This window comes from Apium graveolens, chromosome 5 (assembly GCF_009905375.1).
Source record: "Apium graveolens cultivar Ventura chromosome 5, ASM990537v1, whole genome shotgun sequence".
Classification (NCBI taxonomy): domain Eukaryota; kingdom Viridiplantae; phylum Streptophyta; class Magnoliopsida; order Apiales; family Apiaceae; genus Apium; species Apium graveolens.
In genome coordinates, this window is record NC_133651.1 from 13,692,334 (window position 1) to 13,763,820 (window position 71,487).

General features: G+C 34.1%; 5 protein-coding genes, 1 long non-coding RNA gene and 5 other non-coding genes across 19 annotated transcripts; 4 read left to right on the plus strand and 7 right to left on the minus strand.

Annotated features, from left to right (window-relative positions):
• Positions 1-7,101: 7,101 nt before the first annotated feature.
• Positions 7,102-10,453, plus strand: LOC141723445 (ATP-dependent Clp protease proteolytic subunit 3, chloroplastic). The gene is made up of 5 exons (XM_074525249.1): positions 7,102-7,493; positions 7,668-7,782; positions 8,134-8,309; positions 9,707-9,802; positions 9,918-10,453. The coding sequence occupies exons 1-5, from the start codon at positions 7,167-7,169 to the stop codon at positions 10,206-10,208; spliced, it is 1,005 nt and encodes a 334-aa protein (XP_074381350.1). The 5' UTR covers positions 7,102-7,166; the 3' UTR covers positions 10,209-10,453.
• Positions 10,454-10,727: 274 nt separating this feature from the next.
• LOC141723447 (uncharacterized) lies at positions 10,728-12,259 on the plus strand. Its single transcript, XM_074525257.1, has 2 exons — positions 10,728-11,046; positions 11,836-12,259. Exons 1-2 carry the CDS (start codon positions 10,778-10,780, stop codon positions 12,038-12,040), a joined length of 474 nt encoding a protein of 157 aa, XP_074381358.1. The 5' UTR covers positions 10,728-10,777; the 3' UTR covers positions 12,041-12,259.
• Positions 12,260-12,406: 147 nt separating this feature from the next.
• LOC141723446 (uncharacterized) lies at positions 12,407-16,910 on the plus strand. 7 transcript variants are annotated; one of them, XM_074525256.1, is made up of 9 exons: positions 12,407-13,314; positions 13,901-13,973; positions 14,070-14,288; positions 14,830-14,901; positions 15,060-15,136; positions 15,231-15,381; positions 15,942-16,022; positions 16,103-16,192; positions 16,546-16,910. In XM_074525256.1, exons 3-9 carry the CDS (start codon positions 14,148-14,150, stop codon positions 16,645-16,647), a joined length of 714 nt encoding a protein of 237 aa, XP_074381357.1. In that variant the 5' UTR covers positions 12,407-13,314; positions 13,901-13,973; positions 14,070-14,147; the 3' UTR covers positions 16,648-16,910. The 7 variants fall into 7 exon arrangements, with proteins under 7 accessions (XP_074381357.1, XP_074381355.1, XP_074381351.1 ...); XM_074525254.1 differs by having other exon boundaries at positions 14,116-14,288; XM_074525255.1 differs by lacking the exon at positions 12,407-13,314 and adding an exon at positions 13,608-13,733.
• A 524-nt stretch (positions 16,911-17,434) lies between these two features.
• LOC141723449 (uncharacterized) lies at positions 17,435-20,196 on the plus strand. Of its 3 annotated transcripts, none has more exons than XM_074525259.1 (7): positions 17,435-17,588; positions 18,209-18,307; positions 18,438-18,500; positions 18,611-18,658; positions 18,747-18,800; positions 19,746-19,803; positions 19,909-20,196. In XM_074525259.1, the coding sequence occupies exons 2-7, from the start codon at positions 18,230-18,232 to the stop codon at positions 19,953-19,955; spliced, it is 348 nt and encodes a 115-aa protein (XP_074381360.1). In that variant the 5' UTR covers positions 17,435-17,588; positions 18,209-18,229; the 3' UTR covers positions 19,956-20,196. The 3 variants fall into 3 exon arrangements, with proteins under 3 accessions (XP_074381360.1, XP_074381361.1, XP_074381362.1); XM_074525260.1 differs by having other exon boundaries at positions 17,470-17,588; positions 18,162-18,307; XM_074525261.1 differs by having other exon boundaries at positions 17,474-17,588; positions 18,219-18,307.
• On the minus strand, positions 19,916-20,930 carry LOC141723448 (uncharacterized). The gene has a single exon (XM_074525258.1). It carries the CDS (start codon positions 20,832-20,834, stop codon positions 20,316-20,318), a length of 519 nt encoding a protein of 172 aa, XP_074381359.1. The 5' UTR covers positions 20,835-20,930; the 3' UTR covers positions 19,916-20,315.
• Positions 20,931-41,087: 20,157 nt separating this feature from the next.
• On the minus strand, positions 41,088-43,803 carry LOC141723450 (uncharacterized). Its single transcript, XR_012576282.1, has 2 exons — positions 42,157-43,803; positions 41,088-41,448 (listed from the first exon to the last, which is right to left on the minus strand). It is a non-coding gene; the product is annotated as an uncharacterized LOC141723450 (long non-coding RNA).
• Positions 41,664-41,787, minus strand: LOC141663030 (small nucleolar RNA snoR80). Its single transcript, XR_012551121.1, has one exon. It is a non-coding gene; the product is annotated as a small nucleolar RNA snoR80 (small nucleolar RNA).
• LOC141663015 (small nucleolar RNA Z157/R69/R10) lies at positions 41,955-42,050 on the minus strand. Its single transcript, XR_012551109.1, has one exon. It is a non-coding gene; the product is annotated as a small nucleolar RNA Z157/R69/R10 (small nucleolar RNA).
• Positions 42,956-43,080, minus strand: LOC141663031 (small nucleolar RNA snoR80). Its single transcript, XR_012551122.1, has one exon. It is a non-coding gene; the product is annotated as a small nucleolar RNA snoR80 (small nucleolar RNA).
• Positions 43,223-43,331, minus strand: LOC141663025 (small nucleolar RNA Z152/R70/R12). Its single transcript, XR_012551116.1, has one exon. It is a non-coding gene; the product is annotated as a small nucleolar RNA Z152/R70/R12 (small nucleolar RNA).
• LOC141663022 (small nucleolar RNA R11/Z151) lies at positions 43,440-43,528 on the minus strand. Its single transcript, XR_012551113.1, has one exon. It is a non-coding gene; the product is annotated as a small nucleolar RNA R11/Z151 (small nucleolar RNA).
• Positions 43,804-71,487: the final 27,684 nt, after the last annotated feature.

The following is a 71,487-nucleotide window of genomic DNA, read 5'->3' on the forward strand; positions in this document are numbered from 1 at the left end:
ATTTTTGGATCTGATAACTGTTTACTGACTTTCTCTTTTTACAATGGTGTAGGTTTAATTAACACTAGCATAATAACCCGTGCGAGGCACGGGTCATTTTCTAGAATTTTTTTATACATCATGCAATTATAATGTTCTTAATTATTTTATTATTTGTAAATGTTGTACAATGTCTAATGTATTCAAATACAAGTTGATTGTTTATCAATGTGTATTATTTTAATAAAAGACAATACCAAATTACACAACGTTTCAAATATAACTCATTAAGCAAAATATATATATATATATATATTCTTGTTTGTGTTGTATAATTTGTCTTTAATGAATGAATATAAATAGGGTAGTCAGTGTATGTTTAAAATGAAACGATTATACTTAATCTGTAGAATGCCATTAGTATGTTTACAAATAAAAAGTTAAAAAATAACATTTATGTTGAATACCAAAATTTTTGAATTTTATTTAAATAAACTATATCTACTGGTCTATATTATTACCGAGTTCACTACTAATTTACAATTAACTTACTCAATATAAAAAGATAAAAAATGCATAATTGGCCCTCAAGGGTTGGCTCAGTTGGTTTTTGAGGGGATAACTATCCTCTTGGTCACAGGTTCGAATCCCACAGGAGGAGAATTTATGATTATGCCTCATGGGTCAGAGCATGTCGCTTAAATGTGGTTTACCTTGGTTCATGTAGTTTGCAGGCTACTGCGTGAGCCTGTAGGGTTTACCGAGTGCGCACCCGAAGGGTAGCGGTTGCGGGTTACCTACGTAAAAAAATGCATAATTGAAGTCAAGATGACTTGCAATCATAATAAACAATAATGTAAAATTTACATTATTATTAATATAAAAGTTGATTTTAATGAAAAGGGTTAGTTTTTAAAATTCAACGTATGTATGCATGGAAAAATGTTAGTTTTTTATTTACACTACGATTACCAAAGTAACATTAAGTTATGTGCGTGTATCCGCATGTAAATTGTAGTATGTTACATTTTTTAGTAAATTACGATGGTTTCAATTATTTATATGCTAAATATCTAATTTATGTACATGTATAATCACTATTAACATCTAGTGAGCCAAATGATTACTTAAATAATATGCATTTATAAATATTCAAAAATTAAAATTATATAATAAATAATTTGCAATAATTTATATATGGTATTCATATTATCACTGACAAGCAATCTATATCTAGTTTTTACGCAACAAAGTATCAATCATGGTTGTAACATAAAAATAAACTAGCATAATAACCCATGCGAGGCACGGGTCATTTTATAGAGTTTTTTATGCATCATGCAATTATAATGTTTGTAGAGCAACTCCAACAATATCCTTATATAGGCTATTGAGTCAAATTTTGAAGGAATAGAGAGAAAATTTCTCTCCAACAAGTTCCATGTCCCCTCTATAACATTAGGAGCTTCGGATGCTTACTCACTTTTAGGAGTGAATATCCCCTCAACTATTATGTAATAAATAAATTGCTATAATTTATATAAGGTATTTACATTATCACTGACAAACAATTCATATCTATTTTTTACGCAACCGGGTATCAATCATGGTTGTAACATAAAAATGAATTATATATTTTTAAAACTTATTATTGATATTCATGATTTTTTTTCAAGAATTTGAAAGAAAAATTGTATTTAAATCGTTATTTAAACCGTTTTTAAGTTTCTTTCATTACGACTCTAATATTTCTTCATATAATAATTTGATAACATTTTATACTATTCTTCTAAAATTAAAAAATTTCAGTTCAATAAAGTTTTATAAATATCAGTTGAAATGGTTAATTCCTTCAAATTATTGAAAAATATATGTTTTTCCTTAAATAATATAAAATGCATTGAATCAAATGCTACAATATAGTATAGATATAACTTTTATTTCAATAATTCAAAATATTTGTACAATATTATCTTGATCAATGAATATTGCTGATCTAAAAGAATTCTTATCATCGTAGTTTTAACAAATCTAGTCAGATCTCATTTCAAATTTCAAATATTCTTAAAATTTGGACAAATCCCAAAAATAATAATGCGTTACCAGTGAAGTTAGTAATTTTAATATAAATAATCAATTGACTTGATCCTATAAAAACCTCAAACACATTAATTTATATTAACATAAGATATTAAAAAAATTCACATATTGGTAAAATATTCTCGCTGAGCTTGTAATTTAAATTTACTAAACGTAGAATGTGACGATGTTTTTCGGCCAGGTCATGTAGTCAAATTTCGAGTATTTTTTGAACAATGGGTCAAGTTCTAAAATGCATTGACTCATTATAATTCGAACTTATCTAAATATGTAATACCAAAATAGATTATTTATATATAACCGATTCTATTTTCAATAATTTTTTAAAAATTATATATGTACATTTTAATTACTTTTTATAATAAAAAATATGTTAAAAATATATGAGATATATTTTCAAACTAAAAAATGATTAATAAATAAGATAATAATCCATTTATGTACTATGCCTAATTTTATATCAGGAATTTAATTCTTTAAAATTAACTTTACAAATATTCAACTCTTTTTTTTGCGGAATTCAAGTAAGTATTTTTAAAGTTAAATAAAATATTCATTTAGCACAGTTACATATTATGTGTATGATAAAAAGCACATGTGACATTATGCTGTAGTGGTATGAGGTTGTATAGGTGAATGAAATATCTCGAGTTCGATTCCCACAAAGCACATCTTTTATATGAAAATTATAAATAGGGGTAGTTTAGTCTTTTCAATGAGACTTTTTAATCTCACTAATTTATCCCCTTGTTCTCCTATTATATATAGAAGAGATTATATCACATACTTACAAAGCACATCTTTTATATGAAAATTATAAATAGGGGTAGTTTAGTCTTTTCAATGAGACTTTTTAATCTCACTAATTTATCCCCTTGTTCTCCTATTATATATAGAAGGGATTATATCACATACTTACATTGGTATAGCAATTCTCTTAAATATTTATAGTGTGATTTAGAAAAAAAAAAATTATAGTGTGTGCAACTAAGTATATGTACCTCAATGTCTTAATGGTCTGGCCATTCAAGTATTTCTCCTTTGCCAAAACATTTCTTACTCACAATGTATTTCTCTTCTGCTTTTATCAATTCATCCGTCCATGCTATGTATGAGGGTTTTTTCCGTTCCACATGCTTGGTCCTTTCGTTTTGCATTCGATCAAGATATAAATACGGTATTACAGTTACAGAATTAAATATTTCAACATGAATTAATTTTTTCCACTGCATTTTTTGGACTATAAATAAATTGAATCTAAAACTATTACATAATAAAAAAGTTAGAGTTACTCACAGTCAACAATGGTAATGATCCTGTAAAATGGCGATTTGTAGGATTTGCAGCCCAGAATTCATGTGTTGATACTAGTCTATCAATAAGTAAAGCACACCAGTTGTAATCTAAACAATTTTCCAAGTCCCCACTGAAACCAACCACCTCTGTTTTAACGTATCCATTATTGTTGGACTCCACCAAAAAATTTGACAATAACACAAGAAAATTAATCTTGAACATATATGATGCGGTGCTATTACTTTTATTTTTTCAGCAACATTACTACCCGTAATATTGTAAAATGGTTTTCCTTCAAACTGTCTTTCCCAATCACATAACAAGGTTTTAGAATATCCTAGTTCCACATTATGAGTCCCCCTTGGTAGCCCCAGTACATTCTCAACCACAACGTCTGTTATTTTAATAGAACCTTTTTCCACAATTAAGGAGCAAGAAGCTTGGTCAAATGCTTCCACTAAAGCAAATCCCAGTTTGTGAGCATATCTTTTCATCCTCATATTTAATACCTTACCGAACCCAGTTTTTTTAACCCATTGTATTTGCTCGTCAGACAAATTTGTTAACATTCTGCTAAATATTCGAGGAGAAAATTTCTTTTCGATGTATCGTTCATTTTTCTTCTTCTTTCGATATCTAGGTTCTCTAACGTCTCATTTTACTCCCAAATATTTGTCTTTCATTAAAACTTTCAAACATCTATTCCATCCAAGTTTTTGTGCTCTGCACTTGCAAATTTTTTTCCTAGATGATGCACAAGTGCTTCTCATCCTTACCTAACTTAATGATATTTGAAAATCAACATGTAATCACTAGATAATGTATTTAAATCTACTACAAAAATTTACAGAAAAACTTGTGACCAACCATAGAATAAAGGAAAAAAGTTATACCTGGTTTAAAGTAGGATGCCTCCTTTGTGAAGCTGATTTATAAGCTTTTCCATCTATTTATTTTCGCTTCGCTGATGAAAATTTGGCACTAATAATTTGAATTTGAATTTATGAATGGCATCATTTTCAGGGTTTACATTTTTCAAGCATCTTGGTGGGGTAATGTCAAAATCATCATCGCTTACACACACCGTGCTTCCTCTTTTATTGTTAAATTTTTTTTTCCCCGGTCCTGTTAGGCTTGTCATTTTACCCACTTTTGAGGTTTTATTTCTCGAGCACCATTTGAGAAGCACCATTACTTGCAAAAATATTCATAATTTGTATAAGCACTTACTGCAATACAATCATACATTTTTTATTTCTTATATCCTTGTTTTGTTTTACTTACTTTTAGGTGGTAATGTTGCACTAATCACAATTGCATTCTCTATATAGGCCCCTGTTGCATGAAAACATAAGTTAAACAAAAAAATATTATAGTGTGTCCTGATAGGAACATACAATACATAAACCATTACCTTCCTCTATCCTCTATCAGTAGATGACCAACTTGAACCTCTATTCCTTGAAATTAAAGGTGATTCTCTTTCCACTTAGATGCACACGTTTCAACGTTCTGAAATTATAGTCTTTTATATTTTAGTTTTTTTTTTCAATTTAAAAAACATGATTTTCAAAAATTATTTTACATACATAAGAAAAGTATTCAAAATAATTGAACATAAGAAATTCTTGAAAACTTAATATAAGTATTTGTAGTCCACGTTAAATTTAAAAGAACACAAATAATAAAAAAAATTAAAAGATACAGAACACAAAAAATAGAATATTAAAAACTACATAATACATAAAATAAAGAATAATTAACATAAAAAAACTAATCATAACAAATTACAGAAAATAGTTACAGAACACACAGAACATAACATAGTTAAGGAACACAATATAGTTACAGAACACAATAAATTACAAAACACATAAAATATCCCTAAATTATATAGAACATAAAGAAAAAAAAAGATAAAAGAAATATACTTAAAGAACATAAAAAAAATAGAAACAAGTTACATAACATATAAAATTAAAATTAAAATTATAGAACACATAACTTAATAACTGAGCACATAAAATATACATTAATTATATAAAACATAAAAAATGAAAAAGAATAAAGGAACATAGTTGAAGAACATATGAATAAAAATAGAAACATAATTACATAATATATAAAATTAAAATGTACCAAATACATACCATAAAACGTGTAATTAGAAAAATATAAAACATAAAAATTTTTAAAAAATACAAAGAAAAACAACTCAGAATACCTACAAAAATATTCAACAATAGAACACATAACTAAAATTAAAGATCACAAAATTTATAGAAAAATTAACATTATTTCAAAATAAAAATTGTGAAAATTGCATCAACTTATAAAAACACATCTATTGTTGAAAATATTTATAGAGCATAGCATACAAATATTAAAATTAGATGATATAAAAATCACAAATCACCTGTATATGTGAAGTTTTAGGGTAACCGTTTTATTTGATACGTGTGTTGTATTTAAGTGTATTGTGTTGTTATCATGTCTATCTAATCTGGATAGGTTGTCAATTGAATCAGGATTGAGTTACTTAGTTACTCAACTACAAGAGTTACCCACTGAATCTGCCCATATATATATATATATATATATATATATATATATATATTAGTAGTATTCTTTGACAACGGTTTTCCAGATAACCCTTATACAACAAACGGTTTTTTATCCGTGGGATCAACTATCCAACTACTATGATTAAAAAAACCTATAGGAACCGCAACATTATCAACAGTTCGGAGAGACGGACCGCGGACATTATCCGCGGTTGAGACCTGAAATAAATTTCTATTTACTAAGTGAAAATGAACCCCTGCATTAACATCAAGTCCCAACCGCTGACAATATCTGCGTTATGTGACAAGAGGGCAGAAAGGTAATTTTTTCAGACCTCAGAAAATGTCCGCGGTCCCTGTAGCTATTTTTTTAATTACAACCGTTGGATGGTACTTTCCACGGCCAAAAAACTGTTTGTTATATAACTCGTTTGTGGCAAACGGTTGCCACAGACCGAACCCCTTAAATATATTAACAAAAAAATTGATTAAAAGTTGTGCGAGAATTTTGACATTAAACTCATGAAAAATTATTTGTGCTGTCCAAAGTTCTTGCCGTAAAAAGTTTATACTTTGTTACGTTTTGAATCAAATTATCAATTTTTTATAGTTCTTCTAAATAATTCGAGTCTTTGCCGATTGTACCAATATACTGCAACATTGTGAACTTTTAATATATTATTCTAATGATCCTAGAAAAAAAATATTAACAATAATAATTCATAAATTACACAAGGAATAAGTTACAATTAAACCTCTTTAAAGTAATAGGGTTGAAACCAAGAAAAAATATTACTTTAACGAGTTTATATTACTCTAGCGAGTTTATTACTTTATCGGAAGTAAAAATACATTGTGTCCATTATGTTGGTACCGGAAAAAAATATTATTTTAACGAGATTATTACTTTAACAATTATTATTTAATCGAGATTCAACTATAATAATATAATAATATCAATATCAATATCAATATCAATATCAATATCATAAATGATAACTTTGTAAATATGATATTATGAGATTCGAAACAGATGTATAAGAAAGTGCTACATATTGCACTTTACCCGGGGCTCCGAAATGTAAAGCCATCCGACCCGAAATTGACAAACCAAAGCAAACGAGATAAGCAAACGACATCGTTCCACGTTACCAAAACCCTGTCAAACAGCAAGTACAGGTAACTTGCAAGTCACAAACACAGCGAGATAAAGAAATCAGAAACAAGATGGAGAGCGGTTGCCTAACCTTCACAACCCCTTCAGCGCCTCCTTCTATAATTCCTTCTAGAAGCTTCTGTTTCAACAAATTCCAGCTCAACAATCTCGCTACTAATTATAGTTATAGTAATAATCATGAAAGAAAAGCAAGAAAAACAACAAAACCCCTTTTGAACTACTCTTGTTCGAACAGAAACAGTACTGCTTTAAGTTCAACACTTTCGAGCAATTGGGATGTGTGTAATGACTCTTCTCCTTCTTGGATGCCGAGATTTGAAGAGCTCGATACTACCAATATGCTTCTTCGTCAGCGTATCATTTTCTTGGGCTCTCAGGTTTGTGTAATTGTGTATTCTCAATTACATAAATTGTGTTATGTTTGTTTAGATGGGCTTTTCGGTATCGAATTTGATTGGTAATTTTGTTAAATGGGTGTCTTATATTTTGTGTTACCGATTATTTTGTTTATTTGGGTGTTAGTCTTATGGAATTTGGTTGGTATGGGGCAGGTGGATGATGTGTCGGCGGATTACATTATAAGTCAGCTTTTGTTTCTCGATGCTGAAGATCACAAAAAAGATATCAAATTGTTCATCAATTCACCTGGTGGTTCTGTTACAGCTGGTATTTATAAAAACTCTCTACTTTCTATTGTCTGTTTGTCTGATTTCGCTTTCTGGTTTTGTTATGTTAAACATTGTTGTTATTTGCAAAGTAATTATGTGAAAACATGGATAGTTGAGCGGAAACGTTCCTATGCAGAAAGACCTTGTAATAATATCGAGATGTTGTATTTTCCGAGCTTTCCCTATCAGTTTTTTGTAATCACTATAATGAAACTTTATTAAGTTATTTGTTGAACATTAATACAAGTTACTCCCTCCTTTCTTAGGTAAGAAAATTTGCTAGTGATTAGTATAGTTTTACAGTGTCAATGTATATCATCCTTTATCATTATTTTGCTTGTGCACGCAGGAATGGGAATATACGATGCTATGAAATTATGCAAGGCAGATGTTTCTACCATCTGTCTAGGGCTTGCAGCATCTATGGGTGCATTTCTTCTTGCTTCTGGTACTAAAGGGAAACGGTTTTGCATGCCTAATGCTAGGGTGATGATCCATCAACCTCTTGGAACTTCTGGTGGAAAGGTAAGTTTCAGAATTTATTGAATTGATTGTCAGTTCTTGAAAGTCATTTTTTGTGATTTTGTTCTTTGTATGTTTCATGTGGACATGGTTAGTACTTGCATCATGGATGCCCCGCAATGCAATACAGTCTTAATTAAAGTTTCAGTTTTCATATTTATCTCAGCACATTCTCCTTTAGCCCTTTTAAGTTGATAGTAATATGTTGAAATAATATGCAAGTACAGTGTTGGTGAATTGCACTCTTTTTCTTATTTGGCTTTATCAAAACTATCATTTGATTATCATTGTTGTCCGGGAAACTTAGCAGGCTACACCGAGGTGTAGGGCCACAAAGTAGAAAATATGAATGGGGAAGCTTAAACAGTAGGTTTAGTGTTTACATACCAGGGGACACTCGATCTTAATAGTGTAGGTCAGCCTAATAAAGCAAATTGATTAAGTTAATTTCAACTCTGACTTGAACTAGAATGTCATATAAATATAGATAAATAGATAGATAGATGTGTTATGGGTGCAATGATATAAAATAAACATGCATAGTCTATTTGAGAACAATTATCCCCTCACTATTTCCTTTTCTACTATGATAAATCTCGAATTCTTTCAGATGAACATAGTCAGTAGTCACTCTAGGACTTTGCGGTAGCATTGGGGCAATAGGCACCTAATTTATGAACTATAGTACTATACTACATAACTCTATAGGAGGTGATATATTGATATAGGCGCCTGATTTATGTTGCGCAACAATACAGGCACCTTCATTCTACAAAAGGACTGATTGATAAGGGGATGTATTGCAATTTAATAAAAGCTGATAATTTTGTCCATAAAAATAAGCTTGCGCATATATTAGTGTGTTTTATAAAACAACGTGTAATAAATTTTCTGTAAGTATGATTGTGATGTTACAACGTACAACTATTAAATACATAAAGTACATACATATTATGTTATTTTTTAACCTTGTTTTGAAATATTGGATCCACTTGCAAAATGAGAAAATTAAAAACAAATTGTGAATACAACTTTTAGAAAAGAAACCTCACTTCAATGTGTTGGTTAAGCATGTCTGAATTGGGACTGTTTAAGGTAACAATAATTGGCCTATACATGTTTTTGAAGTTGGCAATCCTGTCAGGTTTCCGAAGTCTAGGGATGGGTTGCTGTTAGATTAGGCTCCTTCATGACAGTTGAGTTACAAAGCATCCTGTTCCTAGGATCATAATCCAAGGTTGAATATTTGGAGGCAGTCCTAAATTCAACTGACACTAATGTTTTGGTTTACGCTCAAAATTACAATGAAGGAATGGATATGTCATATTTTGTTCATTGAAAACATTATTGCGATTAAGCATTTCTCATTGCTTCTACTCTGATGGAATATGTGATTTCAGGCATCAGAAATGAGCATACGAATAAGGGAAATGGCGTACCATAAAGTTAAGCTGAACAAAATACTATCAAGAGTCACAGGAAAGCCTGAATCACAGGTTGGTCAACCGAGAACAGTTCTTATGACAATAATTTGCTATTTCTATAAAAACACAGTGCTCAGTTACAGATCTTGTTTAGTTTTTCTAGTATTAAATTATTTGCATTTTGCAGGTTGAAGTGGACACAGACCGTGACAATTTTATGAACCCTTGGGAGGCAGTGGAGTATGGGTTGGTGGATGCAGTTATTGATGATGGGAAGCCAGGATTAGTTGCACCTATTGGGGATTCATTGTCTCCACCCAAAACCCGCGTGTGGGATATGTGGAAGGTTGAGGGAACCAAAAAATCCAAGAATAATCTGCCATCAGAAGAAAGAATTCTGCAAAATGGACATGCAGGCAGTAGAGGGAATGATGAGAAAGGCAAAGAAGATGAAGCAGAAGCACCTGCCCCTGTATGAGGTGTATGAGGCGTGAGTGACGTTTAAATTTGTAACACTTACCAGGCAGTGTTGTTAATGTGGAATGTCCGAACAGATATCCCTAGTTAAACAAAAATAGGGTTCATATTTGATGCTGCTAGCTAGTGGATATATATAATTTTCAGTATTTCCTATTTTTACGAGGCAGTGCTCTCAGATCAGTTAGTTGATTCCTGTTCTAAGATACAGTCATTTTGTGGAAAATGGATATGATTTTTACACCACCTTCCTTGTTTGCCTCATTTTTCATCATCGATTGACATTTCCTATGGTTGATGAATACAAGGGCCATATATAGCTCTTGTAATGCCATTTGAATCCTGCTATCAGTTTCGTATTTTGTGACTTTGGTATTTTGTAATGATAATAATTGTTTATAAATGTTACTTTAGTTTGGTTATATTGAGAAAAGTGACAATACTCCAAGGATTAAGGGTTAAGAAACGAGTGGAAGATAAAAAAAAACCAAGATGGATAATATACTAAATTTATATGAAAAGAAATAAATATGACAACAGCTTCAGTTCTCTAGAAGTGTGTACCTAGGAATGGCTCTGCTCAGCAACACCACTAGTACATATAACGGCCTAATCTCTATAGCTCCCATCTCAAAACCCGTATTCAAACACGCCCTAATTTCATTTCCTAAAACTAGTAGCAACAAAGGGAATTTGACCTACAGTAACAGCAAACAGAGAGGACTGGTTGTTCGAGCGGCAGAAGCAGAAATCATGACCACTGAGAAACTGGGGATCAAGATTACAAGCAACCCGCCTGAATCTAAGCTTTCTGAACTCGGTGTCAGATCTTGGTCCAAGTAACTCTCTCTCTCTCTCTCTCTCTCTCTCTCTCCCCCCTCTCTCTGTGTGTGTTGTTCTTTATCATTATTACATGCCCTTGCATATATATACATACTTAAAGATTTAACAAGTACTTGAAATAATGAATATCAGTGAATTGATGCCCCACCAAATGAATTTGGTTTTGATCTAAATAAATTTCTTTTGTGCACGTTAGCTCTCTTCTCTTAATTGTTACTTGCTGTTCTTATTATGTCTATACACGTCTAACTTAAAAATTTGAAGAGATATATTCTAATGTCTAATAGTTATAACTTTTTTCGTGCAGCTTAATTAGGCGCAAAATACTTTTCCCCACATTTGGGTAGTACTGTTATTTTTAACCTAGCTTCATGTCATATTCTATATTAGTTATTGGATAGATGTAGATTTTAAAAAATCAGGGAATGTACCACTCAATTAGAATGTAGGATTTAGCAAACATTTCATTAGAACCTCCACAATCTATTTAATTGGTACTTTGTTAATATAATTTTATTTCACATTAATTCCTATGTTGTACCTCTTTAGCTTTTGTCATCCGAGTTCATATTCCTCATTGGTCTTCTATCTGCTATAAGTAATTGAAAAATCGTACAATCAGTATTTCCTCATAGATGGAAATGATTAGCATTGGTTTATTGGCAGTTTTATGACTTAGAGATTTAATATATGTGAAGGTCTTTTAGTTTGTATGCGTTGAGTTCCTTCTATTTTTGAATTGGATGGTGTGTTGTTTGATGTATGTATACTTTGTGAGTGACTAGGTGGGGATGTCCTCCTAGTAAATTCCCATGGACCTACTCGCAGAAAGAAACATGCTATCTGCTGAAGGGGAAGGTAAAAGTTTATCCAGATGGGTCTGACGAGGCTGTCGAATTTGGAGCTGGGGACATGGTTGTATTTCCAAAAGGAATGAGCTGCACCTGGGATGTGTCAGAAACTGTTGACAAGCACTATCTGTTTGAATAGAAGTGAGATGTATGAACTAGCAGTGTATGTGAGATGGTAATATCATTAAAACTTTAGACATAATCACATAAACAAGTCCATCCTTTGAAGGTTGAAGCCTTTATTACTCATATCTAGTTTAGCTTAATTATGTTTAAGCAAATGATCCACTAGTATTTGTGATGAATGATGGTATCTAACTTATATATATTGAGATATGAAGTTCATCATCAACTCTCATATTAGTTCTACATCTGCATGCTGCAATTGAAATTTGATATCTTTAATTGGTATCGAAGCTTCAAGGTCTGCTCATTGTTACCACAAAGGATATACCCATTTTTATTGAAATCTGTTTGATTGAGGTCAATCGGCTCAATTTTCTTCTTATCCAGACTTTGAAATCTGTTTACTCATTCTTTTTGATAATCAGCATTTTTATGGCTACAAGTTGATCAATCAATCAGCCACAGACTAACAATGTTGATCAGATGATTCCTTAATTCCTTAACAATGTTAGTTTTGGAGGGGTGTAGCTGTAAGCTGTTAATCGAAAACCTAAGACTCTCGTTTCCATTCTTCAAGAATACAATCCTCTGCTATATCTGGACTGGTGATACGGATTATCTTCCTGAAAAGATCATTGCAAGTTGCATCAACTGCTGAACATAATCTTGTCAAGGCAAATGGAGAATACTCTGCAGCAGCTGACAATTTTATGTTGTTTTTGCAATAAAAACATGCAAAATTGCAAATGATATGGTTATAACCAGGAAGCTAAACAGAGATGGTATAGTTATGTTATGCTACTGAGTGTTAGGGCCGGCTTAACTAAAACTCAATCTGGTAGTGCACTTTTGAAATCAGCTACATTTGAAAACCCAGAAAGTAACAAAAGATAGTGGAGAGTAGGCATCCAAAGGGATCACGGGGTTGAATTTGGAGAGTGACCAAACTAAAGAAACACCAACAGTGTAATACAGATGCTATTTTCAAGCAACTCATAATTTGAAAGAGACACATCAATTACCACTTGATCATTCATTCATTCTTTCACTATATTGGCTTTTAAGCTCATGCATTATTCATCCGGCACTCGGATGAATCACCTCTAAAAGTTCATCCAAATTTTCTGATTTTTTAAATGACGATAAATTAATCGCTCCGATTACTTTAAATTTAATTTTAAGAAACTTGTGTTTTCAACACAAACCAGGTATACTTAGCCCGACAAGCAGGAAGGATACAGACATCATACACTCAATCTCTTGCTTCATTCATAGAAAACCCACAATGTAAGAATCAGTTGATTATGTTTCTGGTATACTACTTACCAATATTTTTCTTTTGCTTAAGAAATCTCATTATACTACAATTATGGTCTTTTTGTGTTAATAATTCTTTTAAAGAAAGATGCTATTTTAAAAAATATTTACCTCCAAATTGTGCTTTTCCAACAAAATGTTTCTTTCTTCTTTGTCCTCAATGAGATTCTTTTCTGCTTACATTATAATTTTGAGAATGTGATCTTTATTTTTTTATTGTTGATTAAAGCACCTTCCTTTTCTTAGAAATAAAGGTGCCCTTCACCTTTACAACTCCTTTAGACTTCTAGGCTTATAAGTTTCTCATTTTTTGTATCTCCAATTCTTTTTTCTTTAATGCTGCACTTTTTGATGCACCCTTTAATTGCAAACAGTACTTTTATCAAATGGCATGTCTTCTTCATTATGAATCTCCTTTGCCACACAACTTCTTTTCTTTCATATCATGCTTTAAGTCATCATACTTGTTGCTGATCAACCAACCATATTTTTCATTTGGGAAAAAGACATAATTTTTGATATCTTTTATGATGAATTCATCTTGTTCATGCTGCAGGTGTACTATTATTGAGATTTCATTTCAGACATCCCTCTAAAGATTTACAACTAATGCATGGACCAGTAGCAGTGTATGTGTCACTAAACTAGTCCCTCATTTTTCCGAAAATAATTTGGTAATTGTAATATAGAGGATGAGGGATCATTTTGTGTTGGTGGTGGATCAGTTGTCTAATGAGTCCACCATTGAGGCTGATATTGTAGATAAAACAGTTGCAGCATGCAGAATCTTCAAAACTGATGATATGGTGAGGACCTTTTCAACTAGTAGAAGAGATCTTGATATCGAATCATCACCAAGAAAATTAGCAGAGTGTAGGATTTGTCACGATGAAGATGAAGACTCAAATATGGAAATGCCTTGTTCATGCTGTGGTAGCTTGAAGGTAATTTTCTGTAATTAGATTAATCATTTGGAAGACATCAAACAGTTAGACTATTTAGTAAACCATAATTAGATACATGTTATAGTTTCTAAAAGGCATTGATATCGCAATATCATGTCCGTTCTGTGTTTGAACCATGCCAAGACATTATATTTGCAATCACAATTTTTGTACATGTCTATTGTGGTTATCCCTCAAATTTGCTAGGTTGTATTACAAAATAATTTGGTGTCTGATACAGTGATACTGGTCTGTATAGTTATCAACAAATGAGTTAATGGAACACATCAGAGGAATTTGTGCCTCTAAATTATTTTTGGATTTTCATCTTTATGTAGTTCATATAAAAATTAGTTTTCAACTTTTGATATGGTTAATGCCTTAATGGACTCCTTCTACAGGGTAAAAAGTTTGTAATGCTTGGGCAACTCCTCTTATGCGGACTGTTCATTTTTTTGTGGAATTCAAAATAATGCATTGCAGATATGTTTCAGCGTTTCAACTACGGATACAAGTTCTTACTATTTAATCTTTATTACAGTATGCTCATCGTAATTGTGTCCAGAAGTGGTGCAATGAGAAGGGTGACACCACTTGTGAGATTTGTCTCCAGGTCTGTCTCAATTATCTGTGATCCCAATTTTCTGCTCTATTTATAAATTTTGTCACATTAGTTTACTTGTCATTGTGTAATGCACGTACCAGATTACATGATACTGAGAGGGAACATTATTGACTTTGCTTTTTCTTTTTGTTGGGTGCGAGCTTCAGCAATTTATGCCAGACTATACAGCACCGGCTGCACTTCCCCCTTTGTTTCATTACGGTGCTATCCCGATGGACTTCAGGTAATTTCAATTTATGCTGAAATATATTGTTACAAGTTAACATACTTATAACTTAGATTGACAATTCATCTGGGCCTCTTTGGGATCATTTTAGGGGAAGCTGGGAAATTTCTAGGAGGGATCTGCATGATTCCCACCTTATAGCAATGGTTGCTAGGGATCACAGTTCTGTAAACACTGACTTCGATGAATATTCTCAACCCACATCAAGGAGCCTGATATGTTACCGTCTAGTTACCATAATTGTACTTGCTCTTTCAACCCACTCTTCAATATTCATCATTTAATGTTTCTGTGTTTTTGTGCAAATTACAGCTTAATGGAAGTATTAAAACAGACTAAAATGTTGCATTTGAGGTGCTGACTTGTGAAAGATTTCGCTTTACTACCTAATTTTCCCTTCAAATCTGTTATGCCACAGATGTTTTTGTTAAGGAATCTTGTTGTGATAAATGATCTTTCGTGTAAAATCTACATTGGTGATGCCAACTGCAAATTAGACGAGGCGAATTATAGATTCCCACCCATTTGATCATTTGTATAACTATCATCCCACTGTACCTCTCTGATAAACTGACATCACAATTAGTTTGTTGAAATCATAGCTTGAGATGCATTAACAGCCATTGCTTGTGTTTTGTTGATAATGTGATTAACTACAATTTTCCTGGCTTTGTAACTATCATATGCGGTTATTTGTTGTCTCTACAAGTCTATGACAGAGTGTTTATGTTCACATAAAAGATTAGACCCCATTTTATTTTTAATTGATAAATGTTAAAGCCAATATTTTCCATGCTTGCAGTTTATGCTGCTTCTGGTGTTACGTCATACTTTACCACTCATCGTCACAGGATCAGGAGAATATTCACTTACAATCTTCACAGTGAGAAAGCTTTCATTGTTCAGATTTTCAGAGAAAATGTTCATGTTACATTGTTGATGTACAGTGGCTTTGCTTTGCAGTTACTAATGTTAGGAACTATTGGAATACTTTTGCCAATCTTTGTCATGGTTAGAGCATTTGCTGCTGTCCATCGCCGTAGGCATCTTCAGGTAAACAGATATTTAATGTGGCAACCAACAATTTCTCTTACTTCATCATAGGGTAGTTAAGCAGTAACTATAGCACATTACTAGAATGGTCAGGCGGCGTTTTTATTGGCTTTATGTTCAGTACCAAGTTTACAGTTGTTGATAATCATGCTACCATAATATTGAAATGGCTACCGAGGTGGAGCTGGTCTAAGACAGAAAACTGGAAACTACGAGAATTCTACAAAATCACATCAGCTGATACATTAGCAGCACTCATCATATTTATCCGCATCTAATAAAATCTTTTTGGTGATACATTAGCAGCACTCATCATATTTACCCGCATCTAATGAAATCTTTTTGGTGAATAGGATATCGGTGAGTTCTTGCCTGCAAGTGCCACAACAGACGAAGAAAGTGAGCTGGCCAACTTGCAGCAGCACTCATCACCACATCTCATTCAAGTTCGGTGATTGTTGCAAATATTAGAAGAGGAGTAAACACAAAGTTATCAATCAAGCAACTTCTGAGACTCCTGATTCTTCTGCTCTTGTTGACAAAGATCCTTCGAACCTGAAAATCGAAATGCATCTCTACTTAGGATTGAAACTGCAAGTTGCAACCACAGAACTAGTTGTACATACCAGTATTGATTGCAGAAACTAGAAAGCAATAGCCAGTAAATTGTAAATAAATAATATTTATTATCATAATACAGGGATGCTTCAGAATTGTATCCTCAATTCATCATGATATTATTATGGAAGAGCATGGTAAATTGGTAAGTTGTAACTATATATGCATGAGTTAAGCAATCTCACTTGCAGGCGCATCTGCAGCTGCAATGACAATGTCTAAAATGGTTAACTAAAATATTTTAAAATTAATAATTAGCTAAAAATTTTACGGAAGTAGCTCCATATTAACTATAAAAATTATTTAATGAAAAATATAACGTTACATTTAGAGTCAATTAAATATGATTATTTACGATTTTAGTTAAGGAAAATAGTAATTTTTCTTTTTGTTTAATTAAGTAATTTTAGGGGAATAGCGCGATAAGATAGATCAAGTGTTTAATGACTTATCTCTTGTCATCTCAGATTCTGGGTTCGATTCTCGCATATACTCAATTGTAATTGTAAGGCATGTAAGCCAAAATTAGTCAAAAAAAATAATTTTAGGGGGAAAACATACACAACTTTTTACATTTTCAATTTATTTTATAAATTAAAAATATAAAAGAAAAGAAAAGAAACATCACCCGATCCATCCACCGCCACGTGGCAAATACTTGTATTTCTTCGGGTCCATTGCATTTGTTACATACCTCCATTGATATATACATACAAAACACGATTTTGTATGTATAATTGGTGAATTATCCTCGATCTATTCATCGTCCAAACTCAAGGTTCGTTACTTTCTAAACTAATTTACACTAAGATATGATTTGTTCAATTTTATTGCTAATTGAGTTTTTAGCCTTGTTATGGACAATTTCAATACCTAATTTCAAAATGAAGACTAATTAAATTGGTTGTTTTAGTTTTATTTTTAGGACTTTTTAGCAGCATAGCTATTGAAGACGTTGTACTTTAGATGTTAGTTAAGCTTCCTAAATGGTTGAGCTCGTGTACCCCGGGAGGTCACGAGTTCGACTCCTGTTATGTGCGGGTGTGGTTAATTATATAAAACCAAAAGCTTCCGAAAGCGCGGAAAGTTCGCATTTATAGATTATAGTTATGGTTGTTCACTGGTAGATTATTGTTTTAGTTACATTGCTGTTATAAGTTTTCGGATGCTATTCACCACTTAATTTAACTTGTATCGAGAACAATTGATTGATTTCTCGCGAAACATAATTAGGCTTCATTACCGTAAAATATTGTTAGGAGATATTTGATAACTGGTAAGTATGTTGTGATCATTTTTTTTATTTATTACGGCTGTTGCTAATGTATCATTAGAGACTCCTCTTGTGCAGCTTCTTTATTAAAATTGTTTATGGGACTGAGTGGCATGAGTTGGTAGTGTTTACTAGGTGCAAGTGCAATGTCAAACGCGGATGATGTTAAACAAGTCGATGGACATGTGCAGATGGGCGGTGAGAACTCGTCAACTCGAAAAGAGGTTATAACCCCGCCAGTGTCTTTCCAATAGCATTGCAATGCATAATAAATTTGACCGTTTTTGAGTTTGCTAGCTGAATATTATAGCAATCATAGCAAGCAGTGATACATTCAAACTTTATTTTATGTAGGAGGAGGTGATAAAAAAGAAATATGGGGGAATACTACCAAAGAAGCAGCCCCTCATTTCTAAGGTACTATTAAGGATTTATTTTAGAAAGTTATGAGCAGGTGCCTGTCTCCTAAAATATTAATAAACTGCTATACTCATGTTTGCATTTTAAGATTCTGCTTTTATTATCAGGATCATGAACGTGCCTATTTTGATTCTGCTGACTGGGCTTTGGGAAAGGTACCACTCTCCTCACTCTGTTTCTTGAAGCTTGGAAACTTTTTGTGGCTGTTTATTTAGCGAGTCTTATGCTTCTATATGATAACAGCAAGGCGCAGAGAAACCTAAAGGACCCCTGGCGGCACTTCGGCCCAAATTGCAGGTACAATTGTTGATATTGTTCATTTCATTTAGCTATTGCATTTATATCAAATATGCGAAGTTGCCAAAAATCTGGTAAACACAATGCTTGTTTTATACAGCGGCAGGACCAAGGGGTGGCATGGTGGTTACCAGCCCGTGTGATAAAAATATTATACACCGTAGTTAAAGTTATGCGCAACTAGGAATGTAGCTTAGTGGTAGACCGATTTGCATACGGAAAGTGTGGGAGTCAAACCTACTTAGCTAGATTTAAAGTTGAGATAGTATTAACCACCACACATGCATTTATAATTTTTTTTAATTGTTATGTAAACTTTTTTGTCTTGTAACAGACTATTGGGTACGTACGGACCAAATTTTTCTATTCTCTAATATATGTATATATTATAATCTACCAGTCGAAGACTGTGTATGTATTACGACAGCCGGGGATCTACAATAGGGTAATAATGACATTTACCCCCACTGATGTCTACCACATGGGTAAGGTGCCTGTTCTCATATAAAGCTAAATATCGGTTGATTCATACTGATGGGCTTAAAACCTTCAACTATGGTCCATTTATTTTAGTAGAATATGTATCTATAACCATCAACTACTAGCATAAAACACTAATGGTCTACTGAAGGGATTGATTTAGAATTAGAATATTCTGTATTCAACACTCCTGGGAATTCTTTTTCTTCAGCTAGTTAAATACCCTAATCCAGTTACTGAGTGTGTATAAAACGTTTCTGTTTTACTGAGTGTGTGCAAGTTTTAGAGGTTATGATAAACATTTGTGCAATATGATGCATTTCTTTAGATGAAAATCTGTCTAGTTGCATGTCCATTAGTATCAGATACAATCCCTGCCCTCCGACTCAGTCTTTGTTCATAACTTAGCTATTTCATAATCATGATTAATATCTTTTTTTTTTCATTTTTTTCATGATATTCCAGCCAACACAGCAACCAACGCGATATCGTAAATCTCTTTGTGCTCCATCTGAAGGAGAAGGTATGCTCCACTATAATACATTGCATGTTATAAGCTTTTTCTAGATTTAATTATTTATAAAAGAATATTAACTTAGCTTTGGCTGTATATGTTTTGTATTTAAAGAAGCAAGTAATGAACCATCTGAAGGGGACACAACTACAAATGGGTGAAAGGAGGATTCTGCTCTGTGATGTTATCAGGGATATACATTATTTGTCCATTGTTATTCAGATAGTTAAAAATGTGAAAGATATTCGCTGTTTTTAAGAATAAATTTTACAGCAACATTTGACAATGTCTTGAACAAAATGTGATTTAAAGCCAGAGTTTCCCTTCGTGTCCATTAGTTGGGGAAGAACTTTTGCTCCAATTACCGGTTGTTTTGAATTCAAAAACTGGCTTCCGAACTAATTGGCAACTTTGTTTACTTTAAAGAAATTTTGTTCAGGGGCTTCAATTTAAACTTCATAAAAAAGTGATGAAGATATATAGTTCTGTATATATTCTGAACATAACATGCATTTTAGTGATTATCGTAAAAATATTGGTTCTTCTTCTATAGTTTCTAACAAAGGCTTTTTGGACCTGCACATTGAAAGCCTATGCTTAAACTCATGGTCTAAAAATTCATCAGTGTCCTCGATATTCAACTTGGGGGCGACTTCTTCTTTATTTATAGCTGCCGGATGAGTTATCATTTCAGGCAAGTTCCTTGTGTGATTTCCGGCAGAAACTGTCTTGGCCATGAGAAACAGAACACCCATATCTGCAGCTGTAACAACTGATTTGAGTCTCTTCATTGGGAACATGACATAAGCACTTGCCACTTCAAGGCTTTCGTCAGCATTGAGAGCCAAGAATCTCCGGCCAATTTGGAGAGATTTGGTATTGACGACGAAGAAGTTTGGGCATTCGAGCATGAGCTCTGCCGCTTTGACAGGTTCACAAATGTGTCGAATTTCTCCTGTGGGGAATATTACCTTTGTTGTAGAAAGGGAGTTTTTGATGGCTGTCGATGTTGTAAGAGTGCAGGAAATGTGGTTCCCCATGAATTATCAATCTGAGTTTTAGAGAGAGATAGATGAAACAGTTAAAAGTAGTTAAACAGGGAGAATTGAAAGATTGATGAAGTTGATTCCAAGTAAAGGAGGATATGAGAGAGTATATATATACTCGCATGCACTATGTGGATATATAGTATGTGTCATAGTTCGACGAATCAAATGCAATTGAGTCCGCGTCTGGTAAGGTTTGTTCGTTTGGTAATAAACAATATAATGAACAAGTCAGTGCTAAATTCATTGTGAAGACAGGGCCCAACCAGTACTTGATTGAGTCTCATCATATTTATTTTTTACGTACCAAAACTTCTCGTGGAATTTCGCCCGGTCTGGTCATATTTTTCTCTACCGTAGTAAAGCTTCTCAAATAATCATTTGTCAAGCTTTTGATAAGGACAATTGTTAAGAAAATGTTTCAACTTTGCTCTATGTAAGATCTAATGTTCCTTTTACCAAACCAAGTACATGAAGTTTGGCTGGTTAAAAAGTTATAGTGGTGACCGGTGAGTAGTTTAGACTCAAATCCATTTAAAATGTCAAATTGTCAACAATGTTTTTGGGTTTGGCATACTACAAAGATTAATATTCGAGTTAGATCTAATGAGTTTATACATATTCTTTATAAACTGGTTTGATTACATTTTAATGTAAAATCAAATCAATAGTTGATATTTGGGTTAGGTTTTATGAAGTCCCTATTTTATTGAACATATATATTGTAATTTTAAATATATGAGATTTACATTTTAGAATATATTTTATTTGCAGAACCTAGATGGATTCCGCGAACTCCAAATAAAAGGTGGATTTCATTGAACTTTACTCTTTGTCAATAACTAATTATTTAATCTATACGAACTTCTTGATATGATAGTATGGTTTGTTAACATATGATTTCTACATTGTAACAAAGGATAATTTTGAAAATTATTATTAACAAACATAATTATTATTCATCGTATAAACAATAAAGAAAATTTATAAATTGCAAGGATTAAGAGTTATATATAAACAATATATGATAGAGAAATATGTGTAAGTGACTCTTACAAATGTTTTTTGAAAAAAGAAAACGATTCAATAATCCTTCTTGTACATGCAACCAAACGATTTTTTGAAATAATGTCTATATAATATAATCCTCTAACTGTTATTTTTAACAATCGACCATAAATATATCAGCATAAAAACCTTTATCACCGAATCAACATCATGAAAATTCCTCAGAAATCTGTAATCTCGGACATGATGAACTGCAAACAAATTAAATAAAACCAAACTCTCATAAGGAGAGATAAACAAAATCCAAATAAATTGAAAATTTATTAAAGATTAACAAGAAATTAACTAAAAAGGTTATATAACTGATTTTGCTTAAAGATTAACAAGTGACTTTTATAAATGTTAGTCGTGAGTTTGTATGTGCGTTTGGATTTACGCATTTATTTATAATCAAGAAAAAGTTATATAAGTGGTTTTGCTTGTAAGTTAGTACTAGGGCCGAGTATTCGGTCGGTTCGGTCCAAAACCGCACCGAATTGAATAGACCGACAAAGCGAATTACCATTTTTTTTTGTACCGAACCGAACTGAAATTGTAATATGGACCGGACCGAACCGAACCGAAATAATTCGGTTCGGTTCGGTTTTGGACCGAACGGACCGAATTTTTTAAAAAAATAAAATTTTATTGAAATTTTAAACCAAAAATTATAAAATCTAAAATATAATTAAAGTAAGGTGATTTATAGAGTACTAAGAGTGTATAAATACAATTACAAATTAAAAATTATGATTATAATTATTAAGATATATATAAAATGTATATAATATAAAATTATAGTATTTATAATTGGGAATTAATCAGGAGCCAACGTGGGTTGGGGGGACAGCCAGCCAACCCACAGCAATGAAACATTGCGGGAGGAAGCAATGTTTCAATGCGGGTCTTGACTTCCGCAATGAAATATTGCGGGATGTCGCCATGCACAGGGAACATTGCGCAATCCGCAATGTTTCATTGTTGGGTAGACTCCCAGTTTTTAATGTCTCAACTGCCCCTCTCTTTAGCTTTTAATGCTCTTTTAGCTTATTCTAATATTTAACTTATTTATATAAGTATAAAAATAATATTAATGTTCAACAATAATTAATTTTTTAAAATATGTTAACATTAAATATAAGTAGTAGTAATATTTTAAAATATTATCAATTTTAATAATAAATTTATCAATTTTGTTTTTTCTGTACTTTTTCTTTAAATTATCCTATGAATTATTTTAGTTTAAAAGAGGGTTTATCGTAAAATTTTTAATGATGATGAAGTAATAGATATTGATAGTATTGAAGATAAAGTTAATGATCCGGGGAAGCGAAAAACGCATAGTGATGATGATGTTGGTTTTGGTTGGAAGAATCACGATGTTCACGGTGATTCCGATGATAGTAATGATTCTTTTAATGGCGATGATGATGATAAAATTAATGATGAAAATTTTATTGGAAATATGAATGATTTAGTTCCTTGTGTTGGTATGATATTTGATTCGTTGGATGAAGCGGAAAGTTTTTATCGAGGTTATGGTCGAAGTATAGGGTTCGAGATATGTTAGATATATTTGATAATGTCATGGCTAATATGATTTATGTTTAGTTTTCAGATCTTACTTAACAGGACAAATCAGTACTTAACTGGGAATCAGTACTTATACTGGAAGTCAGGACTTAAGGATATCAGTACTTATATTATCAGGAGATAATCATCAGAAGTTGGATATCAGAACTTAAGTGCTGAAGGACGATTAGATAAGGAAAGTAGCTGATTAAAGGAAAGAAGATCGAGATAAACATAAGAAGAGATATGCATGAAGAAGGAGTTCCGTGAAGAATGGAATACTTGGAAGAAAAGATATCTGATTGATATATTTTAGGAAGCAGAATTATATTCCATATCAATTAGCGATTATCTTGTTACTGTGTAGTATATAAATACAGACATAGGGTTTACACTATAAGTGTTATCATATTTGAGAAGATTATTCATTGTAACCCTAGCAGCTCTCGTGATATTTGTTCATCACTGAGAGGTAACAGTTCCATACTGTAACAGAGTTTATTGTTTCAATAAAGTTTATTTTCTGTTACTTAAGATATTAAAGTTCGATTTGATTGTATTATACACTGTATTCACCCCCTCTACAGTGTGTGTGACCTAACAAGTGGTATCAGAGCTTATCTGTTAACACACATACAGTTAAAGATCCAAACACAATCATGTCTGACACAGAAACTCCAACTAAGCCTACCAAAACTGAAGAACCTCCAAAGACACACATACTGAGAGCATCTGAATATGCCATATGGAAGGTGATGATGACCATGTTTCTGGAAGCTACAGATCCAGAATATCTTGATAGAATCAAGGAAGGGCCTCACAAACCAACCAAGCTCACTGTTGCAGTTGCAGGTGAAGCAGCAAAAACCGTACCAAAGGAAAAGAGTGATTATACTGCTGAAGATATCGCATCAATTGCTAAGGATGCTAAGGTACGACACTTACTGCATAGTGCCATTGATAATGTAATGTCAAACAGGGTAATTAACTGCAAGACTGCTAAAGAGATATGGGATGCTCTGGAAACAAGGTGTCAGGGAACTGATACGATTAAAAAGAACAGGAAGACAATACTCACTCAAGAGTATGAACACTTTGATTCAAAGGCTAATGAATCATTGACTGATTTATATGATAGATTTGTCAAACTCTTGAATGATCTGTCACTGGTTAATAAGGAGTATGATCTTGAAGATTCAAACCTTAAATTCCTGTTAGCTCTTCCTGAATGTTGGGATTTGAAGGCAACAACAATAAGAGACAATTACAATCTTGATGAAACAACTTTTGATGAAATTTATGGAATGCTCAAGACTCATGAACTTGAGATGGAACAAAGAAGCAAGAGAAAAGGAGGAAAGTCAAGAACAGTTGCTCTTAAGGCTGAAGAAGAATCCCCTAAGGCAGCTACCTCAAGGAAAGACAAGGGTAAAGCTCTTTTAACAAAGTCTGATACTGAGTCATCAAGTTCTGAAAGTGATGATGACTCAGATTCTGAAAGCTTGCCTGAGACTGATGTTGATGAGGAGATGATGAAGCTGTGTGCTCTTATGGTGAAAGGGATCACAAAGATTGCATACAGGAAGTTCAGGAAGGGAAAGAAGTTTTCCAGGAAAGGCATAAGTTCTGATAAGAAGAATTTCAGAAGATCTGAAGGCAGAGGAGGAAAGTCTTATAGAGGAGATTATACCAATGTCAAATGCTATAACTGTGGTGAGAAAGGCCACATATCTCTTGACTGCAAGAAGGTAAAGGGTGATAAAGGCAAGGCTCTTGTCACAAAGCAGAAAACCTGGACAGACACCTCAGACTCTGAAAGTGAGGAGAACTATGCATTGATGACAAATGCTGATAAAGAAAGTGCTGAGAGCAGTTCTGAAACTGCTAAAACAAAGGTACCTCAGACTACTTATGCTTTTCATACTGATGATATTAATGAGTTGAAAAGATATCTTAAAACCATGTTTGTTAGTTATAGAGATCAAACTTTAACATGTGAAAGATTAACTTCTGAAAATCTTGCTTTTAAGAAAAGAAATGATTTCTTAGAAAAAGAGTTAGTTATGTTCCATCAAACTCAGAAGGATAGAGATGATGCTCTTTATGTTAGGGATGAAGTGCTAAAAATGAATGAATCCCTAAAAACTGAGTTAGAAAAGGAAAGAGAAATAATCAGGACTTGGACTAACTCCGGCTGAACAACTCAAAATTTGCTAAGTAGTGAAAATTGGAAAGAGGGCTGAGGTTATGGAGAGGATAAGAATGATAAAGGAACTGTAGAAATTAAGCCTGTTATTAAGCAAAAGCCAAAGTTAAAACCTGTTAAGTTTGTAACTGAAAAGTCTGATAATGATAAATCAGAAGTTAGAGAGGGATTAACTTCTGACAAACTAAAACAGGAAAAGACAGCTGAAGTAAACATAGGCTTAATGACTAAGAAGCAGCTTAAGCATAAGCTGAAAGATGTTAAGAATGCAAACAAGGTAAAATCACCTAGGAAAAATAGGAATGGAAAGGAAGGTGTGAATAAAAGCAATAATTATAAACCTGTTCCTGATGCTCCTAGGAAAACATATCATAACTGTGGAAGTTCTAACCATCTGGCTTCTTTTTGCAGGAAGAATAAGAATATTAACTCCTTACCTTCAAAATCAGGAGTTAAGAGTCAGTCTGTTAGATATAAACCACAAAATCCTTGTTTTCATTGTGGTAGTTTATGACATTCCATTTATACTTGTAAGGAATATCATAGTTTTTAATATGATTATTATCAATTAAAACCTTCTTTGAAGAAAGTTTCCATTATTCCTTCTAGTGTAAATTCTGATTCAAAGTCTGATAGTGTAAGTTCTGATAAGAAAAATGTTAACATAAACTCTGATGCTAAATCCGCTGTAAATGTTAACAAACTTAATAAGGCCAAAGGATCCAAGCAAGTCTGGGTCCTTAAAACTAATAATTAGTGGTCTTTGTGATTGCAGGGCAACAGGAAAAATATTATAGTTCTGGACAGTGGATGTTCAGGACATATGTCTGAAAATAAGGCCCTGCTATCAGACTTTGTGGAGAAAGCTGGCCCAAGTGTTTCTTATGGAGATGTCAACATTGGAAAAATATTGGGATATGGCAATATCAATCTTGGGAATGTCATCATTAAAGAAGTAGCTCTGGTCTCCGGATTTAAACACAATCTGCTGAGTATAAGTCAAATCTGTGACAGAGGTTATCATGTTGATTTCTTTGAAGAACACTATGAAGTTGTGAGTAAATCTAAAGGCAAAGTTGTTCTGAAAGGATACAGGCGTGGTAACATTTATGAAGCTAAGCTTTCAACAAGTACTGATGCTTCTGCAATCTGTCTGATGAGTAGAGCATCAATTGAAGAAAGCTGGAATTGGAACAAGAAACTCTCTCATTTAAATTTCAACAATATAAATGAACTGGTCAAGAAAGATCTTGTGAGAGGACTGCCAAAGACAGTATTTGCTCCTGATGGCCTTTATGATTCTTGTCAGAAGGCCAAACAAAGAAAATCTTCATTCAAGAGCAAGACTGAATCATCAATTCTTGAGCCTTATCATCTACTACATGTTGATCTATTTGGTCCAGTAAATGTCATGTCTATTGCAAAGAAGAAATATGCATTGGTCATAGTGGATGAGTTCACTAGATACACATGGGTGTATTTCTTGCACACAAAAAGTGAAACTGCATCTATCTTGATTGATCATGTCAAACGTCTGGATAAATTGGTCAAAGATTCTGTGAAAACCTTAAGGAGTGATAATGGCACTGAGTTCAAGAATTTGATAATGGAAGAGTTCTGCAAAAACCATTGAATAAAGCAGGAATTTTCTGCTCCTGGAACTCCACAACAAAATGGAGTTGCTGAAAGGAAGAATAGAACTCTCATTGAAGATGCACGTACAATGCTTGAAGAAGCAAAGCTTCCAACCTATTTCTGGGCTGAAGCTGTGCAGACTGCTTGTTTTACTCAAAATGCAACACTCATTAACAAGCAAGGAAAAACACCATATGAGATGGTGAAGAAAAAGAAGCCAAATTTGAAGTACTTTCATGTATTTGGATGCAAGTGTTTTGTTCTCAAGACTCATCCTGAACAGCTATCCAAGTTTGATCTAAAAGCTGATGAAGGAATCTTTGTTGGATATCCACTTTCCACAAAAGCCTTCAGAGTCTATAATTTGAGAACAAAAGTGGTCATGGAATCTATCAATGTCTCCTTTGATGATAAGAAGATTACTGGTCTTGAAGATTTTATTGACCATGATCAGCTGAGATTTGAAAATGAAGACTCAAATTCTGATGCTGAAAATCCTGACAGTCTAAGTCCTGATACTGTAAATTCTGATGGATTAAACTCTGATGTTATTGAAACTGTGGTGACTACGCCAAAGGAAGATGCACCTGTGCAGGGGGAGCATACTCAAGATCTTACCACATCTCAAGAAACTTCAGAGCATACGTCTGGATCTTCAAGTTCTGATTCGTCAAGTTCTGATAAGCCAAGTTCTGACAGTGCTGAAAATCTAAATTCTGAAGAATCCAACTCAGAGAGCATAGTTTCAGGGGGAGCATCAGAAAATGAAAATGAAGACAACATGGATCATGGGGGAGCATCCAGTTCTAGAGAAAACCTTCCATCTGCAAGGAAGTGGACAAAATCACATACACCTGATTTGATAATTGGAAATCCTGATGCAGGTGTCAGAACTAGAACAGGTACTTCAAACGAATGTCTTTACAATTCTTTTCTCTCTCAGACTGAGCCAAAAAAAGTGGAAGAAGCTCTTCAAGATGCTGATTGGGTGCAAGCAATGCAGGAAGAGTTAAATGAATTTGAAAGAAACAAAGTCTGGACCCTAGTGCCAAGACCAAAGAATAGATCTGTTGTTGGTACAAAGTGGGTATTCAGAAACAAAACTGACAGTGATGGCATAATTACAAGGAATAAGGCAAGGCTGGTTGCAAAAGGATATTCTCAACAGGAGGGAATTGATTATGATGAAACATTTGCACCAGTTGCTAGGTTAGAAGCCATAAGGATATTTTTGGCTTATGCTGCTCACAAAAAGTTTACTGTCTTTCAAATGGATGTGAAAAGTGCTTTTCTCAATGGAGAATTGGAGGAGGAAGTATATGTTGAACAACCTCCAGGCTTTGTAGACTCCAAACATCCAGATTATGTCTACAGGCTTGATAAAGCACTTTATGGACTTAAGCAAGCTCCTAGAGCATGGTATGAGACTTTAGCTCAGTTTCTTCTGGAAAGTGGATTCAACAGAGGAACAATAGACAAAACACTGTTATATCTCAACCATGGAAAGGACTTACTTCTGGTCCAGATTTATGTTGATGATATCATTTTTGGGTCTACAAATGACAGACTTTGCAAGAAGTTTGCCAAACTGATGCAGTCAAGGTATCAGATGAGTATGATGGGGGAACTTAGCTATTTTCTGGGCCTTCAAGTCAAGCAGAATGAAGAAGGCACTTTTATTTGTCAAACTAAGTACACCAGAAATTTGCTGAAAAAATTTGGAATGCAAGATTGTTCAAGTGCATCCACTCCCATGGCCACTGTAACAAAACTGGATAAGGATACTGGTAAATCAGTAGATATTACTGATTACAGAGGTATGATTGGCTCTCTACTCTATCTAACTGCTAGTAGACCTGATATCATGTATGCTACCTGTCTTTGTGCAAGATTTCAAGCAGATCCAAGAGAACCTCACTTAACAGCTGTGAAAAGAATTTTAAAGTATCTTAAAGGAACAGCTGATCTGGGATTGTGGTATCCTAGAGAGTCAGATTTTAAACTAATAGGTTACTCAGATGCAGATTTTGCAGGTTGCAAAATTGACAGGAAAAGCAGAAGTGGAAGCTGCCAATTTCTTGGAGGCAGATTGGTTTATTGGTTCAGCAAGAAACAAAAGTCAATTTCCACATCAACTGCAGAAGCAGAGTATATTGCTGCAGGAAGCTGTTGTGCACAAATTCTTTGGATGAAGAATTAGTTACTGGATTATGGGTTAACATATTTCAAAATCCCTATTTACTGTGATAATCAAAGTGCTATTGCTATGACAGGTAATCCAGTTCAACACTCTATGACAAAGCACATCAGCATCAGGTACCACTTCATAAGGGAACATGTGGATGAAGGTACAGTGGAATTGCACTTTGTTCCAACAGATCAACAACTAGCAGATATCTTCACAAAACCATTGTGTGAAGCTACCTTTACAAGATTGGTAAATGAACTTGGAATGGTTTCAGGTTCTTTTTCTAAATCTGCTTAGTTTTGTTATGTTGCATCAGACTTTATGATCAGTATTTACAGAATTTAATCTCTTTGTGTATTCTGTGCTTAATTGACAAATGTGTTTAAGTACTGACTGTTGTCTGATATATGTTTCTAAACTCTGATAAGTGATATGTCTGTTTAAGTAACTATTCAATCCTATGAGGATAACTGTGCTAGAAGCTGACCTAGTAGTCTTCAATAAACAAATGATCCCATGTAAGAAGTAATTATTTATGTGGAAATCTATTGACACAAGCAAATTCTGATAATTGAGCTTAGTTGAGTTTACTTTGTTTATCTTATTACTAAGTCACAAATTAGAATAATGCTACTCATCTGTTAAGTTCTGATACTAGTAAATCTGCTGAATGCACTAAGTGCTGATAAACCTCACTTATCAAAAGAAAAAGCAAAAGGATTCAAGAATAAAATCAGGTACTCCTTTGAGATCTAGATTAAAAATGTGGAAGGGACGACCCAAGTGCATTGCTGGTATTAAGTAAATATGCATTAGAAAAGCAAAATATTTTCTTGGTGACTTTTCACACTCTATAATTACTGGAGAAATACTCTGATAATAGCATAAATTCTGATAAGCAGTCGTGACTCACTTACACTGAGAAGCCACTGTGAAATGGAATTTAAAAAGATGCATAAAATTAGCACAAAATAGTTGAGGTGGACTCAAGCATGAACTTATTCAATGGTAGGTTTCAGAATAATGACAGCTCTTTAGCAAAGTTTTAGTTATGCCTTATTTCTAAGATGTACTGAAGTGAATTAGACTTTACTCTTTGTCTGATATTTAGCTTAATGCACACACTAATCACTCCATATGAATGATGAAAATTACTGTGGTGATCTATGTTGTTTTAGATAAACAATCATTGTGTCACTTTGCACGAATTCTGAGGACAAGTTCTGGTTGCATGTTCTGATGATTAAGTTCTGAAGAATATAACTTAGAACTTGTATGAGGACTTACTAAGATAGGCATTCCTTTTTCGAGTTAAGAAATTATGTTCTAATGACTGTTAAGTTCTGATATAAGTCTAAGTTCTGATATTACAGTCTAATTCTTTACTTGACTTATCTGTGGATAAAATTTGATAACAGTCTCGGTTCAAACTAGAATATGTTGAAGTGGAAGATTAATAGTCACTATGGTTAGGGTTAATGGTATTCGTACTTGAACAGCCAACTTTTACTTGCTTCTTGTGCGCATTAAACCATGTTTTCTCTTTCCAATGAATGTTTTTCTTTTTCCAAGTCTGGGGAGACGAGGTAGAATTAATTCTACCTGTCAGCATTAAATTTCTTTGTGTCTCCTGGCATTCTCTTGCCTATATAAGCAACCACTTCACATCAGCCTTCCCATCAAATCCTTTCTCACAAACTCATTTTACCTTCATCCTTTTTCTTTCAAAAACACCATGGTCAGATATAACATGTTTTTGAACTACGAAACATTCAATATGGAGCTAAGTTGTGCCGATTGGCAGCAGGAATGGCACGTCACTGTCATTCCTGATGAAATATGGGACTCTGTCCCACAGGAGGTACTCACCCACCTCCTGTTCTTCTATATGGATTACCATCGCCATCTGGAGCGATTGGAGGAGGAAAGGCTGGAAGCTCTCCGCCAGCAAGAGCGAATCATTCGACTCGCCATTCTGTTTGTCGAGAGTGGGAAGAAGAAATGATTTATTTTCTTCTTCCTGTTTTTCTTCATCGTCAGCCTTGCCCTGCTTCTTGAGCTAGGACTAAGGCTGTTGATGTTAGGTTTAGCAGCTTAGGAAAATCTTGTATAAATTCTAATTTATTTCAATTTCATAAATGTATTCACTTGATATATTAATGAAATTTGTTTTTGTTTCAAGATTTTGTCTCTAAGTTCTTTTGTAATGCATTGATAAATCCTGATACATAGTCATATTCTGATGACCATATAACTTCTGTTTTAATTTAAGTTCTGATTTTTCCTTTATCAGTACTTACTCATCTGATTTATCTTGGTCATTTTCACTTGATTTATTTTCAGAATATTAATGATGCAGTGAAAAATAATTAAATAAGTGGGAACAGTTTCAATTTTGAATTAAAACCGTTTCACCTTGATTAATGAAATATCTGGGTAAGTGGAACGGTTTTTCCTTGAAAAACGGCAAGTGGGTAAGTAATGATTACTGTTTTCTCGAGCCCAGTAACTATCCGTTATTACTGCATGTCTGACAGGTGTCCAACGGTAACATTTTTTTTGAGTATAAGTAAGAAAGAGAGAAGATTTTTTTTTAATCTTTTATTTCCCTTCATATTTTTTTTCCTCTCCTTGCTTTTACTCTCTTTCTTCTTCTCACGTTGGTTTTTCATACAGACATTTTATCAAACACCTAACAGGCACGCTTAAATCTCAATTTTTCACATGGCACCTAAGGATTTAATCATTGATGGAGCTAAGTTTGTTCCAAACAACTATGCTGTAATTCTTGATCATGCTGAAGCTCCATCTGAATTACATTTTGTGCAAGATCTTCTTGCACACAGTGAGATTGGGTATGCATTGACCCAGCCTTCAGTCTTTTCAAGCCAACAAGTTCTGACATTTTGGCGGACTGGGCACTTTGATGATGGTGGTAAACATGGCACTCCTAGTATTGTTTTCGAAGTGGGTGATTCTTCATATGCAGTCACTCCTGGTACAATACGCAAGGCTCTACATCTCCCAGAAGGATGTACCTTTTCAATTCCAGAGGAATCAGCTCTTCAGGAGTTAATGGCCAATTTGGGGTATGAACAGAGTTTGGCAAAACTTGGGCAGTTGAAACGGGCTCATATCAGAAGAGAATGAAGCTTCTTCTTTGACTGCATCACTAAAGCTTTTGGGAACAAATGTTCGAATTTTGATGATATCCCAATTTTGAGTCAGCACATCGAGTATGCTATTATAAACCAAACTCATTTTGATTTTGCAACTGGTCTAATTGGTTTTATTGGGGATAGGATGACAGAGGATAGGAATGTTGTGTACTTTGCTAGATTCTGTCAACTTATATATACTCTTTGTACTGATGAACCTCAATTAGTCAGTTCCTCAACTCCACCTTTTAAAGTTGCAAAACGCTACTTTAATGACCTGGTAAATGCTGACACTAAGAAATCAGTGGTTAGACCTTTACAGATTCCTTAGTCTGTAAAACAGATCTTAGTAAATGCTGATCCTGATACTTATAGATCTGTTTATTCTGATGTCCAACCAACAACAACCTCCCAAAAATCACAACAAGCATCAGCACCTACCACTCATTCTACTCAACCAACCCTTAGACAATATATCAAATCCTATCTCTCCACTTCACAGACAGTTCAACCCTCATCATCAGCACCTACTGTGAAGCCTTCATCTTCCAAACCAAAGAGGACAAAGACTGTTCCTAAAACACTTCAGAAGAAAAGGAAGATTGCTTTGAGAGATGAATCTGATACCGAGGAACAGGTTCCTTCTTCAGAACCTGTTATTGAAGAAGCTGAGAAAGTGACTTCTCAGAAGGATTCTGGAATTGGGGGATCTAGGATTCTCAAGAGGCTTAGAAGAATGACTGTTCCTGAAACTCCCAAGGAATCCAAATCTACAAAGAGATACAAGAAACAGAGGGCAAATAGGCCAGTTTCAGATGATGAAGAGGAAGCAGCTAAGGAAGGGGATCAGCAATCTCTGATCTCACAAGAAAAGGAATTTGCTAAAGTTACTTCTTCTCCATCAACTCCATCTAAGGAAGCTGTTTCTGAAAAGGTCATCACACCATCTGTATCTCCTGTTGATCCAGACACAAGTGATGATACTGATGTTCAAAACTTGGTTGTGCCTGAAGTAATTCTCTTAGAAGCTCCAACAACAACTAATCCTTCAACAACACCTGTTACTGATGCTGTTCAAACTCCAGAGTTATCTGCTACACCTTCTCTGCATCTAGATGCTGATGATCAGACTTTAGGTGAGCATCAGGATATGGCTGTTGATCAGAACTTAGAACCAGATCAACAATTAGAGGATGCTGAAACCTCCATTGCTACTCACACTGTTGTTTTATCAGAGGATACTGATTCTGTAAGTTCTGATGCTGCAAATGTTGGAGATACTGGTGATGCTGCTCCAACTGCAGATGCTGATGAAGCAGGTCCTTCAGGACATGCTTCTCAACAAACTATTCTTAAGTCTGAACTTGTTAAGAAGTTTGTTACCAGAGAAGCACGAGTGCCTTGGAGTGAAACTCCTGCAGGACATGAGTGGACTAAGGAATGGAACTCAGTTTCCTGTGTTTCAAATGAAAAGCATCTTGCTGAGCACTTGACTAAAGCTGATGAAATGTTAAATTCTGATGATTTTAAAACCCAGCTTAGAGTCACTGCATTGAGTACTAAACATCTACAAGGTCTTCATTCAACTACTCATGCAGAGCTACACAAGATTCAGGAAGAATTTATCAAATAGGAACAAGTTCAAAAGATTGATAAGAAAAAGTTCTTCCAACCTACCTTTGACAGGATTGCTTATATTGAGAAGACTCAAGATACTCAACAAGCTCAGATTGATGATATTCTGAAAAATCAAGCTTCTCAGCAATCACAACTTAATGAAATCCAAGCCTCAGTGGAATTGCTTGTCTCTCTTCTACTACATGCTGATGCCAAAAAGGGGGAGAAAGTAATTAAGTCCAAATGCAAGACTGACAAGACACTGATAGGGAAGGATAATGAAAAGGATGATCTAGGAAACTCTGGAACGGGTAGAGGTCATAGTCAAGGTAGAGGTTTCACATCAAGAAAAGCTGCAATCACAAGTCACAGGACAAGTTCTGATACTGGGAAAAGAATAAGTTTTGCTACTAGTAAAAGGATAAGTTCTGATGAACTTTTAGATTTTGATGAGGAAATGTCAAGACAGTTATTTCTTCAGGAAAATCCAGGAATGGACTTGGAGAGTTTAATGGAAGAAGAAACCAGACTTAAATCAGAGAAAGTCACATCTAAATCTGAAGCTTCTGGTAAAAAGCCACTTCCAAAACTCAAAGGCATTGTGATCAAAGAAAGGACACATACTGAAGCAACATTGGCTAAATCACAACCGCAGATAGATCCAAGATCCAAGGGTAAAGAAAAGGTTGGTGAACCTATCAAGATTTATGTGCCTCCTGAGGATGAAGAAATTACTGATGAAAAGGATGATCTTGCTCTGACTTCAAGAAAAGTTCTTAAAACAACCTCTGACATGGCTCAAGTTGTTCAGAGTCAAGAAACTGTAAGTTCTGATATTCAGAAGAAGCAAGTAACCTCTGACATAGCTCAAGTTAACTTGATATCAGAAGATAGACCAAAAACACTCCTACCAGGATTCACTAAAGCAAAACAGACTCAACCTTTGAAGACTAATGCAAGTGGTTTTGAAGCTAGAGTAGTTACTGGAAAGGAATCAAGAGATAAAACTGGATTGGGAAGTGCTGATGAAAGGAGAATACAGAACACTACCAATGATCCAACTTCCTTGAGTGAACCAGGTATTGGAGCAACTCCTGAGAGATTGAATCAACTAGATCTGTACAAATGGTTTACCATACCTACTTGAAAGAATACATCTTGTTGTATTTCATGACAGATGGTAGGGTTTATCATATAAGGCAAAATGCCATTCCATTGAAGTATTTTGAAGAATTGGAGCATGTACTATTCTTACTTCAAGTGGATGACAGATTGACAGGAACTGTTGCAAACTATTTGAAGGATCAGATTCAGAGACAGAAAAGGCTTTATTCTGTTAAATCTGACAGCACATATGTTCCAAAGTACAGAGATCACAAGGGTGATATAGTTGAAATGAAGCCCAATTCTGCTCAAATTACAACTACCTTTCTAGGGTACATGGCTGTGGAATTCAATCTTGAGTCTGATAAAGCTTATTTGATCAGACTGGATCAGGATATAAGAAAAGCAAAGATTAATGATCTCAGGGCTGCAATGTTTCAAATTGGTGAAGATACTGCAGAGCTTAAAGATGCCAAAAGGAGAATGATTGATGAACTTAGATATGCTGAGAGATGTTTGTTGAAGAACTATCTCAGAACAACTCCTGACATCAGAGAGATCAGAAGATGAAGCCAAGTCAAAGATCTACAACTGCTTAAATTCTGATATTTGTACAGACTGAAGTTGTTATCAGAAGTTAAATATTGGTAAAGCTTTAAGGACTGTAAGTTGTAGTTATCTAGTCTAATTCTCATGCATTTGTACTTAATGTTTTTGACATCATCAAATATCTGTTAAACTTGTATATTATGCTAATTTACAAGTTGGGGGAGATTGTTAGATATATTTGATAATGTCATGGCTAATATGATTTATGTTTAGTTTTCAGAACTTACTTAACAGGACAAATCAGTACTTAACTGGGAATCAGTACTTATACTGGAAGTCAGGACTTAAGGATATCAGTACTTATATTATCAGGAGATAATCATCAGAAGTTGGATATCAGAACTTAAGTGCTGAAGGACGATTAGATAAGGAAAGTAGCTGATTAAAGGAAAGAAGATCGAGATAAACATAAGAAGAGATATGCATGAAGAAGGAGTTCCGTGAAGAATGGAATACTTGGAAGAAAAGATATCTCATTGATATATTTTAGGAAGCAGAATTATATTCCATATCAATTAGCGATTATCTTGTAACTGTGTAGTATATAAACACAGACATAGGGTTTACACTATAAGTGTTATCATATTCGAGAAGATTATTCATTGTAACCCTATCAGCTCTCGTGATATTTGTTCATCACTGAGAGGTAACAGTTCCATACTGTAACAGAGTTTATTATTTCAATAAAGTTTGTTTTCTGTTACTTAAGATATTAAAGTTCGATTTGATTGTATTATACACTGTATTCACCCCCTCTACAGTGTGTGTGACCTAACAAGATAATTATTCGAAGTAGTCATAAGCATTCAAGAAATGGTGGTATATCGTTACGTTTGTATATATGTCGAAAGGGTGGAAGATTGGGCCCAAAACCCTTGGAAGTTGAAGATAGGGCTAAAGGGAAACGACCTCGAGATGTTATTCCTCGAACTTGTTGTCGTGCTCGTATGTGTGTTGCTCACAAAGTAAGCTCAAACAAATGGGAAGTAATCAAGGTCAACCTAGAGCACAATCATGCTATGGTTACATCGGATAAGGTAAATTTCATGCAAAGATCACGCAACATAGATCCGTTTACCCGATCTTTGATTGAGTTATTCAACAAATCGGGTATCGAGACCCCGAAAGTGATGAATTTACTTAGTGAGACGTGTGGTGGTATTGAAAAAATTGGTTTTTCCGCTCAAGACGTACGAAATGTAATACGTGACATTCGAAGATGGGTTTTTGATTCCGGTGATGCGGAGTGTGGATTGGTTTTGTTACGAGACTTGCAAAAATAAAGTGATGGCAATTTTTTCTACCGAGTGGATGTGGATGAGGAGAATCGGGTTAGGGGTTTGGTGTGGGTTGATCCTCGTTCGCTTAACGCGTACAAGAATTTTGGAGATGTGGTAACTTTCGACTCGACATATCGGACTAATAGGTATGACATTCCTTTTATTCCAATTACGGGAGTGAATCACCACTACCAAAATATTTTGTTTGGATTTGCACTTATAAGGGACGAGAAAGAGACTACTTATAGATGGGTTTTGAAGATTTGGTTGGAAGCGGTCGATAACAAGCCACCTATTACCATTATTACGGATCAAGACATCGCTTTAAGTAATGTCATTTCCGAGGTTATGCCTAACACCAACCATACATATTGTACGTGGCATATTAGTAGCAAGTTTCCCGAGAAACTATCTACTTTGTTTACTCAATACTCGGAGTTCAAGACGGATTTTAATGCATGTATCTACAAGTCATTGTCACCAACGGAATTTGAAGGTAGGTGGGAGGACTTGAAAGAGAAATATGATCTTGAAAATCACAATTGGCTAAATGATATGTATAGAATTAGACGGCAATGGGTTTTTGCTTTCACGAAACAATATTTTGCCGCCGGTATGACTACCACCTCAAGGAGCGAGTCTATGAATTCATTTTTTGATGAGTATGTGAAAGCGTCGACCGGTTTGAAAGAATTCATTGAGAATTCACAAAAAGCTTTGGACAATATTTACGGGAGGTTCAAGCCGATTTTGACACCGAGTACAAGGAAAGGAGACTATTCTCTAACTCGTCAATGGAGATACATATGTTGAAGTCTTCACAGGGATATTATTGTGGTTGAGGTCTAATCTAGTTAAGAAATATTTCGTCCCAAAATCTCAAGCTTAAGAATGATACTCTTCAGCTACTTACTAATGTAAAAAACAAACTAATTCTCAGAAGACTTTCATCAAACACTTCATTGGCATTAATCAAAAATTAGCTTAAAATCAAAAAAATTACAAAAGACACACAAAACCCATCTAAATTACCCCTAATTCGAACCCTAATTTAACCTAATCTAAATTATCCCTAATTCGAAACCTAATTTAACCTAATTATTAACTAATTTACCCCTAATTCGAACCATAATTATCACGTAATCAACATAATTTCGAACAAATATCACATTCATATAAACAATTTAATAGTAATCGAACAAAATCGCACTCAAACTCAAACTCATTGTATATTCGTGTGTGTGTTGGTGTAATCGTGTGTATAAGTGTGTGCATAGCTATAAATCGTTTGTATACCTGATGAACAAGAAGATTAGTGGAGTGGTTGTGATTGAAATTGTCTCAAATCGCTTCAATGTCGCTGATGGTCGTGTATCTGTGTCTGTTTTTGAGTGTCTGTTTTTGAGTTTCTGCGTGTATATGCGAGTATCTGTGTCTGAGTATATGCGAGTATCTGTGTCTGTGTGTAAGGGAAAACGACTACCGCAATGAAGCATTGCGGAGCCGCAATGAAACATTGCGGAGGTATAATATTTATGTTTATTTGAATAATGTTTAACATTATTAATATTTTCAAATATTCAAATATTTTCATTTATTATTAAAAATATTGAATAATTAAAATATTTAAATATCAAAAATATTTTCCTTTATTATTTTAATATTTATTATTAAATATTTGAAGGGATTTGAATTTATTAATTTCATTTAATATTTCAATACTTTTAAAATATTGAATATTAAATATTAAATATAATATTTAATTTACTATAAAAATATTTTATAGTATTTTTTAATATACAATCTTTAATCAGAAATATTAAGAATAATATCTTATTAAATTAATATTTATGTAGATAAAAAAGTATTAATAAATGAATTAATATAGATAAAGGGTAGAAAGGGAAATGGAGTATGTGGGTCGCGCCGCAATGTTTCATTGCGGTTGCCGCAATGAAACATAGCGGCAGTAGCGGATTCCCCATTCATTTTTTCCTTCAACGGTCCTGATTTGTAGGTTGTAAGTGGTCTTTATTCAACTATGTCTGTTGATAGGGACCCTTTATAATTTGGTCTATTCGGTCTATTTGGTACCATTCGAAATATTTTTTAAAAGAACCGGACCAAACCGAATTTTATTTCGGTATATTCGGTCCGGACCGAGTAGACCGAATTTCTGAAAAATCAGGACCGAACACGGTTCGGTTTGGTTTTTTGGTTTCGGTTCGGTTTTGCTCACCCCTAGTTAGTACAGTGAACACGGACCAAAATATTCACGTAGTTTAGTAAACGAAACTGCAATGTTGAAATGAATTCATGTATTATACCCAACTACTGCTTGCGATTATTCATAAAAACAAACAATTATCTCATCTTAAGTGACTAGACACGTAACGACCAGATTCAGCAAAAAAAAGAAATAAAGAAATGATTACAACAAACGTGGCCGGGTCAAGAAAAACACAACCGGTGTTATGGTATGATGGGGGGGGTTAGAAGTAAAGAAACAATGGGAAGGGGATGTCATTGTTGAGTAAAAGTTAGTGCATTGCATTTTGCCTGCCTTTATCTGGGTGGGTGCAAGTGGAACGTCTCGTTAATTTTACATTTTTGCTTTGATTTGTCATTGAAACAACACGGCAAAGAGGATAGCAGTTTCATTTTGTTTAGATTTACAAATGAGTGAACACAAATGTGCTAAATATATTCGCGTTCTTTTGCACGTACATTTTAGAGTAAATTGTATTTTACAATCCCTATTTTTCATTAAATAACAAAAATATATATTTACTTTCAAAAATATAGTTTGCAACGCCTAACTTTAAGACATCAAATACAATATGCATCCCTTTAACTATTTTGTTAAAAATATTTATATTGTGAATGGTAAAATTGAAATTCAGCAAAATATTTAAATAATAATTTTAATTTTTTTAAATTAAACTAAAATTTAGAATTTCAAATTATAAAAACAATATTAATGTCAATTATTTTATTACTCAGTATAATTTTTAAAATTTTAAAATATAGATATATTTAGAAACTTTATGATTATATATATAAACATATATTTTGCTTAATAAATATATTTTAAGTATTTAGCATTATGATTAATTTAGAGTATTACTAATAGAAAATAGCTATAATTTTTTTCATGTAAAAAATGTATTAAAATAAATATTTTTAATTAATTTGAAATTTTAATTATTAATATTAACATCTCAATTTCAATTTTATAACCGCAAAGGATGCATGTTATAGTTGATATTGAAAGTTAAAGGTTGCAAACTGTATTTTGCAAAGTAAGTATATTGTTTTGATCTTAAATGTATGGTGGGGTTGCAAAATACAATTAACTCTATATTTTATGATATATACGACGTTTATGTGAGTGTGTTAGAGGGAGTGATGCTTCATTTTGGTAATGGAATTAGAGATTTTTTTTGTTAAAAAGCTAAAAAAGAATAGAATGAGATGTATTTGAAAGGAATGAGGTGATATCATGCTTGACAAAATGGAATTAAACTGAGACACACCTTTTGAAATTCTGGATTTGATCAAGTAAGTTAATTAGAAATTTGAATTTTGATTTCTTGATTTTTATTCATTAATTCAGAATATCTTTTTTCATTCGATGGTCTAAAAAAATGGAATTTTTTCTTTTCATTGATGTTTTTTTTTTATTTAAAAGAAGAAATTAAAATCCGGGACATTCAAATACTAGTATAAACATAAAAATTTGAAATGACAACTTTGAAATCTCTCATTTAAAATAAAATATAAGTTTCCAAATGCCCTCTAAATTTCGTTTCAATTGGACTCACCACTACATTTCTACCAAAATTCATTTCATTGCTCGGAAAAGTGAACACAACCTTAGATTTTGTTTTAGAATAAAACAATTCTTTTCACAGTGACAATAAATTTACTATCTAAACCTTCCCTTTAATCTTTCAGTTCTTTTCATTCCCCAACACGACTGTTTATGGAAAAATGAAACTTCCATTGAACAAAAATATTACACAGCACAAGGAAAATCCAGCAAAGAAGCATATTGAGTTGTACTTGTACACGCCCAACTCTTCCTATTTGAACTAGTAATATTCTAGTACAAAAAGGTTTTTGGTCAATGCCAAGCCATTTCTCAATAATATGGGTTGCGTTGCTCCCAGCATGTCACCGGACCATCCTCCTATAGAACACATTGAATCAATTATGTATCCAAATACATCTTTCTCGGTTTAGTATCCAAATACATCATCTATGCAGTTCATATCTAGTTTACAACTCAAATGCTGTATGAAATGCAGTACTATATCTACATGCAGCAGTCAATATAGTTTACAATTTTTAGAAATTTCGATAAACATCTAAAACAGTACAAATCATGGAAAATGTGCAAGTGGATAATATAGGTGGTGTTTCCAGGATGAAATGGCATCAAAATAGACATTTATCAGGATGACCACTCTTAGCTTTTGCATCCAAGCCATTATACCTGGGGAAACCAATATTATTCCCCAGAATTGGTAAAGGATGCCAAATATATACATTAGTAATATCAGTTCTGAGTTTGTGACCATAATGGAAAGTGAAACTACACACATAATGAACAAGGGCTTTAGTGTGTGTAACAATCAGATCATAGATGTAATTATCTCACTAATGCGCCAAGATATTAATTTTACAAAGAAAAACAGAGATGCTCAGACAGCCAAGGGGTTGTCTTCAGATACTAGGAATTAAACCCAGATCAGAAACTCTAGTCCACATAAGCCTCATCACTGTATCAATTAGTCTCTGAACATTAAGACATAATATGTACGACTAATAATACAATACATCAATCAATACTCAATTATAACAAGACATTCTTAAAGAAGAGAAGTGGTATTTTAACCTGAAACAGAATCAATGGAAAAGGCAGCTGAATGACCGGAGGATGATAAAGAGGGGAAGGTTGTGTGTTTATGCTGCATGGTTGATTTGTAACTAAGCTTGCATGTCAGACTGTACCAAGGCAGCTAAACAATGGCTTCTTATATACAACTCATTTATCCTGTTAAAACCTCCTATTTCAAATATTTTCACCATTAACAATCAGTTCTTGCTTCAACCTTCTAAAGCTTTCGGCCATTCATACAGCCACTTCCAACCCATCATTTCGATCATCATAAGCAACTCCAATATTAGGAGCTTCGTAATCATGCTGGATCAGTAAAGATCACTGAGGCTAAATACTATCTCACAAACAATCTTCTCGCACAACCCAAGTCCACAACTCTAAATAGGCCTACCCCAATGGAATTGTGATCAAGTGGTCATCCAAAAAAATCTCGTTCAGGTCTCTTACCAAATACATGACTTGCATCACAAATTCTACCCAACCTAAGAGTAAATCAATCATCCTAGTCCTGAACATAAACGCATTGCCCTAAATATGCAAGATTGCAAGTTAACAATAACCTCTAAACCCTAAACCACAAATTCATAATTAGTTAAGCAAACTCTAACTATCATTCCATCTAAAACAAAACTGTAAAGCTGAAATGAGATGATAGCAACCGCAAGCAAATAACTTAAAACATTATCTTGTCTATTAAAAAGACAGTTATACAATGGTTTAATTTCAGCAATCACCTAAAATCCATCACAATTTTTTAATAACAATAGGCAAAGAAAGAATGTGCAACTGATGATGATATAGGTGGTGTTTCCACGATAAAATGACATCGAAAAAGTACATTTATCAGGATGGCCACTCTTAACTCTTGCATCCAAGCCATTATACCTAGAGAAACCAATTTTATTCCCTAGAATTGGTAAAGGACGCCAAAAACACGCATAAACAAAAACAAGTTATTTAGAATAAAATGCTTAAGGACGCCAAAAACACAAGTTAATTAGAATAAAATGCACAAGGACACCAAAAACACGCATAAACAAAAACAAGTTAATTAGAATAAAATGCTCAGTGGAAGGAGAAGTCGTTTAATTACAGGATCACGGCAAGACTGTCGAGTCTTGTCCACTGCCCTAATACACCAATTTGGTGCTTAGCCTCATCACAGCATATATTCCAATAACATTACAAAAACACACATAGACTAATAAACTATTAACCGAAACTCAAAAATAATTTATCGAGATTATTCATTTATCGAGATTCTACGATACAAGGGGGGGCTTCAGTGTGTGTAACAAAACAGATCATAGATGTAAAAATCTCACTGAAATCCGCTAAGATATAAATAATTTATCATCATAAGCCACTATTTTTTCAACAATAATAAATAAGAAAACAGGGGGGGGGGATTAATATTAAAATTGAATAATTAATATTAACAAACTACGTAAGATTCTTCAAAAAAAAAAAACAAACTACGTAAGATTTAAAGGTGAATAATATTGAAGAATAGAGGTAATGGTTGGGAGGAGGAGGATGAAGAGTTAGAAAAGGTTATATATAGGAGGCTGGCCTCAAAGATGATACTGATCGATTGTATGTTTTATTTTTGTGCTAGGGTTTTAGATGTTATTATGGGCTCTGTTACTTTTATGGGCTCATTTTGGGTCAAGCGGTCAACTCGTGTTCCTGCCTAAAATTCTCTAAATCACCAGTTTGTGAAACCAAATCATTTTTCAAAATAAAAGTTATCCTTTTATATTTTTTGCACATTATAACTTTTTTAATTTTAATTAAAAAACAAATTATAGAAATTATATTCTTTTAATTTCATAAGCATCTTTAAAAAAATTAAAACAAAATCGTGAGATGAAGGATGTAATTAAGTAAAGTTAATTTAAATTGTTTATTTATAGCATGATGTAAGGGGAGTTTATGGGTTGGTCAATCCAATCAAATCGACTAAACCCGACCCTCTTTTTAGCCAACGAAACCGCTAAAAAATAACGCGATATTTGGTTGGGTTAAAAAAATTTCGAACCAGATTAAATTGGTTGGGTACGGGTTCAATTTTTTTCGGACAACCCAACTCAATTTGATTTTACTTTAGGTTTTGTTCGATAATTTAAATATAATATGTGTATTATATGCAATTGTACTTTGTATAATGTAATATATTTTTATTTATAGTTACAATTCGTGTATGTGTATATGATTTACGATATGAAATTTATTACTAAATTTTCAATGTTAATCAAATTTAAGTAATAGTACTATAATCATAACATAAGTTATACATATTTTATTTCATTTAAATATTCAATATTGACGATGATATATAGCATTCAAACTTTTTTTTATATAATTATTGAACTCGTTCAAACCGATCCATCCTGACACAAATCGATGTACGATAGACAGGGTTGAGTTATAATTTTCATTTTGTGGGTTGGGTTGAACGAATTAATTGGGTTGGGTTGTAAAACATTTTTAACCCGACCCATGAACACCCGTACCATGTTGGTACTTCCTTATTTCATGTTAGAGGATGGATTTAACCAGCGGAACCAGAGCGGGGCAAAGGACTGCTTGAGATCCTCCTAATCTCTGAAAAAAATAGTATATTTTTTTATCCACTATTAAATTGTATGTTTAAGTGAATTTTTAATCTCTGCATCTCGTAAAAAGATGGAATTTTTAATCTCAGCACCCCGTAAAAAAATTGAAAGGGCAACCGCTCTTTACCAAATATGTTGTTTATAAAATCAGAATTACATGTTATATTCGGGTCCAAAATTGGATCAATGCCCAAATTGTTAAACCTAATTTATGAATTGAGCTATTTTGTTTGCAATTGACAAATGAATAGTGTGTTTGTCGTATGTTGGTGATAGAGCGGACTGCTTTAGAATAATGTCGGACAGTATTATATGTGTGAATGGATGAAAGGGCTATAAGTATTTCCTATGGGTTGATCCTCTGATTTGTGATCGTGGTCGTGTTGTTATAATGGGCTTGCTTAGAAGAATACAGAGGAATGAAGAAGAATTAGAGAAGTTAGTGGTGTTGCAAGAGAAAGAGAAGAAGATAAGCAGTAGCAGATCAGGGATGAGGCCATGGTTTTGCTTTAATGTAGTTATTGTAATTGTTGTAAGAAAAGGTGAGAAAGCAAACCGAATAACTTGTGAGAATGTAGGAGTCGTGGCGTGAGTTAACACTACCCTAAAATTGAATTTGCCCCGTTACGTACACACGGCCTCTTAGCAATCAACCTCCAGGGTTACACGACCTCTATTCTTTGCTGTAGTACAAAGAAATAGATTGAAATCACTCTTGATCATTGCCCCAAAACATGTTTATATTTATATGAAAGTAGTTGAGAGAAAAACTTGTTTGTGTGTGTTTTCAAATGAGGGGGGAGAGCTCCTTTTTATAGGGGTGAAAACTAGTATCTTAATGATAGTAGAAAGTCATAGGTCACATTATTAATTAAGGGAGGTTAAAAGCCTTAGAATGAAGGGTCTCAAAATGAAGGGTCTTGCACAATGAAGAGTTTCAAAATGAAAGGTCTTGCACAATGAAGAGTCTCACAATTTTATTTTGAAGCAAACTTATTTTTAAAATAATATTTATATTATTCCAACATTCCCCCACATGATTCAAAAGAAAAAATAATTTAGGCAATGGATAGTCGATTTCTAAGCATCAATGTCTTGTGGACTTGAATTGATACCAAGTGCATACAAACATGCTTCACAACCATGTTAGGTAGAAAGTTCTTGAACCTCTCATGGTAGTTAGTGAGAACATACTTGCGCATTTAAACCTTTCTTAAATCAAGAAGTGATTTTGCATTATTATGTAAAAATGCCCCATGTAGTACCTGGATTTTCGTGAATGCTCTAGAGGTCCTTCTCCTAAAGGACTCTCATAGGGGGTTGGGCGTAGCCCCCACATTCACATAGGTAAGTTCATCAAGTTTGTATTGCCGCAAACCACCTCTTACGAGACTATGAACTTATTAAGAGTATTAGCTCATCCTTACACATATGAGAATAAAAAAAATACTACATCATTTTATTTATAGGAATGGTAGTAGTATACATAAAATGATTTTTTTTGTGATTTCATTTGACCCATTGAACTTAGACATGTCTAAGATGGGTATCCACCATAATTCACTCCACAATAGGCTTTAAACCCATTCTTAGTGCTAACTCCAATACTAATTTTCTACAAAGGCCTTTGGTGAGAGGATCTGCAATATTCCTCTCTGATTTTATATACTCGAGTGATATCACATTATTCTGATCAGATTTCGAACTATAGCATGCCTCAAGCGAATATGTCTTTTCTTTCCATTGTAGAGTTGATTATTTGCTAGTCCCATTACAATTTGTGAGTGACAATGCATCGAAATTGATGGAGCTGGCTTCCCCCACAAAGGAATATCAGCAAGTAAACATCTTAGCCATTCGGCTTCTTGTCCTGCCAACTCCAGTTTAAAAATTTCCAAGATATAGCAGCTCACACAAGAGTAAAGACATAACCACTAGTAGACTGAATCTCATCATTGTCTGACACCCAATTTGCATCACAATATCCTTCTAAAACACATGGAGTTCTTTGATAATTCAAACCCCAATTGATAGTGCCTTTTAAATACTTCAACAATCTAATCAAAGGACTCCAATGATAACGATTAGGATTGTGAGTGTATCTACGTTGTCTACTAACATCATACGCTATATCAGGCCTGGTATGGTTCATTAAGAACATTACGCTTTCAATTATCTTGACATATTCTTCATGGGAAACACTGATTCCTTTATTCTTTTTCAAATGAATACTAGGATCATATGGAGTTTTCACAGGGGTACAATCAAATTGATTAAATTTTTTTAAAAATTTCTCAATATAATGAGACTGATTTAATGTTAACCCATATGAATTCCTAGTAATCTTTATGCCAAGAATCACATCTTCTTCTCCTAAATCCTTCATATCAAAACATGAGTTTAGGAAAGATTTGTTTGTATTTACTACATCAATATTGGTACCAAAGATTAACATATCATCCACATATAGACATATGATCACACAACCAAATTGATCAAATTTAGAATAAACACATGCATCAGAACCATTTACCTGGAAGCCATTAGAGGTGATAGTTTGATGAAATTTTTCATACCAGTCTTTCGGAGCTTGTTTAAGACCATATAATGATCTTATAAGCCGACATACCTTGTCTTCATATCCAGGGACAACACATCCCTCTGGTTGTTTCATGTATATCTCCTCATTTAAATCTCCATTTAAAAAGGCAGTCTTTACATCCATTTGATGCACAATAAGATTATGAATGGATGTAATAGCTATTAAAGCTCTTATGGTGGAAATATTGGTCACAGGAGAATAAGTATCAAAGAAATCTACCCTTTTCTTTTGTCAATGTCCACCAACCACTAGCCTGGATTTGTATTTTTCAATTGATCCATCAGGTTTATATCTCTTTCTGAAAATCCACTTGTTTCCCAGTGCTTTACAACCTCCAGGAAGATCACATAAAACCCAAGTGTTATTATTCATAATGGACTCTATTTCACTGTTAATGGATTTTAGCCAAAAATTAGAGTCAATTGATCTCATGGCCTCCTCATAGGTTTTAGGGTCTTCTTCAAAAATGAAAGCATTTATCTCCTCCTCACCTAGAAACTCCTTTTCATTCAAAAAGGTAGTTAAAAAGTCAGGCCCAAAGCTAGTCTCAACTCTAGCTCTTTTACTCCTTCTAAGTTCAGGAATTTCATTAAAAGATGTAATATTATTATGTGATATAGATGAAGAAGATGTAGAAGCAAAGGACGGTTGCACATGAACTTTCATAGGAAAAATATGCTAAAAAAACTCAACATCTCTTGACTCTTTAAATGGATCAAAGCCAGATGTATCCTTAAGAATGATATACACCACCATTAAAACCGACAAAAATACCATCAACAGTCTTGGGCCCAATTTTACTTCTTTGAAAATCTGGGAGCCCTATTTTTCCCAACACCCCCACACTTTGAGGTAACTCAGGTTGGGCTTGAAACCCTTCCATAATTCATAAGGAGTTGTATCCGACCTTTTATGTGGCACATGATTAAGCACATAACAAGCATAAAGAATAGCTTCACTCCACATGTTAATAGGCATTCCTGAACTAATAAGCATGACATTCATCATATCCTTAAGAGTTCTATTTTTTCATTCACCTATTCCATTTTGTTCAGGCGTATATGGAGCTGTAATCTCATGAATAATTCCATTTAGTTCACAAAATTTCTTAAAGTTTCCCCAGTATATTCTCCGCCCCTATCTGATCTTAACTTTATAATTTTTTGTATTTAACTGATTCTCAACTTCAGCCTTATAAATGAGAAATTTTTCTTCGACCTCATCTTTCGAACTCAATAGGTAGAGCTTAGTGTATCGAGAAAAATCATCCACAAAAATAATATAATAACGTTTAGCTCCTCTGCTCATAGTATTCTTAAAGTCACCTAAATCATTGTGAATTAATTAAAGCAAGACTGATGGCCGATTACCAATTTAAATAAAGGCCTTTTTAGGGTATTTTGCTTTCACACATACTTCACATTTATCAAAAGATGTATTGCTGAATTCAGGTATTAGACTAAGTTGTTTAAGCCTTTTCACAGAAGCAACATTGACGTGACTTAGTCAAGCATGCCATAAAGTAACATATTCAGCAATATAAGCAGAAGCAGTAGCAATTTTATTATTATTCAAATTATCAAGTACAAACAATCCTCCATTACAAAAGCCTTTGCCCACAAAATCACCATTTTTAGTAAGAACAAGCTTATCAGATTCAAAAGTTAATTTAATACCAGCTTTGTTCAATAAAGCTCCAGAAATTAAGTTTCTACGAATATCAGGAACATGCAAAACATTATGCAATGCAATAGTTTTTCCAGAGGTAAGTTTAAGAGAAACCTTTCCTTTTTCAAGTATACTCACAGTGCTTGAGTTTCCCATAAAAACGCATTCTCCATTAGATGCTTTGTCATAGTCCTCGAACATCTCCCTATTTGAACAAATATAGCGAGTTGCACCTGTATCCACCACCCATTCAGAAATATTGCTCACTAAATTTACTTCAGACGCAACAGCAGCTATGATTTCTTCAGTGAGATTGGGTTGAGCTTGAGACTTTTCTTCTTTTATTTTTGAGCCAGGTCCATGTCCTTGCCTACACTCCTTGGCGGCATGTCCGGACTTTCCACAAGTGCAGCAATTCCCTTTAAACTGCCTTCTCCCTTTGAAGTTCTTATTCTTTATTTTAGTGCCATGAAGCTGATTTGGACCCATATCTTTTGGTCCTCTTTTACGACCTGCATCTTTTGGCTCAACAAGATTAACAGTAAAGGAAGAATGAGCAAGTGATGTCTCATTTGTTTGAATTCGATTTTATTCCTCAATCTTGATATGAGACACTAACTCTTGAAGAGTAGAGTCCTTTTTTTATGCTTCATCGCATGAACATATATTTTCCAAGATGTTGGTAATTTCTCAAGAAGACAATTAGCTTGGAACATTTCACAGATTTTCATTCCTTCAGCAATAATATCAGCACACAAATATTCATATTCATGAACTTGTTGAAGAACAAACTTATCATCAGACATACGAAAATTTAGCCAACGACTACATGCATATTTCTTAGTCCCAAAATCATCAGAACCATACTTGGTTTTTAAAGCATCCCATATTTCTTTGGCCTTCAAAGATTTATTATAGATTAAATATAAAGCAACAGTCATATAATGTAATAACATTCCACGACAAGTCTTATTATCCTTTTCAAAGTCTCTTTTAGAATTTTCGGGGGTTGAATCATTAGTAAGACAATAATCTACTCTAATCTGACCTAAAAAAAAACTTCATCTTATCGGACCACATTTTATAATTTTTTCCATCAAAAGGGTCTAATTAAGACATATCAGGAATAAAAGTATTGGAAGTCATTGTGGTAGATAAGATATGTAATAACACCGAAATTCAACTTTAGAATGTAAGAAAAGGTGAGAAAGCAAACCGAATAACTTGTGAGAATGTAGGAGTCGTGGTGTGACTTAACACTGCCCTAAAGTTTGAATTTGCCCTGTTACGTAAACACGACCTCTTAGCAATCAACCTCCAGGGTTACACAACCTCTATTTCTTTGGTGTGGTACAAAGAAATAGATTGAAATCACTCTTGATCATTGCCCCAAAGCATGTTTATATTTATATGAAAGTAGTTGAGAGAAAAACTTGTTTGCGTGTGTTCTCAAATAAGGGGAGAGAGCTCCTTTTTATAGGGGTGAAAACTAGTAACTTAAGGATAATAGAAAGTCATAGGTCACATTATTTGTAATATCCCGATATTTTATAATTATTTTTAGTTGGATTATTTAATTTAATTATTTATTAATGTCAGTTTGTTATAGTTAAAATAGTTTGTGTAAGTTTATTTTTTTTCTTATAATCAGAATATTGTTTTAAGAGTATTAGTTTTAAAAAAAATAGTAAGCCTTTTATTAAAAAAGAGTGAGGGTTTTAAAAAAAGAAAAAGAAAGAAGAGAGTTAGGGTTTAAAAAAATGGCTTACGTTATTTTTTGTAAAAGAGGGAGGTGAAGTGAGAAAGTGAGGGAGAGAAGAGGATAGAGTGAAACAGATAAAAAAAAGAGGAGAAGAGAAGTTAAGCCATGGAGAAAGAGTTGATTATCAAAGCTTAATCAAAGATTTTGGATTTGGAGTTATAAAAAATTAGGGTTCTTGTGATTGGGGTTCTGAATTCATTGTTTTTCATTCTCGGTTACTGAGATCTCGAGGTACGGATATCTTTCTCTTTCACTTCGTATTCGTATTATTATTCAAAATTTGTATGCATGATTTCAAGCAACTTTGATTTCTTGTAAAATCTGTATCTGATTCATTATTTACCCGAACGTTGTGATTCTGGACTCCTTGGAATGATATTTCGATTATCTACAACTTTTGTTCTTTGTATTTTTCTTAATTCTGCTCGTAAATAGGTCAAAATCTGCTTTTTGTATGATCTGTTGGTTAAATTTTTGTTTGTGCGGTCTGACTTCGTAAATTCATATTAAATTGAATATTTGTTCAAAAATTATGAGCGATGCCATTATGGAAAGCTCTTTTCGATATCTGTATTTTTCGTTTTAACCTGCTGCTAAATTCTGTGATTTTGATGTCTTAAACATCAAAATACTATTATAATCAAGGGCTGATTCTGTTCAACAATCCACAAATCTGCCTTTTCTCAATTCATCACTTGTTCGTTTTTAATGAGCCTTACCATTCTGGAAAGGTCTCTGAATTTCCTAAAACTTTCATGTTTCGCACTTTTCCATTTGAATTCGTATTTGTGTATTAATTTGGCATTCTTCGAAAGTGATCAGATTTGACCTTATCACTAATTAGTGATTTTGTGTGATGTTTAGTTCTGTGATAATTGATTAGAGTGTTTTGAGGTTATTTTTATATATTGATATATGATTTTGGAGATATAAAATATTTGGGTGTGTGATATTTGAGTATGTATTTTGAGTTAATTATGTTATTTGTATGACTTGGGAGTTTGCAAGAAATTCGTCGCGAGCGGATAATCTCGTGCTTGGCACCTCCTATGCGGTATACTTAAATTGTATGGGTGTGTCGCCGATGTTGTGGGACATGTATAGCCATGGCTAGTAAGTGTATGATTTGGCCTTTTGGGTAGCATGTGCTTATTGCCGTGCAAGCCCCTATAAGATACTGGGTAGCATTTGCTTTGTGTTGTGCAAACCCCTGTAACTTTTGATGACTACATATTTCTGGATTACCGAAATGTAGGACATCCTGTAAGTGTAAGATTGTCTCCCATATTCGTATGTAAGCTATTTTGTGTATTATTTTGTAAGTGTGAGAGTATGTGTACGAGTATGATTACAGTTTATCGGTTATAACTTCGATTATATTATTTGTCATTATATCATGCGTGAGTGGTAAGATTAAGTTGATTAAAAATAATTGCTTTAATTTTTGAGTTGAGTATCCATTCTTTAATTGCCTTATTCATTATTTCTTTTGATCTTCATTCGGATATTCAGTTGTGCTTTTACCCTCATCATTTTTTTTGTCTTTGTTCAGTATTGCGTTGTTTTATATCCGTATATGAGCCTTTCGCTCACTGCCGATCCTTTGTTCGCTTTATTTTCCTCCAGCAGGTTTTCGTAGATGGGCTACTTTGTGGAACGAGTGCGAGTTACGGAATTTTGAGGAGTTTGGTTTTATTCTTAGATTTTTGTTAGAGTTTCTTGTTGTGGTTGTAATTTAGTCGTATTTTAATTCAAGAATTGTAAGTTATTGGATTTTTGAGAAGTTGTAAAGTTTTATCGGATTTTAATGGAGTTTGGATTTAAATAAGTATTATCTTGAGAAATTTTATTAGTTGGGTTCTTAAAGTTGGCATCAGAGCTAGAGTTTTCAGATTCTGTAGACTTTCCTTTAGGCTCGATTTGTGAATTGTGGGTAGTTGTAAGATAGACTTTTTGCGTTGGGGTTGCCCTTAGGCTTGACCTGTGAGTATGGGTGTACTTTAGAATGATTAGTTGGTTAAGAGTATTATATGTTACGTATTTCTTTAATTACTCTTTGTTTTTGTTATATCCGTGTTTTTTAGAGGTGTGCAAGTTAAATTTCGAGGACGAAATTTTTGTAAGGAGGGAAGAATGTAACATCCTGATATTTTATAATTATTTTTAGTTGGATTATTTAATTTAATTATTTATTAATATCATTGTGTTGTAGTTAAAATAGTTTGTGTAAGTTTATTTTTTTTCTTATAATCAGAATATTGTTTTAAGAGTATTAGTTTAAAAAAATAGTAAGCCTTTTATTAAAAAAGAGTGAGTTTTTTTTAAAAAAAAAAGAAAGAAGAGAGTTAGGGTTTAAAAAAAATGGCTTACGTTATTTTTTATGAAAGAGGGAGGTGAAGTGAGAAAGTGAGTGAGGGAAGAGGAGAGAGTGAAAGAGATAAAAAAGAGAGGAGAAGAGAAGTTAAGCCATGGAGAAAGAGTTGATTATCAAAGCTTAATCAAAGATTTTGGATTTGGAATTATAAAAAATTAGGGTTCTTGTGATTGGAATTCTGAATTCATTATTTTTCATTCTCGGTTACTGAGATCTCGAGGTACGGATATCTTTCTCTTTCACTTCATATTCGTATTATTATTCAAAATTTGTATGCATGATTTCAAACAACTTTGATTTCTTGTAAAATCTGTATCTGATTCATTATTTACCCGAACGTTGTGATTCCAGACTTCTTGGAACGATATTTCGATTATCTACAACTTTTGTTCTTTGTATTTTTCTTAATTTTGCTCGTAAATAGGTCAAAATCTGCTTTTTGTATGATCTGTTGGTTAAATTTCTGTTTGTGCGGCCTGACTTCGTAAATTTATATTAAATTGAATATTTGTTCAAAAATTATGAGTGATATTATTCTGGAAAGCTCTTTTCGATATCTGTATTTTTCGTTTTTAACCTGCTGCTAAATTCTGTGATTTTGATGTCTTAAACATCAAAATACTATTGTAATCAGGGGCTGATTCTGTTCAACAGTCCACAAATCTGTCTTTTCTCAATTCGTCACTTGTTCATTTTTAATGAGCCTTACCATTCTGGAAAGTCTCTGAATTTCCTACAACTTTCATGTTTCGCACTTTTCCATTTGAATTCTTATTTGTGTATTAATTTGGCATTCTTCAAAAGTGATCAGATCTAACCTTATCACTAATTAGTGATTTTGTGTGATGTTTAGTTATGTGATAATTGATTAGAGTGTTTTAAGGTTATTTTAATATATTAATATATGATTTTGGAGATATAAAATATTTGGGTGTGTGATATTTGAGTATGTGTTTTGAGTTATTTATGTTATTTGTATGACTTGGGGTTTGCAAGAAATCCGTCGCAAGTGGATAATCTCGTGCTTGGCACCTCCTATGCGGTGTACTTAAATTGTATGGTCGTGTAGCCGATGTTGTGGGACATGTATATCCATGGCTAGTAAGTGTATGATTTGGCCTTTTGGGTAGCATGTGCTTATTGTCGTGCAAGCCCCTGTAAGATACTGGGTAGCATTTGCTTTGTGCTGTGCAAGCCCCTGTAAGTTTTGATGACTACATATTTTTGGATTACCGAAATGTCGGACATCCTGTAAGTGTAAGATTGTCTCCCATGTTCGTATGTAAGCTACTTTGTGTATTATTTTGTAAGTGTGAGAGTATGTGTAAGAGTATATGTACGAGTATGATTACAGTTTATCGGTTATAACTTTGATTATATTATTTGTCATTATATCATGCGTGAGTGGTAAGATTAAGTTGATTAAAAATAATTCCTTTGATTTTTGCTATGAGTATCCATTCTCTAATTTCCTCATTCATTATTTCTTTTGATCTTCATTCGGATATCCAGTTGTGCTTTTACCCTCATCATTTTTTTGCCTTTGTTCAGTATTGCGTTGTTTTATATCCGTATATGAGCCTTTCGCTCACCGCCGGTCCTTTGTTCGCTTTGTTTTCCTCCGACAGATTTTCGTAGGTGGGATACTTAGTGGGAAGAGTGCGAGTTGGGGAATTTTGAGGAGTTTGGTTTTATTCTTAGATTTTTGTTAGAGTTTATTGTTGTGGTTGTAATTTAGTCGCATATTAATTCAAGAATTGTAAGTTATTGGATTTTTGAGAAGTTGTAAAGTTTTATCGGATTTTAATAGAGTTTGGATTTAAATAAGTATTATCTTGAGAAATTTTATTAGTTGGGTTCTTAAATTATTAATAAGGGAGGTAAAAAGCCTTAGAATGAAAGGTCTCAAAATGAAAGGTCTTGCACAATGAAGAGTCTCACAATTTTCTTTGAAGCAAACTTATTTTTAAAATAATATTTCTATTATTCCAACAATTGTAACTGTTGTCATTTTTGCTTTGGTGTAAGTGGAACCGAGATGTAATGTAGCTCTGTTTGGTTGTTGTTCATCAATCTTACATGCTGAATTTTATTATAATGTAATGAAAATGTTGTTAGTTTCATGAGTTTTGTCATTGCTTAGGAGATTAAATATAGATTAAATATAGTTAATCATTACATTGATAAAACACATAGAAAAGCATGAACTAAAATACAAGAAAAACAAGAATTGCAACACAAGAAAAACAAGAAAAATAAGGATTGAGGCTTCAGTTTGGCTGATTTCTTTAATCACGACACCTTTAGTTGGCCTTTGTCCATGAATATCTTCATAAGGTGAGACAGTATCGGAATTTATTGATCTCAAATATTTGAACTCTTCTTCCATCAGACTCAGTTGTTCAAGATCAACTCCTGGATTTTCCCTTTCAAAAATACTTTGACTCACCTCAGAATCATAAGCTGTTATTTTAGGATCCTTGTTGAATAGGGTTGTCTTCTTTCCTTTAAACTTCAGTGTTTGTAAGAACTGACTTGCCTCAGCCCCAACTTCTATATCCAGAATACCTTGGTCTTCATCAGCATTTGTGACTGTCAGAGATTGCTTAGTAGTCATAGTTAAATCTTTTTAAATAATTTATTATTTTCCATTTTTCCCCTCTTTCTCCACCTTTCCTAGATTGGATAGTGGTTTTAGAAGTACCACTAGATCCAACTAGATCACCTTTCTTCCCAAATGCCTTTCTTCCTCCTTTACTCCCACCATCTGCAACATCATCTCTGTCATCAACATTTAGCTAGAGCTGCTTGCATTTAGATTTTGATATTATTTCCCCCTTTTTGGCATCATCACAAAGCAGGAAGGAAATAATCAGCTCCATAGATTGTTGTACCTCATCCAATTGCCCAGACATCTTTTGTTGAGTTGCTTCCAACTTAGCATGATTGGATTTAATTTCGTCTTGTCTGGCAAGGATAGGCTTCAATTGCTTTTGCATTTCAAGCTCAAATTTGAATTTAACTTCAAAGAATGCATCCTTGAGTTAGTCCATTTGGGAGTTTGCTTTTGTCTGAGTAGACTGAATGGACTTGACCATTAATGCTGAAGCTTTAAGATGAGTAAGAATATCAGAATTTGAAATTTGTTTCTCAACTGTCTCTAAGTGTTGAGAAGAATGAGTTACAAAAATAAAATAATTGGGATCCTTCCATTTAGAAATCCATTCCTCATTAAAAAAATTCTTTGTGTTTATAGCATCCAACTCATTTAATTTCAACTTTTTTCCCTTTCTGACATGCCTTTGGAAAAGAAGATTTCATCAAGATCTTCATCCGGATCTAATTTCACATTGATGTTTGATACATCAATATCATTTTCATCATCAGGCTCATTCCCATGAACAGATTCATCATTAGTAATTGGTTTCTTGACTATATGTGCTACTTCATCTTCAACATCATCATGTAAAATTGAGTCAGGAATTGGAGCAGTATGTCATCCAGCTGTTTCAGAAACTTCCATACCATCAGCATTTAGCTCTACATCTTCAATAATTATAGCCATATGAATCGGAACATCAATGTTTAGCTCTAGAATCTCGGTGCCTGTAGAGTGCTATAGTGATTTAGGAATTATGGCTTTATCATGGGTGGACTGTTCTTCAACTTGATCAACAGCAAGAACAGGGAGTGTAATAGTGGATAGAACATAAATATGAGTGGGTTGTAAGAAAGTATCACTACTTAGGCCTGCAGGAAAATTATCATCACTTGGTGCATCAAAGTTTGACTGAGGGTCTACAGGCTGTGGATCAGCAACTGCTTTTTTAGGACTCTGAGCACCTGCAAAGTGAATCAAGGAACCACTTAAATCTCTATATTATTTTAAAGTAGTCTCACTACTTTTCACTCCATTCATCTCATAACTTTTAATAGTCAGAGTTTTCTCACAAGGATTTGCTAAATCTCGACTCTCATCTACATCTCCTTTTGCCAGGATCCTGCCTCTCTTTAATTTTATTTTTCTCTAAATCTTTTCTCTCATTCTCACATTAAAGGCTCAAAAAAATTTGACCTACATAAATAAGAGGTGACTGAGAAGAGTTGTATGTGGTCATATGACTAGGGGCACCCTTTTGTAAAGGACTACACATGATCATACCATCATGGTTTATTGAACTAGTAAAAGCTGACAAAATAATATTAGTATTTAAATTAAATGTTGATAAAGAAGAGTCGGTGTTTATAACTTGTGTGATTTGAATATCAGCTCCTGAGAAAGGTAAGGAATCTAAAGGTGAAACTAAAAGAATTTTAGTTGATTTTGGTATATGATGTATCCTTCCTTCTATGTCCAGTGCCAAGATGAGTGCAACATGAGTCAAGCCTGCACTACCACTTTGAGGTAGTGGTTCTTGTGTGGCTGGAGATGTAGGAGTTGCCAAATTACTTTGAAAACTAGGTTCTTGTGTACTCCTCTCCTCGGAATCAGAATCTGACTCCTGTGCATGACCAAGTTGCAAACCAATTGTCTTCTTTATAGTATGAGACTCAGCAGTCTTGCAGAAAGCTTTGACCTTAGAGACCTTATATGTGATCTTTGCAGTGGTTGCATCATGCCATTCTAGGACTGACTTGGTAGTAGGAGGTGGAATATCTACAATGTCTGCTACATCGCTTTGAGGTGTAGGTTCATTTGGGACTGGATCAGTAAGTAGCTGCTGTATCCATTTGAGAAACAGGTTCTTGTGTGCTTGATCCATGAAAATTGCCTTGTTTCCACAACCTTTTGGCTATCCTTTCAACGTGTTCATGAGTGACTTCTCTCACTCTTCTCTTTAACTTCACTGAAGAATCAATAATTATGACATGTGAATCAGTAATTGTGTCATCCTTATGACTCATTGGCTGTCCTGAATTGGTATTTCGATTTTTTTAAAAGTATTTTTCATCGATCCAACCATATGAATGTCAATAAATATATATATTAGTGATATAACCAAAGTTTCAGATCAAAATAATTTTATTTGGTTTGCCATTTTAAAAGTCAAATATCAGCTTGTTTCGATTTTTTAAAAATATTTCACACACACTGTGACGACTGAGAATTTTTGCGACGTAATTAAGTCAATAAAGTATGCTTTATGTGGTGTGATTATAATTATGTGTGATTAAGTGTTAATTAAATTGTCTTTATTGTATATTAGAATATAAGAGCGTAAGTAAAAGCGTTCCAATTTAAAGAGTCAGCTTAGAAGTTAAGCTGTGTTGTCGGACCGTCAGGTAGAACGGAACCCGTCCTAATAAGGAGTTAAAGAATATAAAATGTGAATTATGTGTGATTGATTGAAATGAATGTGTAAATAAAGTATTTCGTCCTAAGTGACGTGTCGGTCGATAATGATAATGAGAAGCGTAATCGAAACGCTGAGTGTCGGGCCGTCAGGCTGAACGTGACTCGGTACGTGTAGAAAAGGATACAAATTAAAGAAGGACAAATTCTATGATTAGACCTGAGTTGTTATGTGTTCGTATATGTGTGATTATAGGTCTGTGTGCATGACTATGTGCTCTGTGACATTTTTATGAATTTAAAGGAATTATTTAATTTATATAAAGGTTTATTTAACCTTCATGCATTTTTATAAAATTATCCGAGTAAGATAACAACATGGGATTTGTTTTGTTATCTTCATAGTAGCCCTAGAGACTTTTTAAAAATGATGAATGGATTTATTTGGTGGTCATTGCATTTTAATTGATTTTTATGTGGCAAAATGTTATTATTAAGGCGAGCTTGCGTAATTCATATAAAATCAACAGTTCGCTCAAAAGTTTATTATGAGTAATGGTTGGAAAGCTAATTTTGAGATCTACGTATTAAAATTGTCATTTGCAATAATTTTTGACTTTTCGAGAGAGATATATTTTATAATTGATTTTTATTACATTTGAGTAAAAAGAAAGGATCAAATAAGCATAAAAAGGAATTAGTAATGTACTAATTTGCCCTTGTCCTTGATGGTGTATAAATTCATTCTCCCCCCCCTTTTTCTTTTCTTTCCCGTGCACCCCATTTCCCCTTCTCTCTTTCTTTTCTTTACTCTCTCGGCTACACCCTCTCTCTCTCTCGGCTCCCTCCATCTCTCTTCCCTCTCTCTTGCATGCAACACCTAATCTTCACTCAAAATCAAAGATATTGCTCTCTATAGTTTCTATTTTCGGTATACTTCTCAAATTCCATTTGCAAGTAAGTATTTGTGTAAGTGTTTTGTTAATGATCTCTATGGTTGTGTTCAAGGAAATTGATTTCTTGATACAAAACTATAAGAGTAAATTCAAGAGGATTGTGTGGTTTAAAAACTCAAGAGGAGACCCGTTGCGGGCTCTCTTAAGTTCGACCACCACCGGCTATGATCTAAGGAGAGCCAGTGGAACTTTAATGATGTGTTAATATGAATTTTAAGCCTTGCATGTATGGTTTTTGAAAGATCAAAAGAGTTTTTTGTATTTCCTTTAAAACTTGAGTATGTGATTGGAAATGGATTTGTTTTGATTATTGATGTGTGCATAAGTCGTTTGATGATTAGGAAATCAAAATTTAAGGTTTGCATGTTGGGTTATAATTCAGCTTTGTGCTAATAAAAAGGGAGAATTGGATTTGATGACTTGATCTTAGTAAAAGCTAAGCCTAATTAGTAAAAAACGTGATTGCATGTTAGTTTTAGAGAAGAACAAGTAATGCATGTCAATGTTTAGTCCTTGAGTTGTGAATCTTGATTTTAACCGTATAGAAAATGGGTCTAGAAGAAATTTCCTTGATGATTAAGTGAATGCATGCTTGTCGATTGAATAATTTGATTAAAGCCCGAGTCATTATTGATGTTTTGTTTTTTATTCGAAAATTTTGATGAAAATAAGTCAAAATACTAAGTTAAGGTTTAAAACAAGTTGGGAATGTAATCTAAGATTTTGCATGTCATTGATCCATGCATGCATGATTATTGGAAAACCCGAATGGGTCTTATGCTTAAAAAGAGAATTAAGTTGATTTTTGCTAAATATCTTAGTGGCTAGTGAGAACTTGATTGCATGACAATGATTGGATGGTGTTTGTGTTCAAGTTTTAATAATTAAAAGAAGGTGTTCATTTTCGATTTTAATGTGATTATGATTTGGATTTTTGATTAAAAAGGATGAAGTCTAATTGCGTAAATGACTCTTGTGATTTACATTATTTGTGTTTGATCATATGAGACTGAAATTGAGTATACGTGGTTGTGTTTTACGTGTATGACCGAATGGTATATAAGTAGAAAAGCGACTGATTTGATTCCAATACCTTGCTAAGTGATTGCATGTGAAATCCTAAGAGATATGTGATTCATATGTGTGATTGGTTGTTGTTATGGTTCGAATTAAGGAATAAAAGAAAAAGAGAATTAAATGGTTTGTTATTAAAGAACTATAAGTGACAGTTATGGTCGCAAAAGGGTTAGTTGTGAATAAATCATGTACTCGTAAGAGTTATATTGATGTGATTTGAGAAATAGTTAAGGTTAAGCAAGTACGCGTCGATCGATAAGTATATATAAAGATATAAAGATTACGAGAAAGGAATGTGTTATGTTCTATGTGCTTATGTGTATAAGCTATATTCGTATACTCGAGTCAAGGGTATAATCGAGCTATTGTATTGAGTGATCGTTCCGGGAACGAGAGTTGAGAACTGATTAAGATCTTGGTTTTTATTGTAGATTCGGAGCGTGAGGGCATTCAGGCTAGGAAAGGAAAGGGTATACTAGGTGGCAGTAGTTCGACCTTCAGGAAAGCAAATTCAGGCAAGTAACTCTCATTACTTGTGAAAATGATTATAGAGAGGTTGTTGTTCATACCATGTAGAGTATGGAATTGTTAATTAATGAACCCCTGTTAATGACTTGAGATATCCTGTTTTGATTCTGATACACTGTTATTGATAAGCTTACTGATTCAACCCTTTTGGTAACCTGTCCTTTCTTTTCAAGTCATTTATTAAGCCATGAATTGTATTGACCCTATAATTATCCTTGCAAACCCTATTTAATGATACCTAACTTCTTGATCACACTATTGATCCCTAAACAGATGTTGATCCTTCTATTTTAAGTACCTTGTTAACCTTGATACAGAATCCTTAGAGTTGTTCCTTGCTTGTCTTGAATCACTCCCCAAACTTTATTTTCTTGAAATTTGACTTAAGAGTGAGTTTCGACTCGAAAGAGTCCGAATGATTTCATATTCTTGGTAATGATAAAATAAATTTAGAAAACCTATCTTTTTCCAAACTCAAGGTTTTCCAAACGAATTCCTGATGGATTGGATTGGAACGTAAGAGGCTAGTGGGACTAGTCCAGTCATGGTAAGAGGCTAGCGGGGCTAGTCCAACTTAAGGCTGAAACTATGCCGATTGGTACCCTAAAGACCGGATGGATGTCGGTACGGGCTGATCACCCGTATTATAATGAAATGGAAAGATAAAGTGATCCAATCAAGGGTTCTAATTGGTTATTTAAAAAGGAAACTGAAACTTTCTGTTCAGTAAATTGATTCTTGAAAATGAAAATGGTTTATATTGTTTTGAAAAGAGTTGAATTATGTTAATGTGAAGCTTAAAGCTCGAGAACCCTGATTTATAATCTGTTGATCATATGATTGATTCCATATAATGAAATACTGTTGCTTTCCTCTTTCTGAAAGATCTATTCTGATCCTTTAATGATTTGTGACGAATGTCGGCTTTCGTCCTACGTTGAGCCTTGTTCCTTAAAAGCTCCATATTGTTCCTTCAAAACCTTTCCTTAACCCAAAAGCTGGAAATCTGCCACCTAGAACAAATAAAGTAGAATGCCCTGAGTTCGGTAAAGTATATTGTGGATTTGATATCGTAGAACTGCATTATAGTTACTTGTTGAGTTTTATACTCATATGTTTTATTTTAATCTAACCATGGCAGTTAAGCAAGAAGATGGCCAGGCTTAGGCGCACTGCTCGTAAGAGCGTACCTGGTGGTCCCTATCGTGTTGAGCGCTTCCGGTTTCCAGAGCAGGTAGTGGTATTTTTGAGTGAGCAAGCGCTTAGAAGGAAAGTTTTAAAGATACAATGGGTTATCTGTCGGTTCCCAGCTGGAATCGATTATGTTTACTTAATAATATTTTGGGGTTGTAAGTTATATTTTATGATTGGTAGTTGTAATCTTGTCTCATACTTTATCCTGTTGATCCTGTTAGTAGTTAATCGGGCTTTATGCTTATTTAATTATTAGATTAGAGACGTGTGAGTCCTCATTTTCTAACCCCGAGATTGAAGGTGTCACAAGTTGGTATCAGAGCTACAGGATCTTGTCCCTGAGACAAGTTAGGAATAAAAAAGGTATTTTGGGTATATATCTATATCGCGAGAGAGTTCGACTCATATAGAGTTGAGTTAGACTATTAGGTATAGTCTAAGGAAAGTGTGTATCAGTTAGAGTGGAAACTAGAGTTAGGGTGTGAGTTAGCTGAAAGCTTTATTTAACCCTAACATTGTTTCTTGGTTGCTGTTTTGTGTTTTCTCTCAGGATCCCAGTAGTGGTAGTGACTCAGATTCAGAGATTAGTTTGACTGGTACCCCAGTGGATCCCATTCCACCCTCTCCAGAGGAGCCTGTGTATGTTAGTTCAGACCCAGAGGAGGACCCTTATGAGAGTAGTGAGATCCCTATGCAGATTTCACCCTTGAGGCCAGATTTAGAGACCCCTACCCCTGAGCCAGAGTCTGAGATGCCTAAGACTGTACCTGTCAGTGTTGGTGGCAAGTTAGCCCAGGACCGAGACTTTGTATACTCCCGCATTCCTGAGTTGGGAGCTTTGGTGGATAGGCTAGCCCGAGGGTCTAGGAAGAGTGCTTCAGTTATGGATGATGAGTGGCAAGTTCGGGTCAAGATGGTGGAGCGGGTTGCCAGGAGAAGATTGGATGAGGGACCATCCATTAGTGATGCTGATGCTGAGGCCCGGAGGCTGCATAAGATCATTCACTGGATGTTGGTTGTGTTGAGAGAGATTCTAGATGATTAGACGGGACTGTTGGTTGAGCCTGTAGATAGTTGTTTTTCAGCACCGGTAGGCTTTGGGATACTTGGTCAGATGTCGGGATCCCTTTTTCATTTATCTTGTTATATTTTAGAACTGTGTTGTAGCAGTAGTTGTTAGAAGTTAGGGGTAGATAGGGGGATATTTTCCAGTTTTTCCTCTGTTTAACCCTGCTATATTATTGTACCTTATTTCAGAACTTGTGATAGCCAGACTTTTTTTTATGTACCCTTTGTTTAAATAAATCCATTGTCTTGTTTCCATTGTGCACCCTAAATATCTCATAAACTGTTCTACATATTATGTTCCTATACAACCATATTTTTGTATAACCATATTTAAAGATCGTAAAACCTTATTATGTGCCATGATAAAACAACACTGATATGAGAATTATGTAGTAATAGGATTGCATGTGCAAAAATTGGGTAAAGCTTGAAACCCGCAAAAGAGATTTTATAGAAAATACTGTTATATATGCCATGCTATCATATTACTAAATAATTGCTCAATCAGGTTTGTAAGAAATGGCCAACTCACCAGATCACCAAGAAGAAGAAATTCCAACCCAAGACCCAGAAGTAAACCCAGAAACCACCATGATGAGCAGACTTGCTCAACTTTTGCAATAACCTGTGGCCCCTAAAGTCGGAAACTTCAAACACTTTCAATCTGTTCATCCCCCAGAGTTCTTAGGTTTTCTAGACCCGATTAAAGCTCAGTTGTGGTTGAGAGAAATGGAAAAAGCTTTTGAGTTAGCAGAAGTTAAGGACGATAAGAAAGCTCAGTATGCAAGTTATTACCTGAAAGATGAAGCAAGTTTCTGGTGGGAGTCTTCCAAGGCATTGTTGGAAGGCAAGGACTTAACATGGGAAAGGTTCACTGAAATATTTCTGGAGAAGTATTTGCCGAGCTATATGTAAGATCAATTGGAAATGAAATTTCTGGACTTAAGACAAGAGGATATGTTAGTAGCGGAGTATGAAGTGAAGTTCTCAGAATTGTCTAGATTCATACCTGAATATGTGAATATAGAGGCAAAGAAGGCTAAGAGGTTCCAACAGGGAATTAAGCCGTGGATTAGGAGTCAAGTAGCATTGTTGGAGATCAAGAATTATGTTGCCTTAGTTCAAAAGGCAATGATAGTGGAAGGTGAGCGTGAAGCTGCAAGGAGAGAAAATGAAGAAAGAAAGAGGAAATTTGAAAGCTCAGTGCAAGATCAAGGGAGTTCAAAGTTTAGAGGAAAGTTTGGCAAGAATGGCGGAGGTCAGAACCAAAAGTTTCAGAAGTTTAAACCCGGTAACGGAGCTCAAAAGAACCATTTTTAGAAAACTGGACAACCGGGGAAGGATAACAGACCTCAGATTCAGGAATACAAGAATTGTGGAAAGAGACACCCGAGAAGGTGTAATAAGTTGGATGTGACGTGTTTTAAATGCAACCAGAAGGGGAATTACTCTTCAGAATGCCCAAGTGGAGCCAGGAAGCCTGATTTGGCTTGTTTCAAGTGTGGTAAAGTGGACCATATGGCCAGGAATTGTAAAGAGCCTGTTCAGAAGGCTAATGTTCTTAGGATTGCTGGACCGCCGTCTCTCCCAGCACCATCAGCTCAACCCAGAGCTAGAACCTTTAATATGACAATGAAAGATGCGGTGCAAGATGTGGACGTGGTAGCAGGTATGCTTGTTAGAAGTAAAAGTATTGATGGATTCTGGAGCAACTAGATCTTTTATTTCTGAAAGTATTCTTGATAAGTTAAATTGTGTTGCGTACCCTCTAGAACCTAGTTTGATTATAGAGGTAGCAAATCAAGAGAAAGTTATTGCTAGCAAAGTTTGTCCCGATTGTGATGTGGCTATAGAAGGTCGGCACTTTTCTGCTAACTTAATTCCCTTTAAGTTAGGAGAATTTGAGGTTATACTAGGAATGGATTGGTTGTCAAACCATGCAACGCAAATAGAAGGTGAAGTTAAGAACCAAGGATGGTGAGGAAGTGGTATTCAAAGGAAAGAGGCAAGAGAAGAAATTCCTAACGGCAAATGAGACGAGAAGATTAATACGTCAAGGATGCGAAGTATATTTGGCTCATGTCATGGATATGGAGAAAGAATCTGTAAGGATCGAGGATATTCCGATAGTAAGAGATTTTCCAGATGTATTTCCTAACGAATTGCCTGGACTACCTCCAGACAGAGAAATCGAATTTACGATTGATTTGGCTCCTGGAACGGAACCGGTGTCGAAAGCTCCCTATCGCATGGCGCCATTCGAGATGAGGGAATTGGCCGCTCAGTTGCAAGAATTGTTAGATAAAGGAGTAATCCGACCGAGTGTATCCCCGTGGGGCACACTGGTGTTGTTTATAAAGAAAAAGGATGGAAGTATGAGGTTGTGCATTGATTATCGCGAATTGAATAAATTGACGATTAAGAATAAATACCCTCTACCGCGGATCGATGACTTGTTTGATCAGCTAAAAGGAGCCTCGTGTTTCTCCAAGTTTGATTTAATATCTGGGTATCATCAGTTAAAGATCAAAGCGGAAGATATACCCAAGACGACATTTCGAACGAGATATGGGCACTATGAGTTTTTGGTAATGGCATTTGGCTTGACGAATGCGCAAGCCGCATTTATGGATCTTATGAACAAAATGTTCAAGCAATATTTGGATAAGTTCATTAATGTGTTTATTGACGATATACTGATTTACTCCAAGACGGAAAAAGATCATAAGGAGCATTTGAGAATCTCTTTGGAAACTCTGAGGAAAGAGAAGTTGTATGCTAAGTTTTTGAAGTGTGAATTTTGGCTAAAGGAAGTGCAATTTCTTGGTCATGTAGTTAATAAGGAGGGAATCAAAGTGGACCCAGCCAAGATAGAAGCTGTAATGAATTGGGAAAGACCCAAGACTCCTACGAAAGTCAGAAGTTTTCTGGGATTAGCCGGATATTACAGGAGATTTGTGCAAGATTTTTCTAAGATTGTCGTTCCGTTAACGAAGTTGACAAGAAAGAATGAGAAGTTTGTATGGACAGAAAAGTGCGAGGAAAGTTTTCAAGAGCTAAAGAAAAGGTTGGTAACCGCCCCGGTGTTGGTATTACCAGATGAAAAAGGGGAATTTGTGATATTCAGTGATGCTTCATATAAAGGACTTGGATGTGTGTTAATGCAACACGGAAAGGTAATAGCATATGCGTCAAGGCAACTCAAGCCGCACGAGTAAAAGTATCCAACGCATGATTTGGAATTGGCAGCAATTATGTTTGCCCTTAAAATTCGGAGGCATTATTTTTACGGGGAAAAGTGCGAGATTTACACGGATCATAAGAGTTTAAAGTATATCTTTACTCAAAAAGAATTGAATATGAGACAAAGAAGGTGGTTGGAATTGATCATAGATTATGACTGTGCGATAAACTATCATCCTGGAAAGGCAAATGTGGTAGCAGACGCTCTAAAGTCGCAAGGAAAGATTTAATATGTTAACATCAACGGAAGAATTGATCAGAGATTTTGAAAAGATGGAAATAGAGGTGCAGACTCCAGAATTTGGAGGTGAAACTATATATGCAATGTATTTTCAACCCGAAATTTTGGAAAAGATTCGATGCTGTTAAGAGCAAGTGATGAATCGCGAAAATGATAAGTTGACGGGAGAAGAAATTAAAGCTCAAAAAGATGGAAAAGGAATATACCGTGTTAACTCACGTATTTAGATACCCAATGTCGTGGAACTAAAGCACGAGATTTCGCAAGAAGCGCATAACTCGAGATTTTCAATTCACCCTGGAAGTACGAAAATGTACCAGGATTTAAAAGAAAGTTATTGGTGGCCAAACATGAAGAAGGAAATTGCAGAATGGACAAGTAAATGTTATACGTGCCAAAAGTTCAAAGCGGAACATCAAAGGCCGAGCGGATTGCTTCAGCCACTGGATATACCGGAATGGAAATGGGAACATATAGGGATGGATTTCGTGGTAGGATTACCTAAAACCAAGTCAAATCATGATGCGATTTGGGTGGTAATCGATCGGTTAACAAATTTAGCACATTTCTTGCCGATAAATGAAAGGTTTTCGTTGGAAAAATTGGTCAAATTATATTTGGATGAGATTGTGATGCGTCATGGAGTTCCTGTATCTATCGTGTCTGATAGAGATCCAAGGTTCAACTCGAGATTTTGGAGACAATTCCATGATCATTTGGGAACTAAGTTGAAAATGAGTACGGCATATCATCCGCAGACGGACGGACAAAGTGAAAGGACAATTCAGATAATTGAAGACATGTTGCGAGCCTGTGCAATAGATTTCAAAGGAAATTGGGACGATCATTTGCCGTTGATTGAGTTTTCCTACAACAACAGTTATCACACGAGTATTGGCATGCCACCTTATGAGGCGTTGTATGGAAGAAAATGTAGGTCCCCAACATATTGGGACGAAGTTGGTGACCGCAAATTAATTGGCCCAAAGCTAGTTTAACAAACAAAGGAAAAGGTAGAAATGATTTGAAAGAGATTAATCGCAGCTCAAGATCGCCAAGTAAAGTACGCAAATCAAGAACGAAAAGATGTGCAATTCGAATCTGGAGATAAAGTCTTATTAAAGATATCTCCTTGGAAAGGTTTAACCCGATTGGGAAAGAAAGGAAAGTTGAGTCCTAGGTATATTGGACCATTTGAAGTATTGCGACGAGTTGGGAAAGTGGCATATGAGTTGGCGCTACCTCCGCAAATGCAACATCTGCACAATATATTTCATGTATCTCTTCTGAAGAAGTATAATGCTGATGCGAGTCATGTGATCGAGTTGGAGCCAGTGGAAAGCCAACCAGATTTGTCTTATGTGGAACAACCGGTGCGAATTTTGGACCGAAAAGAGAGGACACTCAGGAATAAAGTTGTACCTCTAGTTAGAGTATTGTGGAGAAATCCATTAGTTGAAGAATCGACTTGGGAATTAGAAAGCGAAATGAAAGAAAAGTATCCCCATCTATTTGCTTAGATTAGATTATGGGGACAGAATCCTTTTAAGGAGGGTAGATTGTGACGACTGAGAATTTTTCCGACGTAATTAAGTCAATAAAGTATGCTTTATATGGTGTGATTATAATTACGTGTGATTAAGTGTTGATTAAACTGTCTTTACTGTATATTATAATATAGGAGCGTAAGTAAAAGCGTTCCAATTTAAAGAGTCAGCTTAGAAGTTAAGCTGTGTAGTCGGACCGTCAGGTAGAACGGAACCCGTCCTAATAAGGAGTTAAAGAATATAAAATGTGAATTATGTGTGATTGATTGAAATAAATGTGTAAATAAAGTATTTCGTCCTAAGTGACGTGTCGATCGATAATGATAATGAGAAGCGTAATCGAAACGCTGAGCGTCGGGCCGTCAAGCTGAACGTGACCCGGTACGCGTAGAAAAGGATAAAGATTAAAGAAGGACAAATTCTATGATTAGACCTGAGTTGTTATGTGTTCGTATATGTGTGATTATTGGTCTGTGTGCATGACTATGTGCTCTGTGGCATTTTTATGAATTTAAAGGAATTATTTGATTTAAATAAAGGTTTATTTAACCTTCATGCATTTTTATAAAATTATCCGAGTAAGATAAAAACATGGAATTTGTTTTGTTATCTTCATAGTAGCCCTAGAGACTTTTTAAAAATGATGAATGGATTTATTTGGTGGTCATTGCATTTTAATTGATTTTTATGTGGAAAAATGTTATTATTCAGGCGAGCTTGCGTAATTCATATAAAATCAACCGTTCGCTCAAAAGTTTATTATGAGTAATGGCTGGAAAGCTAATTTTGAGATCTACGTATTAAAATTGTCATTTGCAATAATTTTTGACTTTCCAAGAGAGATATATTTTATAATTGATTTTTATTACATTTGAGTAAAAAGAAAGGATCAAATAAGCATAAAAAGGAATTAGTAATGTACTAAGTTGCCCTTGTCTTTGAAGGTGTATAAATTCATTCTCCCCCCCCCCCCGTTTTCTTTTCTTTCCCATGCACCCCATTTCCCCTTCTCTCTTTCTTTTCTTTACTCTCTCGGCTACACCCTCTCTCTCTCTCGGCACCCTCCATCTCTCTTCCCTCTCTCTTGCATGCAACACCTAATCTTCACTCAAACTCAAAGATATTGCTCTCTATAGTTTCTATTTTCTGCATGTAAGTATTTGTGTAAGTGTTTTGTTAATGATCTCTTTGGTTGTGTTCAAGGAAATTGATTTCTTGATACAAAACTATAAGAGTAAATTCAAGAGGATTGTGTTGTTTAAAAACTCAAGAGGAGACCCGTTGCGAACTCTCTTAAGTTTGACCACTACCGGCTATGATCTAAGGAGAGCCGGTGGAACTTTAATGATGTGTTAATATGAATTTTAAGCCTTGCATGTTTGGTTTTTGAAAGATCAAAAGAGTTTTTGATATTTCCTTTAAAACTTGAGTATGTGATTGGAAATGGATTTGTTTTGATTATTGATGTGTGCATAAGTCGTTTGATGATTAGGAAATCAAAATTTAAGGTTTGCATGTTGGGTTATAATTCGGCTTTGTGCTAATAAAAAGGGATAATTGGATTTGATGACTTGATCTTAGTAAAAGTTAAGCCTAATTAGTGAAAAATGTGATTGCATGTTAGTTTTAGAGAAGAACAAGTAATGCATGTCAATGTTTAGTCCTTGAGTTGTGAATCTTGATTTTAACCGAATAGAAAATGGGTCTAGAAGAAATTTACTTGATGATTAAGTGAATGCATGCTTGTCGATTGAATAATTTGATTAAAGCCCGAGTCATTATTGATGTTTTATTTTGTGATTCGAAAATTTTGATGAAAATAAGTCAAAATACTAAGTTAATGTTTAAAACAAGTTGGGAATGTAATCTAAGATTTTGCATGTCAAAAATTGATCCTTGCATGCATGATTATTGGAAAACCCGAATGGGTCTTATGCTTAAAAAGAAAATTAAGTTGATTTTTGCTAAATATCTTAGTGGCTAGTGAGAACTTGATTGCATGACAATGATTGGATGGTGTTTGTGTTCGAGTTTTGATAATTAAAAGAAGGTGTTGATTTTCGATTTTAATGTGATTATGATTCGGATTTTTGATTAAAAAGGATGAAGTTTAATTGTGTAAATGACTCTTGTGATTTGCATTATTTGTGTTTGATCATATAAGACTGAAATTGAGTATACATGGTTCTGTTTTACGTGTATGACCGAATGGAATATAAGTAGAAAAATGATTGATTTGATTCCAATACCTTGCTAAGTGATTGCATGTGAAATCTTAGGAGATATGTGATTCATTTGTGTGATTGGTTGTTGTTATGGTTCGAATTAAGGAATAAAAGAAAAAGGGAATTAAATGGTTTGTTATTAAAGAACTATAAGTGACAATTATGGTAGCAAAAGGGCTAGTTGTGAATAAATCATGTACTCATAAGAGTTATATTGATGTGATTTGAGAAATAATTAAGGTTAAGCAAGTACGCGTCGATCGATAAGTATATATAAAGATATAAAGATTACGAGAAAGGAATGTGTTATGTGCTATGTGCTTATGTGTATAAGCTATATTCATATACTCGAGTCAAGGGTATAATCGAGCTATTGTATTGAGTGATCGTTCCGGGAACGAGAGTTGAGAACTGATTAAGAACTTGGTTTTTATTGTAGATTCGGAGCATGAAGGCATTCAGGCTAGGAAAGGAAAGGGTATACTAGGTGGCAGTAGTTCGACCTTCAGGAAAGCAAATTCAGGCAAGTAACTCTCATTACTTGTGAAAATGATTATAGAGAGGTTGTTGTTCATACCATGTAGAGTATGGAATTGTTAATTAATGAACCCCTGTTAATGACTTGAGATATCCTGTTTTGATTCTGATACACTGTTATTCGTAAGTTTACTGATTCAACCCTTTTGGTAACCTGTCCTTTCTTTTCAAGTCATTTATTAAGCCATTAATTGTATTGAACCCTATAATTATCCTGGCAAACCCTATTTAATGATACCTCACTTCTTGATCACACTATTGATCCCTAAACAGATTTTGATCCTTCTATTTTAAGTACCTTGTTAACCTTGATACAGAATCCTTAGAGTTGTTCCTTGCTTGTCTTGAATCACTCCCCAAACTTTGTTTTCTTGAAATTTGACTTAAGAATG

Excerpts from the sequence above, each read along its gene's own strand:
- LOC141723449 (XM_074525259.1), top strand. The coding sequence starts at position 18,230 with ATGTCAAACGCGGATGATGTTAAACAAGTCGATGGACATGTGCAGATG. Across the intron at positions 18,501-18,610 it reads AGCAGCCCCTCATTTCTAAG|GATCATGAACGTGCCTATTT; the intron begins GTACTATTAAGG and ends TTTTATTATCAG. Across the intron at positions 19,804-19,908 it reads TGCTCCATCTGAAGGAGAAG|AAGCAAGTAATGAACCATCT; the intron begins GTATGCTCCACT and ends TTGTATTTAAAG.
- LOC141723445 (XM_074525249.1), top strand. The coding sequence starts at position 7,167 with ATGGAGAGCGGTTGCCTAACCTTCACAACCCCTTCAGCGCCTCCTTCT. Across the intron at positions 7,494-7,667 it reads TCATTTTCTTGGGCTCTCAG|GTGGATGATGTGTCGGCGGA; the intron begins GTTTGTGTAATT and ends GGTATGGGGCAG. Across the intron at positions 7,783-8,133 it reads TGGTGGTTCTGTTACAGCTG|GAATGGGAATATACGATGCT; the intron begins GTATTTATAAAA and ends TTGTGCACGCAG.
- LOC141723446 (XM_074525250.1), top strand. The coding sequence starts at position 14,037 with ATGAGGGATCATTTTGTGTTGGTGGTGGATCAGTTGTCTAATGAGTCC. Across the intron at positions 14,289-14,829 it reads CATGCTGTGGTAGCTTGAAG|TATGCTCATCGTAATTGTGT; the intron begins GTAATTTTCTGT and ends TCTTTATTACAG. Across the intron at positions 16,193-16,545 it reads ATCGCCGTAGGCATCTTCAG|GATATCGGTGAGTTCTTGCC; the intron begins GTAAACAGATAT and ends TTTGGTGAATAG.
- LOC141723448 (XM_074525258.1), bottom strand. The coding sequence starts at position 20,834 with ATGGGGAACCACATTTCCTGCACTCTTACAACATCGACAGCCATCAAA.
- LOC141723447 (XM_074525257.1), top strand. The coding sequence starts at position 10,778 with ATGGCTCTGCTCAGCAACACCACTAGTACATATAACGGCCTAATCTCT. Across the intron at positions 11,047-11,835 it reads GGTGTCAGATCTTGGTCCAA|GTGGGGATGTCCTCCTAGTA; the intron begins GTAACTCTCTCT and ends GTGAGTGACTAG.